At 42.6% G+C, this 71,385-nt stretch overlaps 3 protein-coding genes and 1 long non-coding RNA gene across 11 annotated transcripts; 1 reads left to right on the top strand and 3 right to left on the bottom strand.

The window, feature by feature from the left end:
- Nucleotides 1-4,816: 4,816 nt before the first annotated feature.
- On the bottom strand, nucleotides 4,817-5,622 carry LOC121846808. The gene is made up of 2 exons (XR_006083782.1): nucleotides 5,356-5,622; nucleotides 4,817-5,207 (listed from the first exon to the last, which is right to left on the bottom strand). It is a non-coding gene; the product is annotated as an uncharacterized LOC121846808 (long non-coding RNA).
- A 44-nt stretch (nucleotides 5,623-5,666) lies between these two features.
- On the bottom strand, nucleotides 5,667-20,580 carry LOC112254747 (E3 ubiquitin-protein ligase NRDP1). 5 transcript variants are annotated; one of them, XM_042324574.1, is made up of 9 exons: nucleotides 20,424-20,580; nucleotides 19,868-19,998; nucleotides 12,930-13,012; nucleotides 11,556-11,671; nucleotides 7,892-8,163; nucleotides 7,684-7,806; nucleotides 7,436-7,571; nucleotides 7,155-7,258; nucleotides 5,667-6,616 (listed from the first exon to the last, which is right to left on the bottom strand). In XM_042324574.1, the coding sequence occupies exons 1-9, from the start codon at nucleotides 20,490-20,492 to the stop codon at nucleotides 6,262-6,264; spliced, it is 1,389 nt and encodes a 462-aa protein (XP_042180508.1). In that variant the 5' UTR covers nucleotides 20,493-20,580; the 3' UTR covers nucleotides 5,667-6,261. The 5 variants fall into 5 exon arrangements, with proteins under 5 accessions (XP_042180508.1, XP_042180510.1, XP_042180511.1 ...); XM_042324576.1 differs by having other exon boundaries at nucleotides 20,381-20,579; XM_042324577.1 differs by lacking the exon at nucleotides 20,424-20,580 and adding an exon at nucleotides 20,266-20,373.
- Nucleotides 20,581-20,681: 101 nt separating this feature from the next.
- LOC112254748 (SOSS complex subunit B1) lies at nucleotides 20,682-23,300 on the top strand. 2 transcript variants are annotated; one of them, XM_024427552.2, is made up of 7 exons: nucleotides 20,682-20,870; nucleotides 21,101-21,246; nucleotides 21,618-21,756; nucleotides 21,965-22,036; nucleotides 22,136-22,220; nucleotides 22,325-22,367; nucleotides 22,713-23,300. In XM_024427552.2, the coding sequence occupies exons 2-7, from the start codon at nucleotides 21,162-21,164 to the stop codon at nucleotides 22,874-22,876; spliced, it is 588 nt and encodes a 195-aa protein (XP_024283320.1). In that variant the 5' UTR covers nucleotides 20,682-20,870; nucleotides 21,101-21,161; the 3' UTR covers nucleotides 22,877-23,300. The 2 variants fall into 2 exon arrangements, with proteins under 2 accessions (XP_024283320.1, XP_024283321.1); XM_024427553.2 differs by having other exon boundaries at nucleotides 20,686-20,870; nucleotides 21,101-21,240.
- A 1,615-nt stretch (nucleotides 23,301-24,915) lies between these two features.
- Nucleotides 24,916-70,597, bottom strand: LOC112254745 (serine/threonine-protein phosphatase 6 regulatory ankyrin repeat subunit C). 3 transcript variants are annotated; one of them, XM_024427545.2, is made up of 28 exons: nucleotides 70,411-70,597; nucleotides 69,292-69,375; nucleotides 67,360-67,438; nucleotides 66,981-67,051; nucleotides 66,564-66,764; nucleotides 66,260-66,347; nucleotides 63,740-63,882; nucleotides 63,343-63,555; nucleotides 55,824-55,902; nucleotides 55,416-55,530; nucleotides 53,034-53,116; nucleotides 52,681-52,798; nucleotides 52,507-52,575; nucleotides 52,236-52,376; nucleotides 52,095-52,154; nucleotides 51,516-51,627; nucleotides 50,922-50,993; nucleotides 50,393-50,594; nucleotides 50,136-50,223; nucleotides 49,854-49,971; nucleotides 49,364-49,583; nucleotides 49,135-49,222; nucleotides 47,171-47,254; nucleotides 46,888-47,033; nucleotides 46,562-46,644; nucleotides 41,595-41,677; nucleotides 41,272-41,363; nucleotides 24,916-36,934 (listed from the first exon to the last, which is right to left on the bottom strand). In XM_024427545.2, exons 1-28 carry the CDS (start codon nucleotides 70,435-70,437, stop codon nucleotides 36,693-36,695), a joined length of 3,201 nt encoding a protein of 1,066 aa, XP_024283313.1. In that variant the 5' UTR covers nucleotides 70,438-70,597; the 3' UTR covers nucleotides 24,916-36,692. The 3 variants fall into 3 exon arrangements, with proteins under 3 accessions (XP_024283313.1, XP_024283314.1, XP_042180507.1); XM_024427546.2 differs by having other exon boundaries at nucleotides 36,718-36,934; nucleotides 41,216-41,363; XM_042324573.1 differs by having other exon boundaries at nucleotides 36,718-36,934; nucleotides 41,255-41,363.
- Nucleotides 70,598-71,385: the final 788 nt, after the last annotated feature.

The raw sequence follows: 71,385 nt of genomic DNA, 5'->3' as shown, positions 1-71,385 counted from the left end.
TCTTTGAGGTAGACTTGACCTGAAAGACAAAGCCAGGAGTTTATTCAGATGTTTAGCAATTGGAATTTTATCCACTTCCTGCCCATATCAATTAAGGAGACATTTACAGTACACAAAGTATAACATATTGTTGGGCTATCGTAAACTCATGAATGTTCACATCAATGCTGTCACTTTTTAAGAGCAATTGATGGGCATTGAGGGTATACGTAAGATACAGTGCCTAGTGAAGGCAGGCAGGGGTCGATAATCCAGAGTAGTGGGGCAAAGATACAGGACGGCAGGCAGGCTCAGCGTCAATTCAGGCAGAGGTCGGTAGTCCAGAGGTGGGGCAAAGGTGCAGGCAGGGTCAGGGGCAGGCAGAGTGGTCAGGCGGGCGGGGACAGGGACAGGACAGGCAAGGGTTAAAACCCAAGAAAAAAGACTGGGGAAAAGCAGGAGCTGATACAAAAAACGCTGACAAAGAACACTGATATAAATACACGGGATAATGGGGAAGATGGGCGACTCCTGGAGGGGTGGAGACAAGCACAAAGACAGGTGAAACAGATCAGGGTGTGACAGTACCCCCTCCCCCCCTCAAGGGGCGCAACCTGGCATCCTACCTGGGCGCACACCTGGTTGAACGGGGTGACGGCGGTGGGCGTCAGCGATGAAGACTGGGTCCAGGATGTCTCTAGCGGGGATCCAGCCCCTCTCCTCTGGGCCATAACCCTCCTAGTCAACCAGGTACTGGAATCCCCTGCCCAGCGGTTGAACACTCTGGAGACGTCTCACCGTGTAAGCCGGTTGGCCGTCGATGAGACGGGGGAGAGAGGTGGGCCTGGAAACAGTAGACAAAGGGCTGTGAGACATGGGTTTAACTCGGGACACATGAAAGGTGGGGTGTATACAAAGGGTACAGGGAAACAGAAGATGAACAGCAGAGGGACTAATTGTTTTGAGATGGGAAACGGGCCAAAAAAACAGGGGGAAAGATTGCGGGATTCCACCCGGAGGGGCAGATCCCAGGTGGATAGCCATACCTTCTGCCCGAGACGATGCCGGAGTCTGATGGCGATCCGCTTGTCGTTGATACCTGAAGGTGGTCTTGAGGAGGGCCGACCTGGCTCTCCTCCAGGTACGACGACAGCGGTGGACAAACATCTGGGCAGAAGGTACGCCGACCTCTACCTCCTGCTCGGTGAAGAGCAGGGGCTGATACCCCGGGGAACATTCAAAGGGTGATAGGCCCGTGGCAGAGCAGGGAAGGGTTGTGTATTCCACCCACACAAGCTGCTGGCTCCAGGTGGTGGGGTTGGCGGAGACCAGGCAGCGCAAAGTTGTCTCAAGGTCCTGGTTGGCTCGCTCCGACTGGCCATTGGACTGGGGGTTGAACCCAGAGGACAGGCTGGCCGACGACCCAATGATGGTGCAGAACGCCTTCCAGAACCCGGGACGAGAACTGAGGGCTCTGTTCGGAGACCATGTCCATGGGCAGTCCATGGATCAGGAAAACGTGCTGCCCCATGAGCTGGGCTGTTTGTGGTTGGTCCATACGATGAACGCATGTTCTGCCCCTTCTAGCCAGTGTCTCCATTGCTCCAAAGCCATCTTCACTGCAAGAAGCTCACGATTTCCCACATCGTAGTTTTTCTCCATGATGTTGAGGCGATGGGAGAAGGTGCAGGGATGTAGCTTCAGGTCCAGGGCAGAACGCTGTGACAGGAACTTCCCCACTCCTACATTCGACACATTGGCCTCCATCACGAACTGATGGGAAGAGTCAGCATGAACCAGGATGGGAGCAGTGGTGAAGAGGTGTTTGAGGTCCCGGAACACCCGGTCAGCAGCCTTGGGAGAAGTGAGTGTTGACAGGGGGGAAGCCAGGGTGCTGTAACCCCGGTTGAAGTGGCAATAGATGTTGGCGAACCCCAGGAAAAGTTGCAGCTGCATCCTGGACGAAAGGCTGGGGCCAATCCACCACCGCTCTCACCTTCCCGGGATCCCTCTAGACACTCCCAGCGGAGATGATGTACCCCAGAAAGGGGATGGTGGAGCGATGGAACTCACACTTCTCTGCCATAACAAACAGCTGGTTCTCCAGGAGGCGTTGAAGAACCTGTTGGACGTGGGGCATGTTCTTGGGGGAGTCGGAGAAGACGAGGATGTAATCGATGTAGACGAAGATGAACCGGTTAAATATGTCACGGGGAACATAATTTACCAGAGTCTGGAACACAGCAGGGGTGTGAGGCCAAATGGCATGCCCAAATACTCGTAATGGCTGCTGGCCATGTTGAAGGCGGTCTTCCACTCATCCCCCTCCCGTATTCGCACCAGGTGGTAGGCGTTCCGTAAATCCAGCATGGAAAACACGGTGGCCCGCTGGAGCAGCTCGAAAGCCGAGGAGATGAGTGGTAGCGGGTAGCAGTTCTTCACCGTTATGTCATTGAGTCCCCGGTAGTCGATGCACGGGTGCAGGGTCTTGTCCTTCTTCTTCACAAATAAGAACCCTGTGCCGACGGGAAAGGAAAAAGGACATATAAATGCTGCAGTACAGTTGTCCCGGGGCGGAGTGGAGCTAGGAAGAAGGTCAATCCAGCAGTCATATGGTCGGTGCGGGGGAAAGCGAAGTGGGCCGGGCGTTGTTGAACACCTCCCAAAGGTCCTGATACTCCGCAGGAATAGTGGAGAGGTCTGGGGAACCTTCCCGAGCCCCCAGGAAGATCTGAAGTTCTGTCCGTGTACTGACAACTACTGATCAACTACTGGCCAAAATGACTGACCACAATGACTAACCACAACCACTGACCACAAACAAAAACAACAAAACTACCACAGCTACAGACCAGAATATCTGACCACAACTTCTGATCAAAACTACTGACCATAACCACACAAATACTGACCACATAACTACTGACCACAGCTACTGGCAACAACCACACAACTTCTGACTACAACCACTGATCACAACCACACAACTTCTGACCACAACCACACAAGGTGGCTTATGGTTGAGAAATTAACATTCAATTCTCTGGCAACAGCTCTGGTGGACATTCTTGCAGTCACCATAACAATTGCATGCTCCCTCAAAACTTGACATCTGAGGCATTGTATTGTGATGAAACTGCAGAATTTAGAGTGGTCCTTTAGTCCCCAAGCACAAGGTGCACCTGTGTAATGATCATGCTGTTTAATCAGCTTCTTGATATGCTACACCTGTCAGGTGGATGGGTTATCTAGGCAAATGATAAATGCTCACTGACAGCGATGTATTTGTGCAATTTAAACAAAAAACAAAAATACTCTTCCTGTGCGTATTGAAACATTTCTGGGATCTTTTATTTCATCTCATGAAACATGAGACCAACACTTTACATGTTGCGTTTACATTTCTGTTCAGTGTAGATCCAGCTCTTTACACTACCATAAGTTTCTCTTGGACCTAGTTTGTGTCGTCAAAGTAGTGTAAAGACGCTCTTAGATTCAGACTCTATTGTGTTCTATGTAAGCCATTGTTCCAACAAATATTTATACAAACTTGAGTTGAGAAAATAAAAATGGATACATTCTTCAACTGAATTATAAGTGAATTGTATATACGTTTAAACAGGCATAACACAGTAATAAGGGAATAATACTTACATGAGTATTAATAACAGCCTACCCATCACCATTATTAACTCGTTTTGGAACATGAAATTACACTGTAGGTTAGTGTCCAAAATCAGTTCTAACCTTGTTAGTCAAACAAGTCCAAGGCGTTGTGTTAGATAGGCGCCATAGCCTACACATTGTGTGTTATCGGCAGGTGGTCATAGCTCTTTCACTAGGCCACATTTGATTACAGGTGGAGATTAATCAATTAAGGGAATGTAAGAACAGCATACTTTGCATAAATACCTTAAAGTAAGTCCTAATAGATGGCAATGGTGACGAGGGACAAGTGGACCTGAAAGAAACCGTGTCCACAGCAGATTTCTGCCGAACATGGGTGAAGTTAGCAGTAGCGTAGCCGTCCTATGGCCACCTAAGTGAGTAGATGTTTTTAGTGTATTAGGACCTTACATAAACGGATTTAGTGGGTGGAGGGGTTTGCCGCCAGCTTGCAACAAGTTACACTACCACCACCTTGGTGACAATATAGGACGGTTCCAACATATATATATGCGATAAGGGGTTAAAGTAATCCATTGGGACAGGAGGCCCTTTTTGCAGTTGGATTTGTCTTTTGACAAAGGATAACTGACAGAATACTCCAGATTAAAATACAAGAGCCACAGAATCACTGTCATCAAGAAGAGTGGATATGTTAGAAAGGATAGGCCTAGGAACTGCTTTGTTTAGGGGCAGAATGACAGATTTTTACCTTGTCAGCTCGGGGATTCGATCTTGCAACCTTACGGTTACTAGTCCAACGCTCTAACCACTAGGCTACCCTGCCACCCCATGAAGCAATGAGTGACGTATTTAAAAGGGCAGAGGCCATGCTGACTGAGTTCCCCAACCCAATCGCTCCCCGTTTTTTCAACTGGTCGTTGAAAAAAACAGCACCGTTTCCATTTAATTGAATGTTACACACCATTTCCCCCCGTACTGAATGCAGCCCAGTTCCTGACTACAGGGGTGTATTAGTCCACACCATCAAACTGTAGCAAAGCATTTTGCAACGAAAACCAGCATTTCTTACTGGATAAGTTCAGGTTCGTCCCTTCCAATATTAGGATAAGCTACATGATATACAGTGATGTGTTAGAGATATGCTATTTGACAACGATTAAAATAAACCAAACCTAAATAATAAAATAAAACAGAACAGACTTTTGGCTGATGTTATTTTGTACAGAAATGCTTTGGTAGCCTCTGAGTCTTTATTTTCATACAAATTGGACCCACTTCAAACCAACAACATAAATATCATAAGAAAAACAGTTCAAACACAGGACTCTAACTCAGACAAATCATATACAACAATAACATCACAAAAAACACAAGGTGTGAAACTCAAACCAAAAGAAAGTTCCAAGTCTTCACTGTCCATCTACTACTCCTACCAGAAGTGACATTCCTGATTAGCTCCGCATCCCGAGGATGAACAAGGGCATTCCTGATTAGCTCTGCATCCCGAGGATGAACAAGGGCATTCCTGATTAGCTCTGCATCCCGAGGATGAACAAGGGCATTCCTGATTAGCTCTGCATCCCGAGGATGAACAAGGTCTGTTGTCGACAAAGGGGAAGGTGAAACCATATTAAATGTGATACTGTAATGATGGAAAATGTAAATGGGTCCTTCCCCCCCAAAATGTGATAAAACACACTGCATTTACGTTCAGCACCCCCCCCATTTCTACGTCTATGTGCTTACCGGGGCTCACATACAGCAGAGCACATCATCCAATAGGATTCACTGAACCAATCCAAGCATGCATTCCTTCTCCTGAACAGGAAATAATCCACATTTCTCAGCCCAGGGAGGAGAGAGAGTGCCATGGAAATAGATACAGAGAGCATTGATTATGCAAGAATGGACTGTCATCAGTCAGGATGTGGCCCAGAAGTTAATTGACAGCATGCCAGGGTGGATTGCAGAGGTCTTGAAAAAGAAGGGTCAACACTGCAAATATTGACTCTTTGCATCAACTTCATGTAATTGTCAATAAAAGCCTTGGACACTTATGAAATGCTTGTAATTATACTTCAGTATTCCATAGTAACATCTGAGAAAAATATCTAAAGACACTGAAGCAGCAAACTGTGGAAATTAATATTTGTGTCATTCTCAAAACTTTTGGCCACGACTGATTGAGACACGATCACGGCTCTCTTTTTTTATTAGTGGGAATAGTTGAACAGATTTCCTAAATTCAACAGATTTTTTGCTGAATTCCTGGTGATTTTAGTATTTTTTGGACCAAAAAAACTAAAATCCCCCTAAAATTGCTAAAAGCTTTAAGGGGCCAAAAAAACAAAACAAACACTTGAAGGCTGGTTTTGGCTCGTGGGCAACCTGTTGCCAACCTCCTGCCCTATACCAGTCTACTGGTGATGGTGTCATATCTCCCTAATCCCTGCTTTGTCATTGGCTCTTCCCCTCCTCTTACTATCTTATAGGCACCCTATTCCCTTCATAGTGCACTACTTTTGACCAGGGCCCATAAGGAACAGGGTACCATTTGGGATGCAACCGTAGAGTTACAGCATCCCCTGCTCCCTCTACTCAGTTCAGGTCAGTCAGAAGTCTCCCCTCTGCTCTCCACCACCCTCAGCCGGGTCATAGTATCTCCTCCACTCCGTGGGCGAAGATCATGACCAGGCCTGGCTCCAGGATCATGTCCTCACCCATATGCTGGTTCTCACAGGCCATCACCACCACTGCTTGTTTCCCGGGGATGCGCTTGGCCACGTAATTCTCATAGTAGCGCCGGTTCATCTGCCGAGTCTCCAGCGTGGCCAGGCCGGCGGGCCAGTTCCTCTCGTGGGCGTTCTCGATCAGGTCGTTGACGATGGAAGGCGGGCAGCCACTGTCAATGAGTGAGCGCTTGATGACCGCCTGGAGGACAGCGTCCGGTGTCGAGATCATGCCGCCCCAGCGGGTGACGCGCGCTGGCTGGAGGGAGTTCACCCACCTAGGAGGGGAAGTTGAGGAGAGGATGAGAGGGGGGACTGGGATATTATGATGGCTATTTCAATCATGTAATAACAACTAGATGTGTCCTAATACGTAGTTATTATAATCATATAGAAATGGGACGATACACCGGAAGTGATCAACACAGACCATACAGAACACTTATCACAGGCCTTTTGCTGATATTGTTCATTACAATAAGTATCCTATACTTGATAAATGTGAAGTTTGAAATGAAATAAGTTGATGGATACCACAACCATCAAACTAATAGCTAGAAATAATTTACAGGGAAGAAAAACTAAAACTGGTGCACATTAATAAACTTAATTGTTCCATTTATCGTTATCGCATCAATTCAAACAATTTATTACGATAAGGATTTGTCTCTATATCGCCCAGCTCTATAATTATCACTTAAATTAATTATGCCTAAAAAAGGTGGGAAATGATGCAGCGTAGTAAGTTAAACGGTCTGATTGTAAAGTGTTCTGTGCAATTGAGTATTGCACCACAGTGCTTAATAATCCACTCACTCCAGGATCTCATTGTACTCAATGGTCTCTTCGAGGTTCTGCAGGTTGGGGTTGGCACTGCGGATGGCTCTCATGTATGCCTTCAACAGCTGGATGTCCCGTTTCTGGAGGAGGGAGGAGACATCACACTGGGCTTGCAGACCACGCTGCCGCAACATCACACAAACACTCGGATGTACAAGCACTGACACACACGCGTGAAAGCATACATACACTTACCCACGCATACACAAACACACCCTGACGCACACACACGTATAACTGCAGACACACACGCAGACCTGCTCTGCTAGCTGGTGCTTGTTTTCAGCAGCAGTCTTGTCCAGGTCGGTGACCTTGCCCTGCTGTTGCTGCACCACGCTGCGCAGGTGTTTGATGCAGTTGTGGCTGGACACCTCGTCTTTAGGCATCTCCAGTCTGAAGGGACATAGGGAGGACATAACAGCTGCTCAGCCGACTCACCTACAGCCCCAGTAAACTACAACCTTTGGTTAATACCCTACCCCCACAGCCCTGTTGACTCACTAACCCAGAGCTACTGTCGTAGCACCAGTCGCCTACAGCAGAGTTTCCCAATCCGATTCTTGCGGCACTCTTGGGGTTGTGCTCATGCTCCCTCATATAGATGAAGTTTACAGTTAAACAGCTTTGCCTGCATAATTTATATAAAGGATTAACAAAACATGCTCTAAAATAGAGCCTTGAGGAACCCCTTTGTTGGAGCCAACCCCACTCACCCGCAGCCCTGCTCGCACTGGAAGGGCCTCTTGGGATTGTGCTGGCAGTCCCTGAGGTGCGACTGCAGCTGGTCGAGGCGCAGCACGGCAGTGCAACCGAAGCCAGCGTTGTCGCAGGTGATCTGCAGCTTGGACAGCATGTTGCGCATGATGCGGGGCACGGGGTGCAGGTGGGCCAGCGTCACCACGCTGCGGTCCACGGGGCATATCTGCTGCTGGGAGAACCACTGGGTGATGCAGGCATTGCAGAAGGCGTGCTCACAGTGAGGGGCCTAAGGATGGAAGGAGTGTCACACACTTAGGAAGAAAGGGACAGCAAACAAAGACCCGTTCCGGTGAAAAAGCACTGTGTTGTTTGAAATAGATTTTCAGTTGATAATATAAAATGTATAATATGACAATTTTTCTGTTAAAACATGTTTTGACAGAGAGAGACATTCCGATTCAAATGTCAAATTATTGGAATGACTAGAGGTAGGGTTGGGCGATATTGCCTAAAAATCATATCTCGATTTTGTTCAAACTTATGGGCGATTCACGGAATACACTGGGTGTACAAAAAAAATAACCTGTCCTTTCCATGACATAGCTTTCACCTTCATTCACCTGGTCAGTTTTATGATCCCTTATTGATGTCACTTGTTAAATCCACTTCAATCAGTGTAGATGAAGGAGAGGAGACAAGGCTTAAAAATCCATCTTTAACGTGAGACAATTGAGAGAGAATGGACAACACAAAAAGATTTAAGTGCCATTGAAAGGGGTATAGTAATAGGTGCCAGGCGCTCCAGTTTGAGTGTGTCAAGAACTGCAACACCGCTAGGTTTTTCACGCTCAACAGTTTTCCGTGTGGACTAAGAATGGTCCACCTCCCAAAGGACACCCCGCCAACTTTACACAACTGTGGGAAGCTTTGGAGTCAACATGGGCCAGCATTCCTGGGGAATGCTTGACACCTTGTAGAGTCCACGGCCGATGAATTGTGACTGTTCTGTGGGCAAAAGGGGGTGCAATTCAATATTAGGAAGGTGTTCCTAATGTCTTGTACACTCAGAGCAAGCTTTGTTGTACAATTAAAAGGTAAAATACACTGCATTTAAAACAGTCAACAATAATGAATGAATGCAGGGCGTGTGAAATTATTTCTAGACTAAATGTAAGCCTTCCACAACCGTAAAACCCACTAATAATTACATTATTTTATCAAAATAATAAAAATAATTTAAAAAATCTTTTTTGCAATAATCACTGATCTGAAAATATCTTTTTGTTACAAATTTAACCAGAATCATGAATTATGCGCATTCACCAATAATGACTAACTTCTTGTAGCGGGCATTATAGAAAATTAAAACAGGTCTCATAAACAATCTCAAGCCCACATGCTAGTGAGTTGCCAGGTAATCTTTATGTTTTAAGTCTGTCCAACCTGGATCTATTTGCTAGCTAACAAGGTAGGACAGTTCAATTGTTATGAACGCACCCTTCTGTCCGTCTCTAACTGTTTAAACAGTATGCTAGCCTCTTCACTTTGTTCAGATGCTGAAATCAAGCGGCCGACCTTATTTCTCAGAATGAGAACGAGTTAATGGTAGTGGTAAGTGGTACAGCAATGCACGCACAACAAACTAAGTGTTCATTGATACTCCTGTTATAAACATAAAAAGGATATCTTTAGAAATGTTAACTTCTCCTTTCATACAGTCAAATAATGTCTCCATGTGTTTCGGTGTCCATATGACCCACTCTGTTGGACCAAATCTTAGATGCAAATAGCGAGTTGAAACTGCTTGTCAGAGGAAGAAGCGATCGCTCCTCTTTGTTATTGTTGTAAGTGGCAGAGGGAGGGGCTTGTTGTGTTTGGGAGGGGCGTGTGTGTGTGTGTGTGTGTGTAAGTAAATGGGAAGGTGCACACAGCATAGAAAGAGTGGAGGAGACGAGATCAAAAAGAAAACATGAGAACAAACTGACATTTTCATAAATAAAAACATAATTCTTGCAATACAGGCCTTTGGAATACCGTGCAAAACCATACATTTGAATGAATTCGATATATTGCCCAGCCCTAACCAGAGGCAGAGAGCATGAAGTATAGCAGTTCTGCTGTGGGTGAAGTGCTCATCAACGCAGGGGTGACAGTACTGATGACATCAGTGCGTGATGCTAAACTAGCGACGGGCCGGCTAGTTTCTGCTGGCTACAATTGCCATTCCCACTGCAGTTCCTGGGTGTGTCAGGAAGAAAGCTACTGGTAGCAATGAATCCCCCTGATACTGAACCTTCTTGCCTTCCAGTCAAGAGGATGTTCCTCATGCAGTCCCTGGGTAAGTTCCAAATGGCATCCTATTCCCTATATAGTGCACTACTTTTGACCAAGGCCCTGGTCAAAAGTAGTGCATTATAGGGAATAGGGTGCCACTACAGACACAGTTCTAGTTCTGGTTCTTCCCATCTCAGTGGGGTTCTGTGCTGCATAGCTGCTGATTCACACTGGGGACCCAGAGGGAGTATAAATTATCATCACACAGCTGAGTGCAGATGCAAGCAAACTGAATTCCAATTCTTCCCTCTCTCGGTATACTATGTCCACATTCCTGTACTGCTGCCAGCATTCTGCAAAAAGTCCAAGGACAGCTCTGAATGCATAGGCTACATTGACTGGAAGTGACGCTGAACAATCACACTAGCTCCTTGCTGAATTAACCTACCAACACATGTGCCCACAGACACAGATGCAATCACTCACTCCTAAACACAGTGCAAAACAAAGAACACTAATAACACCAATTGACCAATCCCTAAACTGGAAAAAGTGTTTTGTACTATAAAAAAGCACAATCCAGCAACCATTTGCTCCAGGGGCAAACATGTAGGAAAACAATGCCATCCTCTTCAAGTGTCTATTTAAAGCTACTCACCTCATGGTTGGTCTCGATTTGGGAGATTGTTATGTTAGCAACCCTATGCTTTATTTACATTAACAGGACTAAGCATCGCCACTCACTTCTTCTATCCTGATTACCTACACCATCTTTACGCACCATTACAAACATGAGGCTCTTCTCATTCATCTAGAACAAGAATGGACAAACCTTCCTTCAGAGCTCATCTCTCCATATTTCCTTCTTCCCTCTATCTTCTGTCCTCTCCCATTGCTGTCACTGCATCCCTCTAAAAGTCGATTATTCTGTAAGCTCTCCTCCCTCTGCCCATACCCTTCCTGGCCAAGACGCGATTTAGCCCATTCTCATATGTCTGTTATCGCTCTCACCCCCCCCCATACAAGCATTGGATCTTCATCAATGGAGCTTCATCATAGAGAATTAAATTACAAGTCTAGTGATATGTATATAGAAATGCAAGAACAGCTTATCAGCAAGAGCACTTCGGGACAAGATGATAACCATCTTTTTAGCATCACAAAATAAATGGCCTACAGGACTGAAATGTCCTTTTTTCTCCTTTCTCTACGACAAATCGAACAGCATGTGTGTGGTCAATGTGTTGACAAGAACGGTATCCTATTTGACTGAAATGGAACTGAATTCACAACACGCTGACAATTCCTTATTTTTCAGTGACTGAGGCAGCACTGATTTTTTAAAACATTGAAATGCACTGCTTCTCTAATGGCTGAAATGGTACAGATGTGCACGTCACTGACCTGCACGGGCTCCTCCAGGACTCCACTGCAGATGGGGCACAGCAGGTCCTCATCCACTTCGCCCTGGAACCGGGTAACGTCGTAGCCCATGGCACATCCCCAGATCCAACTACAACCTGCAACATAGGTGAGGAAATGGTAAGCCTACAGAGTACAAACCAACATGACAACCTACATGCCAACCCACGTGCAGGATTATAAAACGACATGGAACACCCTCAAAGAAAAAAGTATAGAATTCAATTTGCCAGAACATACCTTCCCTACCGTTACCCTTGTTTACATGAAGCTGCACTGGGGTCGAAACGCAATCAAGGTTACATTAAGACACTGTGGAGCCGGCGCGAGATATTGATTGGAAAACGTACGTCAGTGCAGGGATGGGATATGCCACTGTTATCCAAATTGTACCTTTATCCACACTGCTCCATCGAGAAGGTGTCTTCATGTACCCATGATTGCCTTCCGACTTCAGTGCAGCTCAGTGTAAACAAGCGTAACAGTAGGGTCGATATCTTATCGCTTAATTCTCAATCATGTTCAAAATAAACAACTTGTATATACAGTGCATTGACTTATTCCACATTTAGCTGTGTTATAGCCTGAATTCAAAATAGATTAAATAGGCTTTTGTTTCCTGGTGTTTTTGTGATGGTAGAGTGTGCAAACCAAATAACCACTGGATTGACGAAAATAGTCATGATATCATTCTGCCAGGTATGCATAGACTACTTAGTAGTTAACATTTAATTGAGGAAGTCTCCATCTACCAGACGACCGTTTTCATTAGCATCATCCTTAACGGCTAAACAACGTGGTAGACGTGCATCACACACACAGACAGGGGTATTCTCGTTGCCTCTTCAGAAAGTTGCAGGAAATAAGAAATCACTGATGCATTCTGTTGATGTCTTATGATACATTTGGACAGATTAAATCATTTTCAATAAATGTAGTTTATTAAGGTCAATACATTGTTGAATATTCTTGAATTCCGTTTTAATGCCTGGATTCCGTGAGGGCCCTAATTATCATATTTACACCAGAATTAGGCTCTCCACTACCTATTGTTCCTGCAGTGATGATTCACAATCTTCATCTAATGTTTTCATAATTTATCTGCAGATAATCGACCCCCAAATCCTAGGCCTACCAGTAGCCTATACAAATTAGGAAGCCAAATGAACAGCTCTCACCAATGCGATTCGGTAGGCTACACTGACTGACAAGAGATGGCCGCCTCGCTTCGCGTTCCTAGGAAACTCTGCAGTTTTTTGTTACGTGTTATTTCTTACATTGGTACCACAGGTAATCTTAGGTTTCGTTACATACAGTCGGGAAGAACTACTGAATATAAGAGCAACGTCAACTCACCATCAGTACGACCAGGAATATGACTTTCCCGAAGCGGATCCTGTGTTCTGCCTTTCACCCAGGACAACGGAATGGATCCCAGCCTGCGACCCAAAACAAAGACGTCGTAAAAGAGGGAAACGAAGCGGTCTTCTTGTCAGGCTCCGGAGACGGGCACATCGCGCACCACTCCCTAGCATACTTCTCACCAATGTCCAGTCTCTTGACAACAAGGTTGATGAAATCCGAGCAAGGGTAGCATTCCAGAGGGACATCAGGGACTGTAACGTTCTTTGCTTCACGGAAACATGGCTTACTCGAGAGACGCTAATGGAATCGGTGCAGCCAGCTGGTTTCTTCACACATCGCGCCGACAGAAACAAACATCTTTCTGGTAAGAAGAGGGGCGGGGGCGTATGCCTTATGCTTACGAGACATGGTGTGGTCACAACAACATACAGGAACTCAAGTCCTTCTGTTCACCTGATTTAGAAATCCTCACAATCAAATGTTGATCGCATTATCTACCAAGGGAATTCTCTTCGATTATAATCACAGCTGTATATATTCCCCCCAAGCAGACACATCGATGGCTCTGAACAAACTTTATTTGACTCTATGTAAACTGGAAACCACATATCCTGAGGCTGCATTCATTGAAGCTGGGGATTTTAACAAGGCTAATCTGAAAACAAGACTCCCTAAATTATATCAGCATATCGATTGCGCAACCAGGGCTGGTAAAACCTTGGATCATTGCTATTCTAACTTCCGCGACGCATATAAGGCCCTCCCCCGCCCTCCTTTCGGAAAAGCTGACCACGACTCCATTTTGTTGCTCCCTGCCTATAGACAGAGACTAAAACAAGAAGCTCCCGCACTAAGGTCTGATCAACGCTGGTCTGACCAATCTGATTCCACGCTCCAAGATTGCTTCCATCACGTGGACTGGGATATGTTCCGCACTGCGTCCAACAACATTGACGAATACGCTGATTCGGTGAGCGAGTTCATTAGAAAGTGTATTGAAGATGTCGTTCCCATAGCAACGACTAAAACATTCCCAAACCAGAAACCGTGGATTGATGGCAGCATTCGCGTGAAACTGAAAGCGCAAACCACTGCTTTTAACCAGGGCAAGGTGACCGGAAACATAACCGAATACAAACAGTGTAGCTATTCCCTCCACAAGGCAATCAAACAAGCTAAGTATCAGTATAGAGACAAAGTAGAGTCGCAATTCAACGGCTCAGACACGAGAGGTATGTGGCAGGGTCTACAGTCAATCACGGATTACAAAAAGAAAACCAGCCCCGTCACAGACCAGGATGTCTTGCACCCAGGCAGACTAAATCACTTTTTTGCCAGCTTTGAGAACAATACAGTGCCACTGACACGGCCCGCAACCAAAACATGCGGACTCTCCTTCACTGCAGCCGACGTGAGTAAAACATTTAAACGTGTTAACCCTCGCAAGGATGCAGGCCCAGACGGCATCCCCAGCCGTGTCCTCAGAGCATGCGCAGACCAGCTGGCTGGTGTGTTTACGGACATATTCAATCAATCCTTATCCCAGTCTGCTGTTCCCACATGCTCCAAGAGGGACACCATTGTTCCTGTTCCCAAGAAAGCTAAGGTAATTGAGCTAAACGACTACCGCCCCGTAGCACTCACATCAGTCATCATGAAGTGCTTTGAGAGACTAGTCAAGGACCATATCACCTCCACCCTACCTGACACCCTAGACCCACTCCAATTTGCTTACCGCCCAAATAGGTCCACAGACAATGCAATCTCAACCACACTGCCCTAACCCATCTGGACAAGATGAATACCTATGTGAGAATGCTGTTCATCGACTACAGCTCAGCATTTAACACCATAGTACCCTCCAAACTTGTCATCAAGCTCAAGACCCTAGGTCTCGATCCCGCCCTGTGCAACTGGGTACTGGACTTCCTGACGGGCCTCCCCCAGGTGGTGAGGGTAGGTAACAACATCTCCACCCCGCTGATCCTCAACATTGGGGCCCCACAAGGGTGTGTTCTCAGCCCTCTCCTGTACTCCCTGTTCACCCACGACTGCGTGGCCATGCACGCCTCCAACTCAATCATCAAGTTTGCGGACGACACCCTACAGTGGTAGGCTTGATTACCAACAACGACGAGACGGCCTACAGGGAGGAGGTGAGGGCCCTCGGAGTGTGGTGTCAGGAAAATAACCTCACACTCAATGTCAACAAAACAAAGGAGATGATTGTGGACTTCAGGAAACAGCAGAGGAAGCACCCCCCCTATCCACATCGATGGGACAGTAGTGGAGAGGGTAGTAAGTTTTAAGTTCCTCGGCGTACACACCACAGACAAACTGAATTGGTCCACTCACACAGTCGGCATTGTGAAGAAGGTGCAGCAGCGATTCTTCAACCTCAGGAGGCTGAAGAAATTCGGCTTGTCACCAAAAGCACTCCCAAACTTCTACAGATGCACAATCGAGAGCATCCTGTCGGGCTGTATCACCGCCTGGTACGGCAACTGCTCCGCCCACAACCGTAAGAACCGTAAGGCTCTCCAGAGGGTAGTGAGGTCTGCACAATGCATCACCGGGGGCAAACTACCTGCCCTCCAGGACACCTACACCCCCCGATGTCACAGGAAGACCAAAAAGATCATCAAGGACAACATTAGAAGGCGAGGTCAGTACAGGTGCATCAAAGCAGGGACCGAGAGACTGAAAAACAGTTTCTATCTCAAGGCCATCAGACTGTTAAACAGCCACCACTAATATTGAGTGGCTGCTGCCAACACACTGACTCAACTTCAGCCACTTTAATAATGGGAATTGATGTAAAAATACACTGCTCAAAAAAATAAAGGGAACACTTAAAACCTGTTAAGCCTACCCCTAACTTTTTCGAACATTCTGTTAAAAATCGCGCAACATTTCAGCGTCCTGCTACTCATGCCAGGAATATAGTATATGCATATGATTAGTATGTGTGGATAGAAAACACTCACGTTTCTAAAACTGGTTAAATCACGGCTGTAACTATAACAGAGCGTGTGTTTCATCGAAAAGCGCAAGAAAAACTGATCACCGAAAACTGGAAAAAATATCGATGCGCCACTTGCATGTATTGTCTATGGGACAGCAAATTAAATGGGGCTGAGATTGCAAGTCCTACAGCTTCCACACGATGTCGCCAGTCTTGTCAATTGCCTGGGCGTTGTTTTTTGGTAAAACGAGTAAGAGAGACCCCATTCCTTCCGGTCTCCGACAGGAAGTTTTGGAAGAGAGACTTCCGAACATGATTTGAAGACGTGGAGCTATTGAATACACATCGCCCCATGATCAATTTGATAGATTATTAACGTTTACTAATACCTAAAGTTGGATTACAAAAGTATTTCGAAGTGTTTTGTGAAAGTTTATCGTCGACTTTTTTAATTTAAAAAAATGACGTTGCGTTTTGAAACAGTGTTTTTTTCTGGATCACACAGTTTCCATAGATGGATATTTTGGGTATATATGGACCGATTTAATAAAAAAAAAAAGACCCAATAGTGATGTTTATGGGACATATAGGAGTGTCAACAAAGAAGCTCGTCAAAGGTAATGAATGTTTTATATTTTATTTCTGCTATTTGTGTAGCGCCGGCTACGCTAATTCGCCTTCAGGTATTTCGGGGTGTTGCATGCTATCAGATAATAGCTTCTCATGCTTTCGCCGAAAAGCATTTTAATAATCTGACTTGTTGGCTAGATTCACAACGAGTGTAGCTTTAATTCAGTACCCTGCATGTGTGTTTTAATGAACGTTTGAGTTTTAACGAGTGCTATTAGCATTTGGCGTAGCGCATTTGCATTTGCTGATGGGACGTCTGCGTGTCGGGTGGGCTTAAGAGGTTTTAACACAATGTAACTCCAAGTCAATCACACTTCTGTGAAATCAAACTGTCCACTAGGAAGCAACACTGATTGACAATAAATTTCACATGCTGTTGTGCAAATGGAATAGACAACAGGTGGAAATGATAGGCAATTAGCAAGACACCCCCAATAAAGGAGCAGTTCTGCAGGTGGTGACCACAGACCACTTCTCAGTTCCTATGCTTCCTGGCTGATGTTTTGGTCACTTTTGAATGCTGGCGGTGCTTTCACTCTAGTGGTAGCATGAGACGGAGTCTACAACCCACACAAGTGGCTCAGGTAGTGCAGCTCATCCAGGATGGCACATCAATGCAAGCTGTGGCAAGAAGGTTTGCTGTGTCTGTCAGCATAGTGTCCAGAGCATGGAGGCGCTACCAGGAGACAGGCCAGTACATCAGGAGACGTGGAGGAGGCCGTAGGAGGGCAACAACCCAGCAGCAGGACCGCTACCTTCGCCTTTGTGCGAGGAGCAGCAGGAGGAGCACTGCCAGAGCCCTGCAAAATGACCTTCAGCAGGCCACAAATGTGCATGTGTCTGCTCAAACGGTCAGAAACAGACTCCATGAGGGTGGTATGAGGGCCCAACGTCCACAGGTGGGTGTTGTGCTTACAGCCCAACACCGTGCAGGACGTTTGGCATTTGCCAGAGAACACCAAGATTGGCAAATTCGCCACTGGCGCCCTGTGCTCTTCACAGACGAAAGCAGGTTCACACTGAGCACATGTGACAGAGTCTGGAGACACCGTGGAGAACGTTCTGCTGCCTGCAACATCCTCCAGCATGACCGGTTTCGCGGTGGGTCAGTCATGGTGTGGGGTGGCATTTCTTTGGGGGGCCGCACAGCCCTCCATGTGCTCGCCAGAGGTAGCCTGACTGCCATTAGGGGCCAAGATGAGATCCTCAGACCCCTTGTGAGACCATATGCTGGTGCGGTTGGCCCTGAGTTCCTCCTAATGCAAGACAATGCTAGACCTCATGTAGCTGGAGTGTGTCAGCAGTTCCTGCAAGAGTAAGGTTCCATATCGCACAGTTGAAGTGTACCTATGATAAAAAAAATGACAGACCTCTACATGCTTTGTAAGTAGGAAAACCTGCATAATCGGCAACGTGTCAAATACTTGTTCTCCCCACTGTATATACTGTACTCGATACCATCTACTGCATCTTGCCTATGCCGTTCTGTACCATCACTCATTCATATATCTTTATGTACATATTCTTTACACTTGTGTGTATACGGTAGTAGTTTTGGAATTGTTAGGTTAGATTACTCGTTGGTTAATACTGCATTGTCGGAACTAGAAGCACAAGCATTTCGCTACACTCGCATTAACATCTGCTAACCATGTGTATGTGACAAATAAATTTGATTTGAGAGTCAGTGAGTAACGTAATGTCTGGCAAGCCCGACAAACGAGGAAAGGAAATCTTGGAAATCCTTTGGTTTAGATATCATGGACATACAGTAGAACCAGGTTGCATGATTTAGGAATGGCAAAGGGATTAGGGCTGTCCTTGACAAAAAAATATATATATTGGTCGACTGAGTTCTGTTATTTTCGAGAAATCGATTGGTCAAAATTTTTTAAACGTGAATTTTTCCATATATAGACACAACCTGTTTGAATAAAATCAACTATATGTAGGCAACTGAGCTCATCTGGTGCTTTAAGCACTCCAATTAAAAATGAAGACACTCAAATTACTAAAAAGGAAACCATAGATCAATATAGTCTAATCAAAATTTAAAAAAAAAAAAACTGTTCCCGACCCTCAACCTCCCACTGCTGCTGGCCTTCGCAGTTTCTGCCCATTAAGCTCCTGAAGTTGCCAGTAAAAGGCTACACCAACGGTCAGCAACCTTTTCCATTTGGAGTGCCAGGTTGTCGTTCCATTTTTACCGATCTGTGCGCCAGTTATGAGTTTCATATGCACATTCTCGTGGAACAGTTTCATTTATAATAAAGTCTTCATCTCAAAAATCAATGTCATGTGTTTAATCAACATTCTAAATTAAAATGATACAAACCTAAAAGTAACTTCTATTGCCATTGCCAATATGTACAAATAGCCTACATTAAGCCAACAAATAAAAACACTGCAGCTCTCAGGTAGAAAATAGCCTGATAATTAAAAAATATATATAATTCACACATGGCCTGTCTGCAAGGAACTTGAAACATTATATCAACTATTAACTCTGTCTGGCCTGAAGCTCTAGCTAACAAACTTGCAACATTGTAGAAAATATTCTGTGCCCTCAGTTTCCTGCCTCAGTGAGCTCCTGACAGACAGACACATTCCTTCTTGGACACTGCTCTGCGATGCAAATTACGACTTCCAAATCAGAACAGTCTATCGATTACAGATATAGGCTTGGATGTGGGGAAAGTTCCACTAGGATCTAGAAACTCTGGGCTAGACACTGAGATGAGAAGTCTTTCAGAATTGAAAGCAAAGGGCTTGTCATTAATAAACAGAATCTACTGCACACCATCTCTCTGATGTGATTTCATTTTGAGATAGCCACTGTTTATGAAGAGTCAAGACTAACTATAAAGACACTTACCCACTATAGTGCAAGTGGGTTTTATTTTTTACTAAGACTAGCGGTAGTATGAACATTTATGGTGTGGATACTTCTTGGGTATCAGTGCACTTTGAAATAACTACCTGGATCTATCAAAATGGTACTCCAATGAGTTGGAGCATGGATTAAATCAACAAGTAAAAGCCCAACATTCTCAATGAATATGGACAATACAACTAAAACACTGACTTTACAGTAATCAATGATCAAAAGGTCAAACTACAGGGTATTTATGGTCACAACTAGGAATCAGCCATTATTGACAGTAACCCTGGAGCAATCAGGATTAAGTAGCTTGCTCAAGGGCAGATCAACAGATTTTACACCTAGACTGCTCGGGATTTGAACTAGGAATCTTTCAATTATGGGCCCGCGCTCTAAACGCTAGGCTACCAGCCACCCCCAGTACCTGTACATGCGTGTTCAATGTCCACTTACCAGTGTCTTTTCTTCCTTGGGCCAGAATCCACAGCCCTCCTACTCATTGAAATTAAGAACCACTGGGGCAGAATTGTGGGAAGGAGAGGAGCAACCTGGGGCCTAGGTAATGATGTCCTGGGAAAATGAGTCTGGGGAAAAATAGTAACGTTATGCAACGTTGTTGGGATGAACAAAGTTACTGTCCCTTTAATTTACTTTATAACCAGTTTACGATATGACTAACGTTAGCGCTGTTTGCTACTCAAACACGTAACTCTTCATTATTGTTCCAAATGGAATACCGTAACGTTAGCTATGTGGCTAGCTGCAAACAGATGAAAGATACATATTGGATACTAATTAGAAAATCTGACGAGCCAGTGTGCACGCAAGTTAGCCACAGCTGACTAACTTACGTGAACAAACGTTAGCTAGCTAATGTACAGCTTAGCTGGCTGGAACCAGGTGGAATCACACAGGAAAACAGAGAGAGCAAAGCTAGTGATATTTCGTCGAATTGAGAAACGTTACCTCTTGATATAACAATCAATGGTTAAATGGTATTTTAAATTACGTTTGCGTCAGTATTTGTGTTAGCATGCCAGCACGATATCCATTTTTTTCTTGATTCCCGTGACCACATTTCCACGTCCAGCCCTCACTCCTGCAGCTAAGCAACCAAATTGTCAAATCGTTGATTGATAGTTGACTCCACCTATCTTCGGTACGTTCAGTGTCCCTTCTCAGATAAAGGGCCTATCACATGATTATCTCTAAAGCACATCCTATATAGTCCATTTCCATTGGACACAATTTTGATTGATATTAAATTTGACCAACAATGCAGCAGGGGACAAGTCTTCACTACTGTAGTGACATACTGATGCTCACGAAAAACAACTAGCTAGCCAGCCCTTTTACAAACAGGAAAACAATACTTATATTTAAACTGACTTGTCCCATGGCTTAAAATCCCTTATATCGGACAACGCAGCTGTGAACGACAATACACACCGTTGAGGTAAAGTTAATGTCATTTGTAGCTAACAACCTGGCACCCAGTTAGCTAGCTATAACTAACGTTAGCTAGATCGCTGCCATAATGCTCATGGTAGTGAGTGGCGTTACTGCAGCCTGGTAAGCTAACTACACCAGTTGCCAGATTGGTTCTTCTAACTACTTTACAAGTCACTAGTCAACCTGGGTTGCATACTTTCTAATCGTGTATTCATACTCACGTCAACATTTCAGTGCTGCTTTGGTCTAAAGTTGACTTAGCTACAGTTGTGGATGCATGACGAGAATCTGAAAGATGACGACTGAGACCCACGTCAAGGACATCAAGCCAGGACTCAAGAATCTCAACGTTATCTTCATCGTACTGGAAACCGGTGAGGGTGGGCTGTTTCAATTACTAACTAACTCATAACAGTATTATTAGGAATCAATGTTAATGATCTTGTAATGCACTGGGGTGGGAAAAAAAGTAATGTAAATTCTTATACACAATATAATGGTTCAACAGTGAGTAACATCCTTCTTGTATGCCACTATATAGTCTAATGAGAACTGTTAATGTTGGTTTATTTGAATCATGCCAGGCATCAAATAACTTACCTGTGTTGAACCTTCCCTCTTTTTTTCCCACAAGTGGATGTTTACGCTCCTCACAATGAGATGACACTTTCCTTGTACAACTAGCTTGGTCCGTCTTTGTAAAAAAATCAAAAGCCACGGATTTATTTGTCCCTCATAACCCCTCACACAGGACGAGTGACAAAGACAAAGGATGGGCATGAGGTGCGGACCTGTAAGGTGGCCGACAAGACAGGCAGCATCAGCATCTCTGTTTGGGATGAGGTGGGGGGACTGATCCAAACCGGTGACATAATCAGACTCACTAAGGGGTGAGTTATTGAGTCACATCCCAGTCAACACCTCCACTGCATGGACGAAGCTCCAAACTTACTGCTGAGTATAAAATTAATACAGAAATAAGACCACCCCGTCATCATGTCAGCTTTACCAAACCGCATGAAGTTATACGGATGAATATGTGCCATACGTTATTAGTAGTCTGCAATCTTGTATTGAAATTGCTGCCTTTTTCTCCAGATATGCATCTGTGTTCAAAGGTTGCCTGACTCTGTACACAGGCAGAGGTGGAGAGCTGTTGAAGATTGGAGAGTAAGTCCTGTAGTTGCAGCCATGTAACTGTTGCTGAGAGATGCATGTAATGTCATAAGTTACTGGTCTAAACTAATGCCCACTTAATGTTTTGTTCAGGTTCTGCATGGTGTACTCCGAGGTGCCAAATTTCAGTGAGCCTAACCCAGAGTATTCTAACATGGACCAGATGAAAAACAAGACGGTAAGGGGTGTTCTGAACTCAAGGATGTCTTACTACAGGATGCTTTACAGAAGGATAGGGGGGAAATATTGTTAAGTACCTTTTTCTTATTATTTCATTCCCAGGTACTCAGTGACCAAGGAAACATACTGAACAATAATTCAGCTGGTAAGTCCACTATCAGAGGCCAACAAAAGTAGTGACATCAAATGGGAGTGTTTTGGCAACTACTTTTGTTCATGCTTTTCAACAAAAGTAATTTTGACCTCTGCGGCTTAAGGTGCTATATGCAACAATTCCACCTGCATGTCTCCCTAAATGTCAATGGCATGTCTGTAGCAGTAAACTAAATTGCTGCTTGAAGCTGTAAAGTTGCTTATTTTACCTGTGAGTGGCTGGTTCAGCCACCTTCAGTGTATAAGCAGCAGTCTTCATTTTAATTGTGAACACTAACAACTTTTCCTTTTATAACTTTATGAACATTAATTTGTACATTACAATTTCTTATTCTAGGAAATGACACTACCAATGGGAACGGTGTAAATTCACAAGGTTCCGGGAGCTCAACTACCCCTCCGCAGGGAGGGCGGGCTGGCAGTGGTGTCGGCAGCAGGGCAAACAATCCAGGAGGGACCACTGTCAATGGAAAGGAGACCAGACGTTCTACCAAAAGATGATTAGAGAAGAAAGAAGCAAAGTCCATCATGTGCCAGAAATTTCAAATGAGAGACTCTACCACTGAAGACTCATGTTTCTTTTACAAACTAATCACTATATATATTTGTATTATTTAGTTTTGTTGAAATTACCATGACCATTATTTTATTTACTTGTCTTTGTAAAGTGGGTTTAAGAATTAGTATCTTAATTAGGTTTGTTTAAGGAACACGGTTCACAAAAGCTGTAACGAGTTTCCCTTCCATTTCTTTTTTTACAATTAAGGTGTTTAATGGGAAGTCATGTGTTTTACAAAGGAAGACAGGCATGGATGTTACCATCCCTTTGTTTAAAATGTGATACTTTTTTTTAAACAATGTTTTTCTGCACTCAATGTTAAGTTTTCCCATGAGATGTCTAAAATATAAAATTACTCTTAGTTAATGTGCTGTGTAGGCTCTGTGTTCAAAAAGTAGCCTAAGGCTGCCAGATGGGGGTGTAGTTGGATTTTGGCAATCAGAAACACAAGCATATACAGTTGAAGTCGGAAGTTTACATTACACTTATGTTGGAGTCATTAAAACTTTATTTTCAACCACTCCACAATTTTCTTGTTAAACTATAGTCTTGGCAAGTCTGTTAGGACATCTACTTTGTGCATGACAAGTAATTTTTCCAACAATTGTTTACAGATTTCACTTATACTTCACTGTATCACAATTCCAGTAGGTCAGAAGTTTATACACTAAGTTGACTGCCTTTTAACAGCTCCAGAAAATGAGGTCATGGCTTTAGAAACTTCTGATGGGCTAATTGACAGTGTACCTGTGGATGTATTTCAAGGCCTACCTTCAAACTCAGTGCCTCTTTGCTTGACATCAAAAGAAATCAGCCAAGACTTCAGAAAAAAAACTGTAGACCTCAGTCTGGTTCATACTTGGGAGCAATTTCCAAACGCCTTAAGGTACCACGTTCATCTGTACAAACAAACAATAGTATGCAAGTATAAACACCATGAGACCACGCAGCCGTCGTACCGTCTCCTAGAGATGAACGTACTTTGGCGAAAAGTGCAAATCAATCCCAGAACAGCAGCAAAGGACCTTATGAAGATGCTGGAGGAAACAGGTACAAAAGCATCCACAGTAAAACGAGTCCTATATAAAGAAAGGAAGAAGCCATTGCTCCAAAACCACCCCAAAAAAAATTCAGATTACGGTTTGCAACTGCACATCGGAAACAAACATCGTACTTTTTGGAGAAATGTCCTCTGGTCTGATGAAACAAAAATAGAACTGTTTGGCCAAAATGACCATCGTTATGTTGAGGAAAAAGAGGCTTGCAAGCCGAAGAACACCTTCCCAACCGTGAAGCACGGTGGTGTCAGCATCATGTTGTAGGGGTGCTTTGCTGCAGGAGGGACTGGTGCACTTCACAAAATAGAGGGCATCATGAGGAAAGGAAAATTATATGGATATATTGAAGCAACATCTCAAGACATCAGTCAAGAAGTTAAAGCTTGGTCGCAAATGGGTCTTCCAAATGGACAATGACCCCAGCATACATCCAAAGTTGTGGCAAAATGGCTTAAGGATGACAAAGTCAAAGTATTGGAGTGACCATCACAAAGCCCTGACCTCAAGCCTATAGAAAATTTGTGGGCAGAACTGAAAAAGTGTGTGCGAGCAAGGAGGCCTACAAACCTGACTCAGTTACACCAGCTCTGTCAGAAGGAATGGGCCAAAATTCACCCAACTTATTGTGGGAAGCATGTGGAAGGCTACCCAAAACGTTTGACCCAAGTTAAACCATTTAAAGGCAATGCTACCAACCCACTGGGAATGTGATGAAAGAAAATAAAGCTGAAAAAAAACAAAACACTTATTTTGACATTTCACATTCTTAAAATAAAGTAGTGATCCTAACTGACCTAAGACAGGGAATTTTCACGAGTATTAAATGTCAGGAATTGTGAAAAACTGAGTTTAAATGTATTTGTCTAAGGTGTATGTAAACTTCCGACTTCAGCTGTATAAAAGTGAACAAAAAACAAAGTAGATATTAAGCAATAGCACTTTATTTAAACAACCAATCCTAAGCCACAACACTAAATGACAAGACTCATAGGCTGCGGCATACATTGTATAAAATTGATAAGGTTTCAATGCCTTGGTTTGTTAAGTTTCTCCTGTAATGTCAAAGGTCAATGCAGATTACGTTGTTTGATTCACTCAAATCATTATGCATGTAAAAATGTTGTAACAAATAACCATTCACTAGCACACTTAATGATATACCAAGGCAAAGTGCTTTCAAGGATTGCATTATCATGACAGTTGGATATTTGTTCAGGGGTGGGAGGGAGGGGGGGGGGGTTGTATGTCTCTTTTAGGGCATCTCTTAACCCCTAATGCTGCATCGCACATTCCTCTGCTTCAGTCAAAATCTCAAAGGTCTGGGGTGGGGTATGACAAATGATTCATTTATTTTATTTTGAATGCTTAAGGCTGGAAACGATAACATTTACCTTCACACGTAAACACCACATTCATAAATCAGACTTCAGTAAGAGCCTTAGTTATTTGTTGCTTTTGTAATGAAGTTAGATGCACACACATTCTCCCAATCTCTCGTAGTTTCACACAGTTACAACTGTAAACTTGATGTTTAGACATATGGCTCAACTTACAAACGTACAGTAAAAACCCGGATGATTACTGGTGGTTAAAGGATACTTTCAGGGGGTTAAATAAAAGCAATCATAAAGTACCTTGTTGCGACAAGTATCTGAAGGATAGCAAACATGTACCACAGACGAGGTTCACGTGTATGCTACAACAGACCTTAAAGAGATTTCATTCTGATCATAATACAGTTTGGCTTCACATTCCAGTGGCTGTTGTGATATATTATTTTTCCTTTCATTTTACATGCTCGTACACACACACAAAATCACATTTGATTTGTCTTTTAGATTAAAAGTGATTAATATGCGTTCATATTTTTGAGACACAAGTATAGGTGGTTATGAGCTAAGAAGACAAAGATGAGTTGTGCATCAAGGAGGTAGGCAAAACATGATCATAGCAATTACATTAGTAGCAAAAGTAATCTTTACTTTCATAATAGCATGGGCTTTGTATCTTGCCAATGAGATTCCATTTTGGATGAGACCGTTTTGGTCTCGTTTTGGATGAGACCGTTTTACCCTATTTCAATAACTTAATTGTAATTGATATATTTTCTGAGGTAATATGATTTTAATATCGCACAATGTCATGCTAGTAAAACCTATATAAGATTTGTTGTTGTTGCTGTAAGCAACTGAAGGCTCTAGAAAATATACAATACTGAATGCAGGCATGCTCAAACTCTCCACCAGGCAGCAGTAGCCGTAATTGACTTCAAAACAGAGCCTAAGGTGCAAGAGAAGAGTGAAAAGTTGATAAAAGGCCTGAAAAAGCATTTTATGCATTTTCACTTGCTCACATTGCACCACCTGAATTTATAATTAGGCCTAAATGAAGCACAATAAACACTTTCATGATCACCTACAGTTCACACTGAAGTCACATGAGAGGTTAACATGCTGTCCTAAACATTGGCTTGGCATATCCTATCCATTCTAAGGACCACAACCAGATATGCAATTTTTTTTAACCACTTGTCCCTGACATGAAATTCTTGACCAATTCATAACTTTAACCCGCAACTTCCGAGATGGTGAAAAGAATTGCAGCGAAACAAGGAGCCAATGAAATTCTAGCAGAAGCAATGTGGAGCCAATCAAAGCACATAATAATTCAAGGTCATAGCCCGTAGACATGGCCTGTTATATTTTGCCTGGCTGGTCTATGGAGTAAACAAATCCCCACATCATACAAAGCAATGTCCAATGACTGAATCAAAACAAGATGCCTCTGCCCTCCTGAATAAGAGCTTAATATATCCAGAACCAAAATAAAAAAGGAGGGCTGCTAAGGCAAAGGACACGGCCAACCACCAACCTCAAGCTTTCAATTACACTAGAGTTTTACATTTTATTCAAAGGGTCAGTTAATGCATATTAGGCTACCACACATACTACGTAGGATACTGTACCAGAAACCAGTCGGTCTAACCTTACATATTATAATCTTCAAATATGCTCAAATTAAAATAATCACATTTATGGACTCGAACCAAAAACTATTAGACCATAGCACCAGAATCTTACAAACATCACTTGTGTTTCAAAGGGAATGTACTTCGTGTTACCAATTAGAAACAAAATAACAATATTCTTTACGGTATTTGTAAACCAGGAAAGTGTGTAAAGTAGTACAATAGCCATCAACAAAGACACACTTTTTCTTTGCCCTTTTGCTGATAGCAGTTCATATTGCCATCTCACACTCACATTCTTGACATCATACTCACTAATGAAGACATGACATCTAACTGCCCAAATCATCACACAAACACAGAACTCTATGCCTACTCACTGTACTATAAAAGTAATCACTACATCCTTAAGTTCTATGGCATAGCAATCCATTGTATTTCTTGTCCACAAAATACAATCTTCTACCACCAACTCAAACCAAACCCAGTGCCTTGATGTTACCTTGAAGATGACATATATTATACTTAGAACATATCGCAATACAGAGAACAATTTCTATAAAACACAAACATAGATGCCCAAATAAAGGGGTTGCATACAAACTAGCTATTAAAATGTTTAAGCTACAACTTTTAAGTCTTGATTATCTTAAGTGTGTTATTTTTTGCCTTCAAATACGGTTAGAAGGGGTTGTACAGACACCAACTAAAACTACATCCCGATCAAATCAACATATACACTGCTAAAATGGTACTACAAATGTCAAATATTAAATCTCTCTCTCTCAGCTTTATAATAATTCACCATGTTGATTTCAATACCATTTAGTTGAGTAAGTAAATCAACTATCTCTACACACTACTGTCTGCAGTGCATTTTTAGTGATGTGCTTAGAACATCCAACAAAGTGCACTTGCCAATATTGCTTTTGTTATGAATTCACACTACAACTTCAGTATTATCACCACAGTGATCCAAAACTATTTCACTGTGTGGTTTTTCAGGTCCCTTAAGAAAGGCTGTTCATTGAAAAATATGGCAAGCCAAGCAAGACTAAGGCAAGAATCAAACAAGAGCTAAATAAACTAGTCAAGTTGTACATCCAGGTGTTTGGATTTATGACAACAGCACGAGTGTTTCTTTGGATTTGTGCTTTGAAAAATGTATCCAGCCAATTAACAATTTCTCCAGGATTCAAGCCACAGTGGACCACATGGATGATGAGATTGGGAAGCACTATAGCATAGCATCATGTTTTGTATTATGAATGAACAATGGCTCACTAACTTCACCCCGTATGTGATTGTGAGTAGTTGTGCGACCTCAACTTTTATCAACAATAAGGCTTTCAGTTGGCATGAATGGAAGACCAATTTCGTGATGCATAAAATATAAAAATCAGACTTCACTATTTGCTCAATTGTTTTCTAATGACACAGTTTAGTATACCTGTTTGTATCAGGACAAAGTGTCAGTCAGGATTGTATTGACAGTAATAGAGGATCTGAGTTTTGCCGTTTACAAGTTCAAATAATATTCTTTAACCATCTTCAATTTTCTACGACATCAAAATAGATTCCAACCCCATAATTTTGAGCAGCCATGTGACATACAGTATAAGAATGCACACAACTCTCATAAATAAGGTACTTTATGATGGATCTAAAACCAGTTCCGTTCTGAGACATCTCTCTTTTGCCTACTAAGGCATTCCTTTAATGGAAATATCATGATTTAATATCCTTATTCACCTATTTGCATTGTCCATCCTATGGGTAGTTGTCAAGAAGCAGTCAAGTCATGAAGGAACCATCAAAACAAAGAGAAAAAAGTAAAATGTTTTCATGTTGCATAATATGTATCAGATAACATTTACTCTCCAATGAGGTTCAATACATTAACAAAATGCACTGGCTTGGATAAAAATCATTGCGAGATATAACATCTTGAGGTAAGCTGTTCGATGTCTGATTATGGCTAATCAAGTAATACATGAAGTCACACAATAGAAAGTGTCGACATTACTCTCCACTAAGACAAAAACATTGCATCCCTTTAAAGAGTAACGTTACTCTTAGATAGTATTTTTGGAGTGAGAGGTCAACTCAGTAACTGCCCTTAAAGAGGAAGAGAAAACGGACAAAATAAAAGCAATTGGTGTGTCGACATTTTGTCCCTGAAGTTTTTCAAAGCAGCCAACTACTGGGTTGAATAAAGTGAATCCAAGGATCAGTATGCTTTGTTTTGATCATAGGTATATGTTGCTAAGCCTTAACTACAGAGGCACAAGAGAGACAAACGTATTCAACCAGTTCCCTCTAGTTAATTCAGGACCAAACAAACTTTGGACAGTACAACAGGCCACACCACCTATGAGGACTATAATGCAGAAAAGAGCACTAGCTACATGCGTGCTAACAAAAAAATGTGTCTCTGTAAAAAGAAAAGGCCAGAAGTCTGGAGTCAATATATAATTGTTAAATTCTATAACCAGTTTATTGTGTTTGTTTTTATTTATTTTCTCCATGACCTAAAGTATATGTGCAGCGATATACAGGGGTATGGGCAATCCCACATGAAAATGGAACAAATGTCAATTGTCTCTCAATAATAATGTTAGACACGTGCCAAATTCTGCAAAATTACACTTCTTACTGCTACATTTCAAGACCTTATTTTTGAAGTGGGACCAACAGTTTTGTTCCATTTTAACAAGCATTTGGAAGTTATGATTGAATAAGCATGGAAATCTTTTCCACCTAGTGTAGTTGTACAACAATGACAAATTAACAATGAAAGCATAAACATAATATACAATCAAAGAATCTGAACATCTCAAATAAATATGTTGTGTACATAGACATAGGACAGACATGCAGCAGTTAGAATCATGGAAGAACTTAAAGGGATACTTCGGGATTTGAGGCCCTTTATCTACTTCTCCAGTCAGAAGAACTCGTGGATACCATTTTATGTGTCTGCGTACAGTTTGAAGGAAGTTGCTAACTAGCGTTAGCGCAATGACTGGAAATCTATGGGTCTCATTGGGCCTCATTGCCAAAACCCCGAAGTATCCTTTTAATATTGAGCTTCACTCATGGATCTATACTTAAGACATAATTCCATCCATATCAAGAGGTGTTTGTTTTGGTGATCAAATGTAAATTTATAACGGACTATAACATGAGATTACTTAACTTCTTGTTAAAATCCACTTAAATATAACTTACTGCATCTTACATGTTAATTTATTCACTTTTTTTGTGAATTGTAGCCATTTTGAAGAATTCTTTGATAACAGTACACCGATGACAAATAAATATCTAATTCAGCAGTTTAATTATGCTTGGAGAAGAGAAAACGTTTGTGTACTCATGATTCAAAATAATATTTTAAATGGAAATAAAAGAAAAACACAATGGTAACTGCCTAGCTATTGCCTTCATCCAATGAGTTTTCAAGTAATGAAGGACACCGATGTCCTCGAGGTACAGTCATTGGCAGATATCCCAGAGGAATACGCTATGGACAGCATCACCATGGGGATCACTGGCATAACCAAAATAAACCGACAGCCTCTTTGTTTCTAACTTTATCCCTTCCACACCTAATTTAGGAGGTTATTTAAAATCAGCATGACATAAGTGTTCGTTCTCAGATGAATGCTTTCTCACTTGAAGGACAATAGTGTCAAAAGTAATAAAGTATTTCCTATTCTCCAATTTCAACATGACCCTACTTAGTCTTTCTTTCCACTCACATATCTGATGGCAACATTTTACAAGTTGCCCAAAATCAATAAGTACCCTGAATTTCTCTCAAAAGAAAAATGGAAGGAAACAAAGATGTTGAATATGCTTCCTTTCAATAGTTATTCCCCCAACATAACATGTAACTCAGTTTACAGTATTCTGACTCAACTACTTTTGTGCAATTTTACCGTCTTCTACCCTACTAGCCACTCTGCCATATTGTTTTCGATCACGCTCAAATAAAATTGACTTGATCAGTCTTGCATCATGCAAATTACAATTACCTAATGCTATGCATTTCACTCCTCCCCTTGCCCAAAGCTCCCATATCACTTATTCCTACAATCTGAAGCACTTTGAGAAAGTTGTCAATTTTTGCAATTTCAGCCATTGTAAGGTATTATTGTCATTTGTCAAACTTGACCTTTACTTTTTTAATCTCCATAGACACTTCCTTTTTCCATAGGCAGACAAACAGGGATTTCTACGGCACTTGTGGGTCTAGGTAACAGCATGGGGTGTTTTTAAGGACGACTGTTTTGATATGGTATTGATGTAAGACAAAAAGGGACACATTCCCAAATGCAAATCAGAAAAAAAATGGAGTAACAAAACAACGATTCATAATTTGAGAGGTATCGTAAGGCAATCTAGATAGAAAAAATGGCGAGTACATGATTAACAGGAGTGATAGCTCCTGTGCCAACTGTTGACAAAATAAAACTTGAGGAAATAAAATAATCCCGTGATTACAAGAGTCACAATGATTATATTGGAGTGAGGTTTGTACTGAGACATAAGGCAGTGCCTTCAGAAAGCAAAAAAAAAAAGAATCACATTTTGTCCTGAATACAAAGTGCCATGTTTGGGGCAAATCTCACACAACACATTATTGAATACCACTCTCCATATTTCCAAGCATAGTGGTGGCTGCATCATGTTATGGGTATGCTTGTAAGCCAGCAGCATAACACCCTGCATCTCACTGCTGGCTTGCTTCTGAAGCTAAGCAGGGTTGGTCCTGGTAGAGAGACCAGATGCTGCTGGAAATGGTGTTGGAAGGCCAGTAGGAGGCATCCTTTCCTCTGATCTAAATAAAATATCCCAATGCCCCAGGGCAGTGATTGGGGACATTGCGCTGTGTAGGGTGCCGTATTTCGGATGGGACGTGACTCTCTGTTGTCACTAAAGATCCCATGGCACTTATCGTAAGAGTAGGGGTATTAACCCTGGTGTCCTAGCTAAATTCCCAATCTGGCCTTTATATCATCATGGCCCTCTAATCAGCCACAGCTTACAATTGGCTCATTCCTCTCCCCTGTAACTATTCCCCAGGTCATTGCTGTAAATGAGAATGTGTTCTCAGTCAACTTACCTAATAAAATATGGGTTAAAAAAAGGACTGGAGAGTTTCAGGATAAACACAATAAATGGATTGGAGCAAAGCACAGACAAAATCCTAGAGCAAAACCTGGTTCCATCTGCTTTCCACCAGACACTGGGAGATTAATTCACTTTTCAGCAGGACAATTACTTAAAACACAAGGCCAAATCCACACTGGAGTTGTTTACCAGGAATACAGTGAGTTTTCCTGAGTGTTACAGTTGACTTGATTCGGCTTGAAAATCTATGGCAAGACGTGAAAATTGTTGTCTAGCAATGATCAACAACCAATTTGAAAGAGCTTTAAGAATTTTAGAAAATATTAAAAATGGGCAAATTTTGCACAATCTCGGTGTGCAAAGCTCTTCGAGGCTCACAGCTGTAATCGCTGCCAAAGGTGCTTCAAACAAAGTATTGAGTCAGGTATGTGAATACTTAAGCAAATTAGGTATTTCTGCATTTTATTTTCAATACATTTGCAAAAATGTCAATAAAAATGTTTTCACTTTGTCATTATGGGGCATTGTGTGTAGATTGGTGAGAAAAAAGTAATATTTAATACAGCCTGAATTCAAAATTTAACACCAAAATGTGGAATAAGTCAAGGGCATAAATACTTTCTAAAGGCACTGTATGCACCACATTGTTAGGCAATAGACTAACCCATCCGCTGAATGCAATAATACCCTTCAATGGCTCAAGATAAAACACAATCCTTCTGCATCGATGCACGAGGAGAAGGCAGAAGTAAAGATGTTGCTTTAGTTCATTTTTCATTATTGTCCCCATCATTTCTATTACTTTTTTCTTAGTTAAACAGTGCAGCAAAAATGTCAGTTATTCAACAACCAAAACCCCTGCTTTAATTTAGACATACATAAAAATAAAAAAATCAGCAATTGACTAATATGGCTCAGTGGAGACGTCTGCAAATGTACGTAATATCTTACATTTCTGCACTTAATCAAACATGTTCTTGAGTTTCAACCCCTGCTTTTTTTTTTTTTGAAAGGCAGTATACAAGTATACTTTCCGTTTGAAATGTATTTTGGGCTGCGTATGTTTGCACACCAAGGGGTGTCCCTCAACTCTTCACTGCTCCCTTATGCTGATCCCAAAGAGAACCATAACCCTCCAATTAAACCGTGTCTCTCATACAAGCACCCACACATCACACATGATCGTGAAGATCAGTCACCAGTTCATCTACTCTCATCTCTCTATTGAAGGTATTGTCTTCCCTAAATATAAGTTCATATCTACATAGGTAACCTATGTAAACACACACATACATATAGAGATATTAAATATACAAAAGTGCTTATTCTTGAAATAAGTGCTTTGGGTCAGGACTGAGTGAAAATAGAGTTGTTTGTTGTTGCATTACTGAAAATCGAAAAATGCTTTCAATTGTTCTATTGCCCTAAAAAGCACAATACTAGGGTAATCCTTGTCCACAGTGTAAACGGAATGGTTAAATAGGGAGGGAGGAAATAAAAACATAAAAAAGGGTCTTGGCGGTATATCATGAATGTAATCCTTTTTAGGCTTCTAACCTCCACACACTCGACTTATGCTTTCTTGACTTACGCTTTCTTGATCCCCTAATTGAACAATTAGGTGTTCAGTCCCACATGAAACGTGTTCCAAAAGGGGATTTTTGTTTTCAATGTCGTATCAAACCAGCCTAACAAAACCACAGGCTAAACCAAATCTATGGTCAATGAAATGTCACACAATATAAGATAAACAATGGATGGGACCTAGTTGTGAGAAGTTCATATTTCAACCAACCCAAAAAATTCTAACATAGCAAGTCACCCGTGAACATAATAAGAACATTATTTAATGGCTTACTATTCGATGTGATCTCACGTCATTGAACTAAACCTTCTCTGACATCATATAAAAAGGCTTATGTAAAATAACACAAAAAGTTCAGGTAGCTTAATACAATCATTTTTTTCAGCATATTAGTATAAATGTGAGGAACAACGACGACACTGGTTTTGGCATTTGCTATTCCTACATGTAAGGGACAGACTTCGTCATCTTGTTTTTTTCTTAAACGCTTTGACATGAAATACCTTGTAGAATACCAGTACTGGCCACGGAACAGATAAGCTGTTTTTTCTCTCTGTTTATCTATTTTTTTCCTACATTCTTTTTTGAAACAGTTCCTTCCCAGCCATATGGTTGAATGCACCAGGAACTGACAATGAATCTCAGTCTGCAAAATGATTCAGAAATTGATGCAATGTTTTTTTCTTATATAAATAATAGTATGTACATCTAAAGAGATGTGCTAAATGGTTTCGATATTCCATTCAAAGAGAACAATTCTAGGGGTAACATTAGGTTACACAAGTGATGATAGGACTGAGGCATGTCGAGAAAAAAACAACAATTCAACTGAGAAAGGTGGATGAGGTTGTCAGTGTATCACACGATAGAGGTATTGGTACCAGACATGCCTACATGGTGTTCTTGTTGATGCAAAAGAGAAACGGGAGCACACATACTTGAAAATGGGTGTAAAAGAAATCAATCACTTTTGGTATTCTTTGAAATTCAAATAAATAAAATACTCTAAGACACTTCTTAAACAACTTCCGAGATGCGGTTACTTATATATAAAAGCCATTGTCACGCTGATAATCATACATTTAAAAAAGCTAAAAAAAAGTAGCTGTCCATACATAACCATAGCAACGTAATGCAGATATTTTAGTTTTCAGTGTTAGCCATATGTTGTGAAGAGTAAAGATACCGGTACATTACCACTACTTTCACAATTTCACTAATCTAAGCCAAACTACATTTATGTAATATTGAAAATACATTAACAAAATAGGATAATGCTTAATATTACAGTACACCATGGATTTGAAATGTTCCTGAATTCCAATTAGTTTATGGAAGTGTGAGTAAGATCAAATACTGATAGATTTTGTCATCTGAATTTTTTCAAATCGCTACAACCACATGAAAACAATTACAACAAAGTGAACATATGTTAATTAGAACATCATTCAAATTAACTAACAATCTTCATAAATAGCTTAATCAAGTGAAACACAAAAAACTAATTTGATTCAACTAATGTGCAAAAGAAGACAGAAGCAAACAAGTATGGCTGTTTGGCATGAATAGATAAAAAGGTTAAAAAAAGGGAAAATTACATGAACCTTTCCACTATAGCAAACAGCAGGGAAATAAAAATGCTATAAGAGTTTGAAGGCTGTCTGTGACTGAATATTGCTTCCAATTCCAAATAATGTAAAGAGTCAAATTAAACATTACATGTAGATCCGCATTGACGGAAACCGTGAACACAATCCATGGAAAAGGCAGCAATATTTTAGCAGCTATATTAAAAACACGTATTTCTCATGGCTCTGTTGTGCAAACATATTTGACTGACAATTCACAAGTAAATGCGACGTCGGTTTACATTGTGTAAACAAGTGTTTATACAACAATAGCTTATACCGCAATCAGTATGTGTGCTAAACCCATCTTTCTTTAAAAAAACAGAGTTTCATCCTTTAAAAATGTCCCACTAGAATTGTTCTCTTTTTAAGTCTCAAATAATCAGGGATAAGGTGGGAGATCAGAGTGCATAAACTAGTTGGGGATGAGGGGGTGGGGTCATCTCTCAGTAATTCTCAGTGTTCCATAGGCACAACATTGTTTAAATATCCAGAAACGCCTACGACAGTGACAAGCGGTAGTGGGGTTCAGGCAAGAACCACAACTTCTTCCTTTAGTATGGACTCCTTGAGAGGGGGGCTAAGATGGCCTTAGCCATTAGGAAGTGCTTGTTGTCGGATGTCTAGGGGAGTAGACACCAGCTTGTAACCGCTTATTTTAAAATCTATGGGGTTTCTGTGCAGAGCTTTCAACTCTCTCTCTCTCTCTCTTCAGAGATGCACAGCACGGGAAATACCCACACATGCTGCATATTGCACCAGTTTAAGTCAGAGGAGAAGTTGGAGGCACCGTTCTCCTTCTACTAGGTCATCGCTTTCACTGGGATTTGCGAGGTTAGTTTATTCGTTGTTGAAGTGCAATATCAAAAATTCACCAAAAATGTTACATTTAATTTAGAACTAAAATGATACTATCTGTAACTTGTCACACATGCTTGTGAATCTGTTAATTCAACAAAAACATCCACGATAATATCGTAAGGGGTAAAAATCATCACTGCTGGTAGGATTTAGAGGGACTCTGTGACGAGCTCTGTCCTGGACACTGGACAGAGGGTGTCTTACCTAAGCCCAGGCTAGTGACGACAGACAAACAATGAAAATGATGCCAGAGGAGAGAGGCAAATAATTGCATATAGGTTTGACAACACCCATTAGGGATTTCGTTTTTCTTCAAACAGACAGACACACGCACACACATCCAAACACACACACACGTGAAACTAAGTATATTCCTGCTCTTGTTGTGTGTTAGAAAGGGGGGTTGTAACCCGGATCATAGTGGATTAAAGAGGGGCGATCCGGCTAGTTAGAGATACAACGGGACAGGGGCACCTAGGGTATGGTGGTCTGAGGGGGAGCAGGTTTGGGGGGGGTTTCATCTCACTCGGTGAAGCAGCCGTCCAGGCCGATGGTGCCATGACGGTCCTTGGCGTAGGTGTGGCGCAGGTTGCCGTTGGGCAGGGGCCCGCAGGCGGCGATGCCACAGTACTTCAGCAGGTTGAGGCCAAAGGAGGAGGCGGCGCTGGCGTCTTTGGGAGGGAAAGGCTTCATGGTGGAGAGGATAAGGGCCAGGCAGTCCGCCACATCCTTGTTAGGGGCACAGGCCAGGGCCGGGGTGTGGCCTGATGAGAGGAGAAACAAACAAAAACACACAATTGATTAAAAGACAATTCACATTTAGGAAGAACAATTTCTCTTTTATAAAATTCTCAATAACAACCTGGTTAGTCAAGAGGGCTAAGCACTTTTACTCAGAAACATATACACACCAAAACGAGATAAGCAAAAAGCCCCCTCACCCCAGTGGCATAGGCAGAAACTGATGTGTGGCTGGGCCTGAGTAAGTGACTGGGCCAACATTTTCCAGAAAAAAATACGGCAAAAATACCCCGTCATATTTAAGTGAAAATTTGTTCAATCATATTGTATAATTGAAAACACAAAAAATGGTACATTTGACAAAGAAACACTACAAACTAGGGATGTGCATGGTTATTTGAATATCTGAACGGACGTTAGTAGTCGAATAATGGTGAGTATTCATTTTTGGGACCAAAAAAATGTATAGGCCAAATTTAACATTTCTACTTTTCTAAATGACATCAAATCAAATGTTATTGATCACATACACATGGTTAGCAGATGTTAATGCGAGTGTAGCGAAATGCTTGTGCTTCAGGTTCCGACAGTACAGTAATATCTAACAATTCCACAACAACTACCTAATACACAAATGTAAAGGGATGGAATAAGAATATATACATATAAATATATGGATGGGCGATGGCCGAGCGGCATAGGCAAGATGCAATAGATGGCATATACACATATGAGATGAGTAATGTAAGAAATGTAAACATTATTAAAGTGGCATTATTTAAAGTGACTCGTGATCCATTTATTAAAATGGTCAATGATTTGAGTCTGTATGTAGGCAGCATCCTCTCTGTGTTAGTGATGGCTGTTTAACAGTCTGATGGCCTTGAGATAGAAGCTGTTTTTCAATCTCTCGGCCCCAGCTTTGATGCACCTGTGCTGACCTCGCCTTCTGGATGGTAGCGGGGTGAACAGGCAGTGGCTCGGGTGGTTGTAGTCCTTGATGATCTTTTTGGCCTTCCTGTGACATCGGGTGCTGTAGGTGTCCTGGAGGACAGGTAGTTTACCCCCGGTGATGCGTTGTGCAGATCGCACTACCCTCTGGAGAGCCCTGCGGTTGAGGGCGGTGCTGTTGCCATACCAGGCAGTGATACAGCCTGACAGAATGCTCTCAATTTTGTGCATTTGTAAAAGTTTGTCAGAGTATTTGGTGACAAGCCAAATTTCTTCAGCCTCCTGAGGTGCGCCTTCTTCACCACGCTGTCTGTGTGGGTGGACCATTTCAGTTGGTCCGTGACGTGTACGCCGAGGAACTTGAAGCTTTCCACCTTCTCCACTACTGTCCCGTCGATGGGGGGGCATCTCGTCGTTGTCCCTGTAAGCATCTCGTCGTTGTTGGTAATCAAGCCCACTACTGTTGTGTCGTCTGCAAACTTGATGATTGAGTTGGAGGTGTGCATGGCCATGCAGTCATGGGTGAACAGGCAGTACAGGGGGGGGGCTGAGTGCGCACCCTTGTAGGGCCCCAGTATTGAGGATCAGCGAAGAAGAGATGTTTCCTACCTTACCACTTGGGGGCAGCCCGTCAGAAAGTCCAGGACCCAATTGCACAGGGTGGGGTTGAGACCCAGGGCCTCAAGCCTAATGAGCTTGGAAGGTACTATGGTGTTCAATGCTGAGCTGTAGTCAATGAACAGTATTCTTACATAGGTATTCCTCTTGTCCAGATGTGATAGGGCAGTGTGCAGTGTGATGGCGATTGCATCGTCTGTGGACCTGTTGGGGCGGTATGCAAACTGAAGTTGGTCTAGGGTGACAGGTAAGGTGATTTGATCCTTGACTAGTCTCTCAAAGCACTTCATGATGACAGAAGTGAGTGCTACGAGGCGATAGTCATTTAATTTCAGTTATCTTTGCCTTCTTGGGTACAGGAACTATGGTGGCCATCTTGAAGCATGTGGGGACAGCAGACTGGGATAGGGAGCGATTGAATACGTCCGTAAACACACCAGCCGGCTGGTCTGTACATGCGGCTAGGGATGCTGTCTGGGCCGGCAGCCTTGCGATGGTTAAAACGTTTAAATGTCTTACTCACGTCAGCCACGGAGAAGGAGAGGGGGAGCCTGCAATCCTTGTGTCATTGTTCCATACAAGGATATACCGTGACGTTCTAAATTATTAAATTGAATAAAACAAACTTTGCAATGTCGTTTTTATGACGTGTGCCCCATAAAAAGACTGGTAGCCTTCACGTGTGTAGCTATTTTATGTTGGTCAAACAAAAAGGCTCAATTTGTAGCCAATGGAATTATACTTCACTAAATGCAATGCAAAGTTAGTTTAATGAGGAATAGGCTACAACGAGCAACCAACAGGTAGGCTGTTTTATTTGAATGGGGTTGCGGAGAAAGTACATCACACGTCCTCAAGAATTAGCCTAGCTAGCTAGCTTCTCTAGGCTACTCCAGTCAAGACAGGCACTGTTATATGTGATGATAAATAATATTGTGGCTGCTAAAAGTTGGCTGCAGCCAAGTTGCCTTGGGTACAGCATCTCTACTACGCAGTCTGCTCGCTGCCATCTGACCGGCCCCTCAGCAGCTGCAGCAATAGAGCAGTGCTCAGGTTAAAAAACACATATTTGAGATATCTAACGTACTTTAAAAAAAACACATTTCATGCAATTCTACAACACTATACATGTCTGGAGACATTATGAGAATCTATAATAGGCTATTACAAAAAAGACAGGGTAGGCTATTCTGTTGACACTGACAAACTTCCAACTATAAAAACTAGAGGAAATTATTGTCCTAAACTTTCCAGTGGCACTGTCTCACCCAATGATAAAGTCAGTGAATATGCGCACTTATCGGGGATATGGCTGACATGCTCCACTAGTGTAAAGACATTAGTCCCTGGTGTAGCTTACTAATACGAATAAACTACACTACATGCTGAAATAATTTGAAAGGATCAATTCGGAATATGTGACTTTTGTGTTTAACCCGTGATTGAATTTTAAAATATTGTGATAGGCTACTTTAGAAGATTCTCACCCAGAAAGACTCAAAGCTGTAATCGCTGCCAAAAGTGATTATAACTGTATTGACTCAGGGGTGTGAATACTTAAATAAACAAGACAACTTTTATTTTCAATACATTTTCCCAAAAAATCTAAAAACATATTTTCACTATGTCATTATGGGGCATTGAGTGTTGATGGTTGAGAAAGAAAATACATTTCATGAATGTTGAATTCAGGCTGTAACACAACAAATGTAGAATAAGTCAAGGGGTATGAATTCTTTCTGAAGACACTGTATATGTTTTAAGCCAGCCTGATTGGTTGGGCCAGTATTCAATCTGGCAGAGCATCGACCCAGCCAGGCCCTGCAGTGGCTTTGACTATGCCTCACCCAGAGGGGTATACTACAATTGAAGCAAGGGTTTTCTAAAGCCAGCCAGCTTCAGTTAGCTTCACATTCCAGCTCAGGCGGGCAGGTAGCCTAGTGGATATAGCGTTGGACTTGCAAGTGAAAGGTTGCAAGATTGAATCCCCGAGCTGAAAAGTTACAAATCTGTCATCCTGCCCCTGAACAAGGCCGTTAACTCACTGGTCCTAGGCCGCCATTGAAAATAAGAATCTGTTTGTAACTGACTTGCCTAGTTAAATAAATGGAAAATAAAAAATATAAATAAAATCCATACTACGACGGTAAATATTGCTCCTCCGCCTGCCGCTAATCTAGCAGGCTTGTAGGTGCTCATGCATGTGGCTAGTCGAATGCCAAACTCTTCATTGAGACAATGCTGAAACATCAATCCATGATCGAGTCAGTGCCACATTGTCATTTGTGCCGAAATCAAAATGAAAGAAAAGTTATGGTGTGAAATAAGCTTGAAATGACTTATCATTAATGGTGTGCTCATCAATCCACGTGCACCTTTTTTCCCCCCAAATAATTGTATTAAGTCATACACAAGTTTTACTGTGTGAAGTTTCAAATGCATTCCGTTCTTATTAAATGTGCTAGGTATTTAAAAAAATTTTTTAGCACACAAACCATTTGATTAACAAAATATTGTAATCCGTAGTCTTCCTCAAATGAAGGGCATGATGATGATGGTCCTCAACTCGCGGCTCGGACACTTCATTCAGGGAAAATTGAGTTAGTCATGAGTTAGCCTGCCCTGGAGCAGGTTAGTTCTGAAGGATTCATTGCCATAGAAATGTACCTGGCTAAAAGGTGAGCCACTTTCGTGGTAACGGTTATCCCGAGTTGAACTCAGTTAATGAAAGTTACCTTGTACGTAGGATAGGGCTCTGGTCTTTTTTCACTAACCGACACTGGTGACTCACCCTCCTCATCAACAGCCATCACGGCTGCCCCCCGGCTGAGCAGCACCTGCACCACCGTAGCCAGACCATTCCTCGCAGCGATATGAAGGGGCCTGAGGAGGAAGAGGGGAGAGACAGTCAATAGACCACCTGAGTAAACAAATCACTAGGTTATTACGGTGTTAAACAGACCCAGCTTCAACACTAACTTGTCCCAACCCCTGGAGTTAGGAGTCACACCGTTTGAGAGTTGGAAAGAGCTGAGTGAGAGCTGAAGCTGGGGTTTTCTACAGTGTTGAACAGTGTCATTAATGAAAGGCTGAGTAGCTGAGATGATGGCTCACATTTGCAGTGCACCATTTGTTGCATTGATGAGGGAGGGGTCGCTGATCTCTCCCAGGATTAACAGGGCACACATCTCATGAGCCTGCCGGAGAAAACACATTAAGTAAGTAAGCCTTGTCCAAACCAGAATGGCCCATAGAGCAGGAGCCTATCTTCTGTCCCTGTAGCGTGAGACAGCTTGATGTACCAGTTCCCCCTGGACACTACACCAGTCTGTCGCCGGGAAACACTAGGATTGGAACATCTAGTACTCTGATGCCACCCCCAAAAAAATCTAAAGGAAGTTTGTTTTTAAGTGTCTATCCTATATCTGAGATCAGGAGACATTATATAATATATATATATATATTTTTTTTTTTTGGACATGTATTTAACCCTTTATTTTTGTTAATAAACAGTCTCCATATATACAGTACTTCCATAAATGTTTGGCTGGTACCGGGGGACCTCCAGACGAGTCTTGCGAGGCTTGTGGGAGTCCTAGAGCAAAACAACCGAAATGTACAGTACATGTTCACCTTTACACAGATGGGTCATATCAGTGTGAAGGCTAAACTGTTCGGACGCTACAGACAATTTTGTGAGAAGACCGATTTTCTCATGGTCTGACAAACACCGTTCCAGCTCTGTCACCTTTCACCGCAGAGGTAGAAGTATTGCATAGGTGGCGGATTCACACCTATCCAGTGCAAAAAAACCTGATATCTCTAGCTTAAACTGACAGATTTAATGGGGATATTTGTATTATGTTAATTCGATTTCTGCAGGGGCAGAAAACAAGTCAGTATCTGGTGTGACCAACACTTGCCTCATGCAGCGCGACACATCTCCTTCGCATTGAGTTGATCAGGCTGTTGATTGTGGCCTGTGGAATGCGGTCTCCCTCCTCTTCAATGGCCTACTGGTTAGAGCGTTGGGCCAGTAACCAGAAGGTTGCTGGATCGAATCCCCAAGCTGACAAGGTAAAAATTTGTCGTTCTGCCCCTGAATAAGGCAGTTAACCCCTTGTTCCCTGATAGGCCGTCGTTGTAATTAAGCATTTTTTCTTAACTGACTTGCCTAGTTAAATAAAATAAAAAATAGCTGTGAAGTTGTTGGATCTTGGCGGGAACTGGAACACGCTGTCATACACATCAATCCAGAGCATCCCAAACATGCTCAACAGGTGACATGTCTGGTGAGTAAGCAGGCCATGGAAGAACTGGGACATTTTCAGCTTCCAGGAATTGTGTACAGATCCTTGCGACATGGGGTAGTGCATTATCATGCTGAAATATATGATGGCAGCAGGTGAATGGTACAACATTGGGCCTCAGGATCTCATCATGTATCTTTGTGCAATCAAATTGCCATTGATAAAATGGAATTGTGTTTGTTGTCCATCAGTGTTTGTTGTCCAACATTGACCTCAGCAAACCGCTCACCCACACGATGCCATACACGTGGGTATGCAGTTAGACTTACTGCCAAATTCTATAAAACGAAGACGGAGGCAGCTTATGGTAGAGAAATGAACATTAAATTCTCTGGCAACAGCTCTGGTGGGCATTCCTGCAGTCAGCATGCCAATTGCACACTCCCTCATAACATGAGGCATCTGTGACATTGTGTTGCATGACAAAACTGAACATTGTAGTGGCCTTTTAAGTAACATGCCGTTTAATCAGCTTCTTGATATCTCACACCTGTCAGGTGGATGGATTATCTTGGCAAAGGAGAAATGCCCAAAATTGTGCCCAAAATTGTGACGTAAACTTTGTGTGTATGGAACATTTCTGGGATCTGTGTTGTGTTGTCATGTTTTGCTGCCATGCTGTTGTCATCTTAGGTCTCTCTTCATGTAGTGTTGTCTCTTGTCGTGATGGGTGTTTTGTTCTCTATTTTTATTTTAAATCCCAGCCCTCGTCCCCGCAGGAGGCCTTTTTCTAGGCCGTCATTGTAAATAAGAATTTGTTCTTAACTTACTTGCCTAGTTAATTAAAGGTAAAAAAAAAATGAATAATGCCATACTTGGCCTTCTGCCATAATCAGTTTAATATTTAATAATTAGTGTGCATACTCAATTATTCCAAAACGGCAGCTCGTTGTTGAAAACATATTTCCCTACTTCAATTACGTTTGCAATTGCAACAAATAATCTGCTCAGACCCCAACCAAGGAACATCAAAAGTCGTGCTATAAATTCACAGACAACACAAAGATTCCTTGATGTCCTTCCAGATTCCCTCTGTCTACCCAAGGACGCCAGAGGACAAAAATCAGTTAACCACCTAACTGAGGAACTCAATTTAACCTTGCGCAATACCCTAGATGCAGTTGCACCCCTAAAAACTAAAAACATTTCTCATAAGAAACTAGCTCCCTGGTACACAGAAAATACCCGAGCTCTGAAGCAAGCTTCCAGAAAATTGGAACGGAAATGGCGCCACACCAAACTGGAAGTCTTCCGACTAGCTTGGAAAGACAGTACCGTGCAGTACCGTAGAGCCCTTACTGTTGCACGATCATCCTATTTTTCCAACTTAATTGAGGAAAATAAGAACAATCCGAAATTCCTTTTTGATACTGTCGCAAAGCTAACTAAAAAGCAGCATTCCCCAAGAGAGGATGACTTTCACTTTAGCAGTGATAAATTCATGAACTTCTTTGAGGAAAATATTATGATTATTAGAAAGCAAATTACGGACTCCTCTTTAAATCTGCGTATTCCTTCAAAGCTCAGTTGTCCTGAGTCTGCACAACTCTCCCAGGACCTAGGATCAAGAGAGACGCTCAAGTTTTTTAGTACTATATCTGTTGACACAATGATGAAAATAATCATGGCCTCTAAACCTTCAAGCTGCATACTGGACCCTATTCCAACTAAACTACTGAAAGAGCTGCTTCCTGTGCTTGGCCCTCCTATGTTGAACATAATAAACGGCTCTCTATCCACCGGATGTGTACCAAACTCACTAAAAGTGGCAGTAATAAAGCCTCTCTTGAAAAAGCCAAACCTTGACCCAGAAAATATAAAAAACTATAGGCCTATATCGAATCTTCCATTCCTCTCAAAATTTTTTGAAAAGGCTGTTGCGCAGCAACTTACTGCCTTCCTGAAGACAAACAATGTATACGAAATGCTTCAGTCTGGTTTTAGACCCCATCATAGCACTGAGACGGCACTTGTGAAGGTGGTAAATTACATTTTAATGGCATCGGACCGAGGCTCTGCATCTGTCCTCGTGCTCCTAGACCTTAGTGCTGCTTTTGATACCATCGATCACCACATTCTTTTGGAGAGATTGGAAACCCAAATTGGTCTACACGGACAAGTTCTGGCCTGGTTTAGATCTTATCTGTCGGAAAGATATCAGTTTGTCTCTGTGAATGGTTTGTCCTCTGACAAATCAACTGTAAATTTCGGTGTTCCTCAAGGTTCCGTTTTGGGACCACTATTGTTTTCACTATATATTTTACCTCTTGGGGATGTTATTCGAAAACATAACGTTAACTTTCACTGCTATGCGGATGACACACAGCTGTACATTTCAATGAAACATGGTGAAGCCCCAAAATTGCCCTTGCTAGAAGCATGTGTTTCAGACATAAGGATGTGGATGGCTGGCTATACTCAGCCTTCTCTCAGGATGGTAAGTTGGTGGTTGAAGATATCCCTCTAGTGGTGTGGGGGCTGTGCTTTGGCAAAGTGGGTGGGGTTATATCCTTCCTGTTTGGCCCTGTCTGGGGGTGTCCTTGGATGGGGCCACAGTGTCTCCTGACCCCTCCTGTCTCAGCCTCCAGTATTTATGCTGCAGTAGTTAATGTGTCGGGGGGCTAGGGTCAGTTTGTTATATCTGGAGTACCTCTCCTGTCCTATTCGGTGTCCTGTGTGAATCTAAGTGTGCGTTCTCTAATTCTCTCTTTCTCTCTCTCTCTCTCTCTCTCTCTCTCTCTCTCGGAGGACCTGAGCCCTAGGACCATGCCCCAGGACTACCTGACATGATGACTCCTTGCTGTCACCTGGCCGTGCTGCTGCTCCAGTTCCAACTGTTCTGCCTTATTATTATTCGACCATGCTGGTCATTTATGAACATTTGAACATCTTGGCCATGTTCTGTTATAATCTCCACCCGGCACAGCCAGAAGAGGACTGGCCACCCCACATATGCTCTCTCTAATTCTCTCTTTCTTTCTCTCTCTCGGAGGACCTGAGCCCTAGGACCATGCCCCAGGACTACCTGACATGATGACTCCTTGCTGTCCCCAGTCCACCTGACCGTGCTGCTGCTCCAGTTTCAACTGTTCTGCCTTATTATTATACGACCATGCTGGTCATTTATGAACATTTGAACATCTTGGCCATGTTCTGTTATAATCTCCACCCGGCACAGCCAGAAGAGGACTGGCCACCCCACATAGCCTGGTTCCTCTCTAGGTTTCTTCCTAGGTTTTGGCCTTTCTAGGGAGTTTTTCCTAGCCACCGTGCTTCTACACCTGCATTGCTTGCTGTTTGGGGTTTTAGGCTGGGTTTCTGTACAGCACTTTGAGATATCAGCTGATGTACGAAGGGCTATATAAATAAATTTGATTTGATTTGAATCAACCAGAGAATGTAGCTTGAGTATGTATCCCATCCGTTAGATACGTTTTTAACAGGCATTTATTTCTGAGCGCAAGTGAGAGAGACACGGAGGGGAAAGGGAATTTATGGAGAAGAACTGTGTGACGCTTGGCTTGGTTTCATTTTTTTGTGCCCTGGAAATGCACTTGTAAAAATGAAAACACCAGGGTCAAAGCAAATGAACGTTGTCTTAAAGACCAAAAAATAAATACATTCGGGAAAAAATGTCATTTGCACATTACACCAAATTGTAAAAATAATAAAAATATAATCTCTGGTTAAAGATTGAGTTTTGACATGCGTTTGAGTACTCATGCCTGTGAGTGAGTGAGTGAGCGAGCGATCAAGCATGCGTGGTCCCACCTTGCTGCAGGCCAGGTGAAGGGCGGTGTTGTCGTTGACATCCAGCAGGGTCAGGTCTGCCTTGGCCTGGTGCAGCAGGACCTCTGTTGGGTTAACACATCTCTAACAATTACACAATCATCAGTATCATCATCATCGTCGTTGTTAAGCTGCAGAACAGTCCACAACAAGCTTCCTCCAGTTGCTATAGTCACTATCAGTTCATAAATACATGTAATAAATTAATATAAAATAAAACAAATGACATATCAAACTAATAAGACTAAACGTTCAGTTTTCATATTTACTGGATCAATGTTCACATTTCCTCATCTCTGGTCACTCACCGACGGCTGCAGTCTGTCCGTTGTTGGCGGCAACCATCAACGCAGAGTGTCCGGTGGTGTCCACCGCATTGACCTCTGCCCCCTGAACCAGGGCCAGCTGCAGCCCGGCCACACTCTCTGAATAGGCAGCTGCGTGCAACGGGGTCCTTCAGGCACAGCCCAGGTCAGCCACAACCAGGCAGACAGACAGGTAAGCAACAATGGCAAGCTGCAATACACTAGACTAGAAAGATCCCCGTACGAAAATGCATAGGAAGAAACTCAAAATAGACATGACACGCACCTTCCTTTGGCATCTCTGATGTTCACCATCTGAGTTCCAACGGTCTCTACCAGTAGTTCAGCAGCACCATCATGGCCATTTATTCTGGAAAGGAGCAAGAAAACATCCTGATGGATTCAATGCCAGAGCTGATCAACTGATAGAGGAATACAGAAACCAGAAGTAGTGCTGTTTGATTATAAATGCACTCGGCATTATGTGGGTTGAATTCTGTAACACAGAATAAAACAATAAATAAGTCTTATGATGGTAGTGACTGCCCATTACTACTGATCACTTATTTACCATAATTTATTCACATGACTTTAATAAAATATTTCAGTTGTGTAGATTACATTTATTTTACAAGATGATTATTATTTAATTCCATGTCATCATCTCACCTCTATAGAGCTGCAGTATATGCTGTCTGACAAAATCTTATTTGAGTAGTTCTTCAAAGTAAATAAGGCATACTTTTGAGACTGCTGAATACCAACTATCAATCACTTACAGTTTCCCAACTCCGGTCCTCCAGTACCCCCAAAAGTACACATCCAAATCTCAAGTTTTGATAACAAAATAGATCAGTTGGTGAAGCACTTGCGAGGCACAGCTGAGCATAAATTAAAATAATTAGCTTTTTTATTTGACTGGACTGATGGTACCTGCATCTCATGGTCATGGTGCTTTTAAAACAACTGGGAACTCTGAAAAAAGGAGGCCAAATCAAGATGTCTGTGAACTTCAGGTCAGAAAGTCGGAGTTCTAGAAAGATGCCAGAGTTTCCGAGTTGGATGACCATTCAAACCGATTTTTCCCAGTCGGATCTCGTTTTTCCCCCTATAGTTCCAAGGTGTCTTTAACGCACATAAGTCGGAAATGTCAGAATTCACAGTTGTTTTGAACAGGCATTAGTCTCAGTGGAGTGAGGGAGAGAACAGCAGAGGGTCCACCTCTCACGGTCCCTGCTCTTTCTTCCTTTCCTCTGGTTGAGACTGATCAGAGAGAGGGGACACCGTCTACCACCTGATGTTCAAACTGAAGTCGCACTGCATCTGCCTCATGCACAAATTCATATTATTCCTATGACCAGGGAAAGTGAAATTCTCCTCCATATTAAAATAGCTGCTAATAATAATACAAATGCAGGGCTATCGATAGACTTGGCTACTCATTCATTGCAGTGCGAGTGGCAGTAGAGAGAGAAGCACGCTGTGTTTGTAATAGTGTTGAATACAAAGTGCTGACAGTGATGAATACAAACTTAAACATGAACTCACACATAAAAACAGCAGCTCTTTGCTGTAATCTTTGACAGTCTTTCTGTGGTCATGGTTTGAAAAGTTATTAAATCTTACGTAGGCTAGTATCAAACTTTGCTGTGGCCGTGGAAGCTGCAGGTAGCTCAAATCACTATGCCTGTCCGATTGAGTAGGTGCACTCAATCTAGCCACAGATCTCCCGGTCATCCAGGTAGGCGGAGTTTGTCTTTTCAGACAAATCAAATAGTTCAAAATGGGAACACTTTGCCTACCCGGTGCACAGGGCTTCTGACTGAAATACACCTCCAGCCAACATCCCAACACGGAAAAGAGAAGGGAAAAAAAGAGCTGATGGCTTTATCGTCAGCTTTTCTACACAAATGTTTGGTGTGATTGAATGCCTTGAAGATCGACCAGTCTATCGTGATTGACTAGGAATGCCTTGAAGATTGACCAGTCTATCGTGATTGACCGGTTGGTGACCACTAATGTTGAATACTGGCCTGTTGGAAACTACAACTCCCTACTACTGTGCACAGTCCAGGTTTGATCTGATTTCTAAAAGAGAAACTGCAGTGAGAAAATGCACATTGAGCTCACAGAAAAAAAACTAAATGGAATTAAAATAATTGAACAGATGTTGGTGGATAAATTAGCAACATTTCAGTTAATCACCCAGCACTACCTAGAAAGGCAGGGGGAACCAGTTGTGGTACTCACAGAGCACAGTGCAATGGGGTGAAGGGGTTTCCTTCCTGTATGCTAAAAGGTTTGTGGTCAAGAAAAACATCCAAACAGTCCTCGTGCCCTGAAAGAGAAAAAAGATGAGTCAGACAACGGTTCACAGTTTAGGAGCAACGAGTTCTCTCCATGCCAGAAAGCCAAATCCTATACTTTGTGAGTTATTCACCAGGGTTATTTGTAGCCCCTCCATGAAGGCGTGTCTCACCGTGGTAGGCTGCCCAGTGGGCGGGGGTGTATCCGCTGTAGTCCAACAAGGAGTCCAGGGGGTCGGTGCTTGTGGCACCCTGCAGCAGGCTGCGCAGGAGCTCCATGTGGCCGCAGGAGGAGGCCAGGTGCAGGGGTGTGCGTCCCCGGGACTCCCTGCACAGAGCAGAGGCCCCGTGCTCGAGCAGGGCCGACACACAGTCCTCACAGCCCATCGCCGCCTGGAGGAAGAGACAAAACAGTTAGAGGATGAACCCAACACTGCCAAGAGGAAGGAAGGACAGAAGGAGAAAATGGAAAGGAAACAGAAGAGAGAGAGCGCCGCGAGACGGAGAGAGCGCCGCGAGACGGAGAGAGCGCCGCGAGACGGAGAGAGCGCCGCGAGACGGAGAGAGCGCAAGAGAAGAACAGATGAAAGGCATAAGTGTTTCGAACCACCACAGTAGGTTGGGCAAGGTAAGACATTATATACACATGGTGGAGAAACTCACAGCTCTGTGTAGAGCAGTGCGGCCTCTCTTGTCAGCGGTGTCAGCCCCGGCTCCCTTCTCCAGCAAGATGTGGACACAGTCAGTGTGACTACCCAGAGCTGCCAGCATCAGAGCCGTCCTGCACACACGCACACACACAAGGTTAAACAGGGAACACTCTACTAGAGCATTGTAAAAAAAGAAAAAAAAAAGAAAAGCTGACATTGTAGGAAACTAGAAAATCCTCTGTCCTTTCATTCTAGTGGGTGCACATAATGTTCAATAAATTAATGAGTCACTCACTGTCCCTGTATGTCGACGATATCGATGACGTCAGCCTTCTCTCCTCGGTTGACCAGCATGAGCAGACAGTCTGTTTGGCCGTTGGAAGCTGGAGGAGGTGACGGAGACAGTCAAATTTTGAGACAAGCACATACAATGAAGAGCAGAGAACGCAACACAGAGAGGAGTGAAAATATGAACATGTGCTCAAACATATACAAACACCAAGAGGATCAGAATCTAACAACCACCCAATAGAGTGCAACATACACACACACCTGCGACATGAAGCGGGGTCCACTTGCGGCGGCGCTCCTTGAGGTGGCAGGAGGCCCCGTGGGACAGCAGTACCTCCACGCACTGAGCATGTCCCCGCTGCGCTGCCAGGTAGAGGGCGGTGTGCCCCCCTGCATCCCGAACATCCAGACTCACCAGCGTCTCAGACAACACCCCCAAAGCCTCACAGTGACCATTATACGCCTGGATGAGGGAAAAGGGCAGGGAATACCAGACTGTGAGAATGGCAGTGGGTCACTGTGTTAATGGGATATTTATTTCACTCCAACTTCAAAACCAGCCCCTCATAACAGTGTGAGAATGGGGGTCATGCTGATAAATGTGTCAATGAATTGGGTGACTGTGTTACATGGATAGTTCACTCCAACTTTGAACTGGCACTGTAGAACAAAGAGAGGGCCGTAATAAAACTAATGTAACAGGCTAATCAGAAGTTAAACCAATAGACAGTACAATGAAACGGAACGTCGGGCCAGAGGAAACGAGGCTAAGCGGCTGTACTGTACTCACGGCTAAGTGCAAAGGGCTAACTGGAACACTGCTCTCCACATCTCCCAGACAGTTGAAAGACATCTCCAAGAGCTGGGGAACAGAGGGACAAAGGGAAGAGTTTGCAACCTGTACATACCATTTACTAAGATCACTGCACTTCCCAAAGGAAGCCAGAAAACGGTACACATTCATCTGAGTTTATCCCTCTGAAGAGGAAGCAACAGTAAATGCTGTACCGACACTTTACCAACAGCCAATCTCAACTCTTAAAAAGGGGTGGCTGAAAAGACAACTTAATTACAAAGGCCATTACCAGTTCCAAAGCCTTACATTTCAGAACCATTTTGAAGTTCAACTTTGGATGCATCTCAATACTCTAAATTGATGTCTTTTCCTCTTCTTTATCTGGACAGATCTGAAATCAACAGCCTAGTGAACGCAATATGGTTGGATGTCTACTAGGACTTTGCAGTCACTTGTCCTGTTGTTTCATAGTGCAGACGAAGACTAGGAGGGTAAGCCACTATTGAAAAGACACCATGATTCGGTCTCATCTTTCCCTGTATGTCTGTAGCACGCACACACTGGTAGTCCCTCCTCCTACTGACTCACCAGCTCCAGGTTCTGCTTGTTTCCGTGGGCTGCTGCATAGTGGACTGCGCTGTAACCCTTGGTGTTCCTCAGAGCTGGGTCAGCCCCATTATCCAGCAGATACTCTAAACAACTACACATACAAAGGGGGAGAGGACAGACATGTTGGTTATGTCAACCAACAAACTGTTGGATACACAACTACATTAACACAGAGAATAACGGTGAAAGGTCAATCAACAAGCCGTCAAATACATGGGCAGGTTAACCTTAACTGCAAACCATTGCCAAAAATAATACATTTCTAAATGGTTCCCATCTTCTGAGAAAGCAAAATGTTAGGGCTTGGTTAGATTGATTAGATTAGATTGTTTCTATCAAACATAAGACATGCAGACTAAATTCTAATTTTTTTTTTTTTTTACCTTTATTTAACTAGGCAAGTCAGTTAAGAACAAATTCTTATTTTCAATGACAGCCTGTTCAGGGGCAGAAGGAGAGATTTGTACCTTGTCCGCTCGGGGATTTGAACTTGCAACCTTCCGGTTACTAGTCCAACGCTCTAACCACTAGGCTACCCTGTCATGGTATGGGACTTACAAAAAGGCCTCCTTGGCCCTCTCCTCACTATGGTGTCCAACTGAGTAATGTCTGTCCACTCTGAAACAAAAACAAGATGTCAGTCAAATTTTGGTCTGGTATCGTTTAGCCCCCCCTGTGTGTGTTATCTGTGTGTCTCACCGGCGGAAGGTCTGCGAGGCAGCGGCATAGTGCAGGGGGCTGCAGCCTTTCTGGTCCAGCTCGTTCACCTCGGCACCAGCACTCACCAGGGAAACCGTGCACTGGTAGCTCCCATTCGCCGCAGCGTAGTGCAAAGGAGCTCTGCCATGGGAGATGGGAGAGAGAGAGGAGAAGTCACACTCACAGGAGAAGAGAATTAAATAGAATTCACTGAATGACAAAAACATTGCGGGGAAAAACACATTTGTTGAATTCTAGAATGAGACCACACCTTCCCAATGTGTCCTTGTTACTCAAGTCGGCACCACTGCTCAACAGCAAGTTAAGACATTCAACGTTTCTGCCATCAAAGAGAGAACAGAAATACAAATGAAACAATTTTACAACCACTACCAAAAAGCTCACTCTTCATTCAAAATGTGTGTGCGCGGGTACGCGCGCTCACCCTCCAGAGGCAGCGGCGTGCAGGCAGGTCCTCCCAGAGCTGTCTGGGGTGTTTATGTCAAACCCGGCTGACAGCACGTGCTCGTTGCTCAGAGATGATACAATGCTGTACAGCTGACCTGCAGAAAGCACAACACAAAACGGGAAGTGATGTCATACGTGGTGACCACATTGGTCTGTTTCCTAACATGACACTGAATGAGGAAAAGCAAGAAGTTAAAGAATGTGTTGTATGTAAATGCCCTCTCACATTCTATCTGATAGAGCACTACTTGGGTCAATTTTAATGTACACCTCCATGAAACTTGATTAGTTTCAATCATACAGTTTCCATGGCTGTGTCTAAAGGCTTACCTGAGGAGAGTAACTTGCGACAACAGTCTGAAAACCCGTAGAGCACAGCCAAATGCAATGGAAACATCCCATTAATCCCTTGCCTAGAGAGAGCAAGGAGAGCGATAGAGGAATATATGAGACCGGGAAGGAGATAGTGCTGACAGCAGCTTCTCAAAAATGTAACACACAATGAACAAAAACACAGTTCCTTTGGAAAGTATTCAGACCCCTTGACTTTTTCCACATTTTGTTACGTTACAGCCTTATTCTAAAATGGATTAAATACAACCATTTCCTCAGCAATCTACACACAATACTCCATAATGCGAAAACAGGTATAGAAATTTTAGCATACATGTAAACAAAAAACAGAAATACCTTATTTATATAAGTATTCAGACCCTTTGCTATGAGATTCGAAACTGAGCTCGGGTGCATCCTGTTTCCAGTGATCATCCTCGAATTGCTTCTACAACTTGATTGGAGTCCATCTGTGATAAATTCAAATAATTGGACATGATTTGGAAAGGCACACACCTGTCTATGTAAGGTCCCACAGTTGACAATCCATGTCAGAGCAAAAGACAAGCCATGAGGTCGAAGGAATTGTCTGTAGAGCTCCGAGACAGATTTGAACCAATCAGGCCTCTATGGAAGAGTGGCCAGACGAAAGCCACTCCTCAGTAAAAGGCACGACAGCCCGCTTGTTTGCCAAAAGGACGCAGAACATGAGAAACAAGATTCTCTGGTGAAACCAAGATTGAACTCCTTGGCCTGAATGCGAAGCTTCACGTCTGGAGGAAACCTGGCACAATCCCTACAGTTAAGCATGGTGGTGGCAGCCTCATGCTGTGGGGATTTGTTTCAGAGACTGGGAGACTAGTCAGGATCAAGTACAGAGAGATCCTTGATGAAAACCTGCTCCAGAGCACTCCAGACCTCAGACTGGGGCGAAGGTTCACCTTCCAAAAGGACAACAACCCTAAGCTCACAGCCAAGACAACACAGGAGTGGCTTCAGGACAAGTCTCTGAATGTCCTTGAGTGGCCAGAGCCAAGACTTGAACCCGATCTAACAACTCGAGAGACCTGAAAATAGATGTTGGATGGGGAGCGTTACTGCACCTGACAGAGCTTGAGAGAATCTTCAGAGAATAATGGGAGAAACTCCCCAAATACACGTGTGCCAAGCTTGTAGTATCGTCATACACCCAAGAAGACTCGAGGCTGTAATTGCTGTCAAAGGTGCTTCAAGAAAGTTCTCAGTTAAGGGTCTGAATACTTATGTAAAAAAAATATATTTTATTTTATATATTAGCAAGAAAAATATAAAGAACAGTTTTTGCTTTGTAATGATGGGGTATTTTATGTAGCTTGAGAGTAAAAAATGATTTAATCAATTTTAGAATAATGCTGTAACCTAACAAAATATAGAAAAAGTCAAGGGATCTGAATACTTTCCAGAGACGCTGTATAAACGAAACATGCAATAATTACAAAGATTTTACTGCGTTTAAGTTCATATGAGGAAATAAGTCAATAGAAATCAATTCATTAGGCCCGAATCTATGGATTTCACGACTGGGAATACAGATATGCTCCTGTTGGACACAGAAACCTTAAAAGAAATGGACCTCACAATGGGCCTTAGGATCTCGTCACAATATTTCTGTGCATTCAAATTGCCATCGATAAAATGTAATTGTGTTTGTTGTCAGTAGCTTATGCCTGCCCATACCATAACCCCACCACGGGGCACTCTTGACAACGTGGACATCAGTAAACCACTCGCCCACATGCCGCCATACACGTGGTCTGCAGTTGTGAGGCTGGTTGGACGTGCTGCCATAAGTCTCTAAATTTATGTTGGTGGCAACTTACGGTAGAGAAAAGAACATTCAATTTTCTGGCAACAGGTCTGATTAACATTCCTGCTGTCAGCATGCCAACTGCACGCTCCCTCCAAACTTGAGACAACACATTGGCATTGTGTTGTGTGACAAAACAGCACATTATAGAGTGACCTTTAATCATGTTGTTTAATCAGCTTCTTGATATTCCACACCTGTCAGGTGGATGGATTCGCTTGGCAAAGGAGAAATGCTCACCAACATGTATGTAAACAAAAGTTGTGCACAACATTTTTGAGAAAAGCTCAGCTCAGCTCATGAAGTGGGGCCAACAATTTACATGCGTTTATATTTTTGTTCAGTGTAGGAGAGATTTGAGTTTTGCTGCTATTTTGTTGAGAGGTCCATTATGTTGCATAAGTAATGTGAGAGCTGATCCTCTGACATTCAGAAGAGACATTCTGTTTTTGTCATAAAGAACGTCTACAGTGGAGTTCTGTGTCTGTTCCGTCACTCACCTGATTGTGTGTGTGCGTGTGTGTCTCTCTCACCTGGCTGTGTCAGCACCATTAGTCATCAGGGTGCTGATCAGCAGCTCGTGGCCGTGCTTAGCAGCAACGTGAAGAGGAGTATTGCCATATTTATCTACACAGTCAATCTCCCCACCTGCACACAGAGAAGAGAGGGGATGTGGTCGGGACAGAGAGGAGAATTGCACAATACTGTTTTTGACACAGCTATGAGAAGCTATGTGGCTGTTGGAGTTGGTGGTTGCTATGGGCTGGTGGGGATGAGTGTTGGGTATGTTTGGGTGGTGCACTTCAATAGAAGTTTGTTACCCAAAATACTGCAGGCACTTTTCACAAACACCCTATCACTGTGTAGTGTGTGATAATGTTGTATTCATTTTTATAATATTGCAAATATTACAATTATTTTGGATGTGTGTGTGTGGTTACCGTTTTGGATAAGGATTTGGGAGCGAGTGAAGCGCCCGTGAATAGCGGCCATGTGCAAAGGACTCTTCCCTTCTTTACTCTGTGAGAGAAAAAGAGAATGCACAAAAACAGTTCATTGTTAGGTGAATAATTAAATTATCTTAAACCTCTGTTGACTAAGACCGCGTCCCAAACGGCATTACATATACACACATATAATGTACTAATATTGAGTTGCACCCCCTTTTGCTCTCAGAAGAGCCTCATTTTGTTGGGGCATGGATTCTACAAGGTGTCAAAAGTGTTCCAGAAAGATGCTGGCCCATGTTGATTCCAATGCTTCCCACAATTGTGTCAAGTAGGCTGGAGGACATTTGGGACGGTGGACCATTCTTGATACATAGCGTGAAAAAAAAAACGTTGTGCCTTGCTGACACCTACTACCCTACAAAGTTCTAAGGCAGTTAAATCTTATGTCTTGCCCATTCACCCTCTGAATGGCACCCATACATGTCTCATGGCTTAAAAATCCTTTTTTAAACTTGTCTCCCCATCATCTACATTGATTGAAGAGGATTTAACAAGTGACATCAATAAGGGATCTTAGCTTTCAAATGGTTAGTCCATGTCATAGTAAGAGCAGGTGTTCCTAATGTTTTGTACACATTGTGCTTGTGCATATACACTACCCGCGTACAGAGACCCATTATCAGCAACCATCACGCCTGTGTTCCAATGGTACGTTGTGTTAGCTAATCCAAGTTTATCATTTTAAAAAGGCTAATTGAAAGCCCTTTTGCAATTATGTTAGCATAGCTGACAACAGTTGTGCTAATTAAAGAAGCAATAAAACTGGCCTTCTTTAGACTAGTTGAGTATCTGGAGCGTCAGCATTTGTGGGTTCGAGTAAAGGCTCAAAATGGCCAGAAACAAAGACCTTTCTTCTTAAACTCGTCAGTCTATTCTTGTTCTGAGAAATGAAGGCTATTCCATGTTAGAAATTGCCAAGAAACTGAAGATCTCGTACAACGCCGTGTACTACTCCCTTCACAGAACAGCGCAAACTGGCTCTAACCAGAATAGAAAGGAGTGGGAGACCCTGGTTCACAACTGAGCAAGAGAACAAGTACATTAGAGTGTCTAGTTTGAGAAACAGATGAAGAGGTGACTCCGGGATGCTGGCCTTCTAGGCAGAGATGCAAAGAAAAGCCATATCTCAGACTGGCCAGTACAAATAAATGATTAAGATGGGCAAAAGAACACAGACACTGGACAGAGGAAGATTGGAAAAAAGTGTTATGGACAGACAAATCTAAGTTTGAGGTGTTCGGATCACAAAGAAAAACATTCACGAGATGCAGAAAAAATGAAAAGAAGCTTGAGGAGTGCTTGACACCATCAAGCATGGTGGAGGCAATGTGATGGTCTGGGGGTGCTTTGGTGGTCATAAAGTGAGAGATTTGAACAGTGGAAAAGGGATCTTGAAGAAGAAATGCTATCACTCAATTTTGGAGTCCAATTCCATACCCTGTGGACAGCGCTTAATTGGAGACAATTTCCTTCTACAACAGGACAATGTCCCAAAGCACAGCTCCCAGCTACGCAATAACTATTTAGGGAAAAAGCAGTCAGCTGGTATTCTTTCTATAATGGAGTGGCCAGCACAGTCACCGGATCTCTTGAGCTGTTGTGGGAGCAGCTTGACTGTATGGTGCGTAAGAAGTGCCCATCAAGCCAATCCAACTTGTGGGAGGTGCTTCAGGAAGCATGGGGTTAAAGCTGGTTAAATCTCTTCAGATTACCTCAACAAATTGATAACTAGAATGCCAAAGGTCTGCAAGGCTGTAATGGCTGCAAATGGAGGATTCTTTGACAAAAGCTAAGTTTGAAGGATACAATTATTTCAATTTTTAAAAATCATTATTTATAACCATTTCAACATCTTGACTATATTTCCTATTCATTTTGCAACTCATTTCATGAAAAACAAAGACATTTCTAAGTGACCCCAAACTTCTGAACGCTAGTGTATATACAGTGGGCTCCAAAATTACTGGCACTGGCAATGCACAAACAATGCTTAAACAAATATAAACAATATAATTATTGGGATAAAATCAAAATACCAACATGTGAGAAATACTGTACTTTATTAATGTTTCAATGGAACCAAACAAAATTATTTATTGATTTTATTAAAAATCTATGTCTTCCAAATCATGGTTTCACAATTAATGGCACCCTTAAAGAATATTGTAAATAACATCTACCAAAATTAAACCACAAATTAAATTCCATGTATTTAAGTTTATATAAGTCTTAAGGAGCTATATTGAGCCATTACATCACTTCCTGTTTCACTAGGGCATCAAAATGAGGTAACAGCCATGCAATATCCCTTTGTCATCCAACACTATGAAGAAAACAATAGAACTGTCAGTTCAAAAGAGACAGATGGTCGTAGACTTCATAAATCTAGAAATGGCTACAAGAAGATCCACAAACGATTGAATATACCACTGAGCAATGTCAGGGCAATTATTAGAAAATTCAAAAGATATGGAACCAGTTAAAAACCTCACGGGTAGAGGACACAAATGCATTTTGCCCCCCAGGATGGGGAGGAGGACGGTGAGAGAAGCAACAAAATCCCCAAGGATCACTGTGAAAGAATTGCAGGCCTTGGTGGAGTCTTTGGGTCACCAGGTTTCAAAAAGCACCATCAGACGCTACCTCCACATCCACAGGCTCTTTGGAAGGGTTGCCAGAAGAAAGCCCTTAATGACCCCAAGACACAGACGCAAGCTCTTGGAGTTTGCCAAACATTGTTTAAATTATGACTGGAAGAAGATGCTCTGGTCAAATGAGACCAAAATTGAACGTTTTTGTCAGATACAGATTTGCATGTTTGGCGTCGAAACAGAGATACATACAAGGAGAGGCACCTCATACCCACGGTGAAATATGGAGGGGGGGCAGTGATGTTTTGGGGCTGTTTCAATTACAGAGGTCCAGGGGCACTGGTTAAGATTGATGGCATAATGAATTCTACCAAGTATCAGGCAATTTTGGCTGACAATCTGGTTCCCTCTGGCAGAAGGCTGGGACTTGGCCGTAGGTGGACTTTCCAACAAGACAATGACCCGAAACATACCTCAAGATCCACACAAAAATGGTTCTGTGACAACAAAATCAATGTTCTGCCATGGCCATCTCAGTCGCCGGACCTCAATCCAATCGAATACCTGTGGGCTGAGTGGAAGAGGGCAGTTGATGAAGGCAAACCCAAGAATGTGAAGGATCTTGAAAGGATCTGCATAGAGGAATGGTCCAAAATCCCTCCAAATGTGTGCCTTAACCTTGTCAAACATTACAGGAAAAGACTTCATGCTGTTATCCTTGCCAGAGGTGGTTGCACTAAGTACTAAATGAGGAGCGCCAATAATTCTGAAAACTTGATTTTGGTTAAATTTATTTTGTGTTAAATAATTGAATGATTTTGGTTGTTTCCATTGAAACATTAATAAAGTACAGTATTTCTCACGTTGGTATTTTGAGTTTCTCTATAATTATATTGTTTATGTTTTTTTAAAGTATTGTTTGTGCATTGCCAGTCAGGGGTGCCAGTAATTTTGGAGCCCACTGTACATACACACAGTGCATTCAGAAAGTATTCAGACCCTTGACTTTAACATTTTGTTTCGTTACAGCCTTATTCGGAAATTCATTAAAACGACAAAGCAGAAACAGGTTTAGACATTTTTGCAAATGTAAAAACAAATACAACAGGAAATACTACATTTACATAAGTAATCAGACATTTTACTCAGTACTTTGTTTAAGCACCTTTGGCTGCGATTACAGCTGAGTCTTCTTGGGTATGACGCTACAAGCTTGGCACACCTGTATTTGGGGAGTTTCTCCCATTTATCTCTGCAGATCCCCTCAAGCTCTGTCAGGTTGGATAAGGAACGTCGCTGCACAGCTATTTTCAGGTCTCTCCAGAGATGTTCAATCGGGTTCAAGTCCGGGCCACTCAAGGACATTCAGAGACTTGCCCCAAAGCCACTCCTGCATTGTCTTAGCTGTGTGCTTAGGGTCGTTGTCCTGTTGGAAGATGAACCTTAGCCCCAGTCTGAGGTCATCAAGGATCTTTCTGTATTGCACACTGTTCATCTTTTCCTCATTCCTGACGAGTCTCCCAGTCCCTGCCACTGAAAAACAACCTCACAGCATGATGCGGCCACCACCATGCTTCACCATAGGGATGGTGCCAGGTTTCCTCCTGGTGACACTTGACATTCAGGCCAAAGACTTCAATCTTGGTTTCATCAAACTAGAGAATTTTGTTTCTCATCGTCTGAGTCTTTAGGTGCTTTTGGCTAACTCCAAGATGGTTGTCCTTCTGGAAGGTTGTCTAATCTCCACAGAGGAACTCCGGAGCTCTGTCAGAATGACCATCGGGTTCTTGGTCACCTCCCTGACAAGGTCTCTTCTCCCCGATTGCTCAGTTTGGCCGGAAAGCCAGCTCTTGGAAGAGTCTTGGTGGTTTCAAACTTCTTCCATTTGAGAATGATGGAGGCCACTGTGTTCATGGGGATCTTCAATGCTGCAGAAATGTTTTGGTACCTTTCCCCAGATCTGTGCCTCGACACAATCCTGTTTCGGAGCTCTATGGACAATTCCTTTGACCTCATGGCTTGGTTTTTGCTCTGACATAAACTGTCAACAGTGGGACCTTACATAGACAGGTGTGTGCCATTCTAAATCATGTCCAATCAATTGAATTTACCACAGGTCAAATCCAATCAAGCTGTTGAAACATCAAGGATGATCAATGGAAACAGGATGCACCTGAGCTCAATTTCGAGTCTCATAATAAAGGGTCTGAATACTTAAAAATACAGTTAATTTGTAATAGATTTGCTCAAATTAACAAAAACCTTTTTTCGCAATGTCTTTATTATAGTATTGTTTAGATTGGTAAGAATTTTTAAAAATCAATTTTAGAATAAGGCTGTAACGTAACAAAAAGTGGAAAAGGGGAATGGGTCTGAATACTTTCCGAATGCACTGTATATACAGTACCAGTCAAAAGTATGGACACACCTACTCATTCAAGGGTTATTCTTTATTTTTTACTATTGTCTACATTGTAGAATAACAGTAAAGACATCAAAACTTTGAAATAACACGAAATTAAGAGGTAACCAAAAACGTGCTACAAATCTAAATATATGTTATATTTGAAATTATTCAAAGTAGCCTCCCTTTGCCTTGATGACAGCTTTGCACACCGTGGCATTCTCTCAGCCAGCTTCATGAGGTAGTCACCTGGAATGCATTTCAATTAACAGGTGTGCCTTGTTAAAGGTCCATTTGTGGAATTTCTTTCCTTCTTAATGCGTTTGGGCCAATCAATTCTGTTGTGACAAGATAGGGAGGGGTGGTATACAGAAGATAGCCCTATTTGGTAAAATAATAAAGTCCACATCATGGCAACTCTAATAAGCAAAGAGAAATGACAGTCCATCATTACTTTAAGACATGAAGGTCAGTAAATCTGGAAAATTTCAAGAACTTTGAAAGATTCTTCAAGAGCAGTCGCAAAAACCATCAAGCGCTATGATGAAACTGGCTCTCATGAGTACTGCCACAGGAAAGGAAGCCTCTGCTGCAGGGGTTAAGTTCATTAGAGTTAACTTCACTTCAGATTGCAGCTCAAATAAATGCTTCACAGTTCAAGTAACAGACACATTTCTACATCAACTGTTCAGAGGACACTGCGTGAATCAGGCCTTTGTGGTAAAATTGCTGCAAAGAAACCGCTACCAAAGAACTCCAATAAGAAGAGACTTGCTTGGGCCAAGAAACACGAGCAATGGCCATTAGACTGGTGGAACTCTGTCCGTTGGTCTGATGAGTTCGAATTTGAGATTTTTAGTTTCAACTGCCGTCTTTGTGAGATGCAGAGTTGGTGAACGGATGATCTCGGCATGTGTGGTTCCCACCGTGAAGCATGGAGGAGATGTGATGGTGCATTGCTGGTGACACTGCCAGTGATTTATTTAGAATTCAAGGCACACTTAACCAGCATGGCTACCACAGCATTCTGCAGCTATAAGTCAACCCATCTGGTTTGCGCTTAGTGGAACTATTATTTGGTTTTCAACAGGGCAATGACCCAACACACCTACAGGCAAAGTAAGGACTATTTCACCAAAGAGAGTCATACAACAGATTCTCAATTGGATTGAGGTCTGGGCTTCGACTAGACCATTCCAAGACGTTTACATTTTTCCCCTTAAACCACTCGAGTGTTGCTTTAGCAGTATGCTTAGGGTCATTGTCCTGCTGGAAGGTGAACCTTCGTCACAGTCTCAAATCTCTGGAAGACTGAAAAAGGTTTCCCTCAAGAATTTCCCTGTATTTAGCGCCATCCATCATTCCTTCAATTCTGACCAGTTTCCCAGTCTCTGCAGATGAAAAACATCCTCACAGCATAATGCTGCCACCACCATGTTTCACTGTGGGGATGCTGTTCACGGGGTGATGGGAGGTGTTGGGTTTGCGCCAGACAGAGCGTTTTCCTAAAAAGCTACATTTTAGTCTCATATAACCAGAGTACCTTCTTCCATATGTTTGGGGAGCCTCCCACATGCCTTTTGGCAAACACCAAATGTGTTTGCTTATTTTTTTCTTTTAGCAATGGCTTTTTTCTGGCCACTATGTTTTTTCAGCCCTATGGCATGTATGGCTTAAAGTGGTCCTATGGACAGATACTCCAATCTCCGCTGTGGAGCTTTACAGCTCCTTCAGGGTTCTCTTTGTTGCTCCTCTGATTAATGCCCTCATTGCCTGGTCCATGAGTTTTGGTGTGCGGCCTTCTCTTGGCAGGTTTGTTGTGGTGACATAGTCTTTCAAAATTTTAAATAATGGATTTAAATAATGCTCCGTGGAATGTTCAAAGTTTCAGATGTTTTTTTTATAACCCAACCCTGATCTGTACTTCTCCACAACTTTGTCCCTGACCTGTTTGGAGAGCTCCTTGGTCTTCATGGTGCCGCTTGCTTGGTGGTGCCCCTTGCTTAGTGGTGTTGCAGACTCTGAGACCTTTCAGAACAGGTGTATATATACTGCAATCATGTGACACTTAGATTGCACACAGGTTGACTTTATTTAACTAATTATGTGACTTCTGAATGTAATTTGTTGCACCAGATCTTATTTAGAGGCTTCATAGCAAAGGGGGTGAATGCAAGCACCACTTTTCCGTTTAAAATTTTAGGAATATTTTGAAACAAGTTATTTTTTCCATTTCACTTCACCAATTTGGACTATTTTGTATATGTCCATTACATGAAACCCAAATAAAAATATATTTAAATGACAGGTTGTAATGCAACAAAATAGAAAAAAAGCCAAGGGGGGGTGAATACTTTTGCAAGGCACTGTATATACACATTTGTGCACTATATAAGGAATAGGGTGCCATTTGCGGTGCAACCAATCCCTTTTTTCCCAGCCTACTCGAACTGACCTGCATGTTGACATCAGCACCGTTGTTAACTAGCAGCTCGAGGCAAAGCGCCCCGTTGGTGGAGACAGCGGCCAGGTGCAGCGGCGTGCAGCCGCGCTGGTTTGGTTGGTTGACGTTGGCGCCTCGGTTCACCAGCTCGTTGGCAACCGCCTCCTGGCCTGTGTAGCACGCCATGTGGAGCGCTGTGTTCCCAAAAGTGTTAGGCTCGTCAATCTGACGCAGAGATAAAGAGAAGGTAGAAATTATACAACAACTAGAGATGATGGTGGGGTTTGGGGATGTTATATGGTCTGGAGATAAAAAAACAACAAGCACATTTCAACAATAGGAAACCACCTGACACATGGAGTGACCATATGATGGTGATCTGATGGAGCCTCACTCCCTGACCCCTCACCTCTGACCCCAGCCGCAGCAGGTACTTGACCACCTCGATCTGGCCGCTGGCAGCTGCGGCGTGGAGCGGGGTATAACCTCGCTTGTCCCTGCACATGGCGTCCGCACTCCGCGACACCAGTAACTTCACGATCTCCAGATGCCCTGAGGGAAGAGGAGACAACTATACAATCATGGAACATATACAGACACACACGGATAGGTTAATGAAATCCAAGTCAATCTTCTGCTTGTGCGTGAGGATGTGAGATTCGGCAAAGATTCTCTTATCTTTGTACAGTGTATTTGGAAAGTATTCAGACCCCTTGACTTTTTCCACATTTGGTTACGTTACAGCCTTATTCTAAAATTGATTAAATAAATAAAAAATCCCCTCATCAATCTACCCACAATACCCCATTATGACAAACCGAAAACAGGTTTTCGTACATTTTTGCAAATGTATTAAAAATAAACAGAAATACCTTATTTACATAAGTATTCAGACCCTTTGCTATGAGACTCGAAATTGAGCTCAGGTGCATCCTGTTTCCATTGAACATCCATGAGAAGTTTCTACAACTTGATTGGAGTCCACCTGTGGTAAATTCAATTGATTGGACATGATTTGGAAAGGCACACACATGTTGATATAAGGTCCCACAGTTGACAGTGCATGTTAGAGCAAAAACCAAGCCACGAGGTCAAAGAAATTGTCCGTAGAGCTCCGAGACAAGATTGTGTCGAGGCACAGATCTGGGGAAGGATACCAAAAAATGTCTGCAGCATTGAAGGTCCCCAAGAACACAGGGGCCTCCATCATTCTTAAAATGGAAGAATTTTGGAACCACCAAGACTATTCCTAGAGCTAGCAGCCAAAAGGCACCTAAAGGACGCAGACCATGAGAACCAAGATTCTCTGGTCTGATGATTCAACTCTTTGGCCTGAATGCCAAGACTAACATCAGGAAGAAGCCTGGCACCATCCCTATGGTGAAGGATGGAGATGGCAGCATCATGCTGTGGGGATGTTTTTCAGCGGCAGGGACTGGGAGACTAGTCAGGATCAAGGGAAAAATTAACGGAGCAAAGTACAGAGAGATCCTTGATGAAAACCTGCTCCAGGGTGCTCAGGACCTCAGACTGGGGCGAATGTTCACCTTCCAACGGGACAACAACCGTAAGCACACAGCCAAGACAGACCAGGTGTGGCTTTGGGACAAGTCTCTGAATGTCCTTGAGTGTCCCAGCCAGAGCCTGGACTTGAATCAGATCGAACATCTCTGGAGAGACCTGAAAATAGCTGTGCAGCGACGCTCCCCATCCAACCTGACAGAGCTTGAGAGGATCTGCAGAGAGGAATGGGAGAAACTCCCCAAATACAGGTGTGCAAAGCTTGTAGCGTCATATCCAAGACTTGAGACTGTAATCGCTACCAAAGGTGCTTCAACCAAGTACGGAGTAAAAGGTCTGAATACTGATTTCATTCATTTATTTAAAAAAATAAAAAAGCAAACATTTCTAAAAACATGTCTTCTCTTTATCATTATGGGTAATTGTGTGTAGATTGATGGGGAAATGTGTTTTATTTAAATATTTTTAGAATAAGGCTGTAACATAACAAAATGTGGAAAAAGTCAAGGGATCCGAATACTTTCCCAAATGCACTGTATTTGAAGATGCCTTGATGGGAAGTCTAGAATGCAAGTTGATTTGTAGATCAGTGAGTGCTCAGTGCACAGTGCCTTTGCTCAGACCAATGAGAGAAGTGTCAGTAAACTCATTTAATGCGGCTGAATTACCTGACGCATGAAAAAAGTGAAGACCGGACTTATGGAAACATGAAATGCCGGTAGAATTTCATAAACGCCGACAGACAATTCGTTTGTTCAATCTTTTTGTATCTGTAAAATTAATTATGCTAGAAATTGTGGTGGAAATGTCTTTATGCGCAAATATTAATATAATAACCATCATAATGAAGTAAACTTGTAGTCACGCAATATGTTCTGTGGTCCTCCCAATACGACTCGGGAAAGCATGCAGTTTATTAGGCTACAGATGACTACAAATGAAATAAGTAATGATGAACTTCACAGGAGGTGAAAGTGCAAGGTGATGAAAAACTATTGAGGGTCTTATTCTGGTGACATGATGATCGATGCTTGGCTGTCATTTTACAAATAAAAATAATATTGCTCTTATCCATAAGAACATGCGAGCTGTTGGCTAGAGTGCATGTGCAAAGACCAGAATGGGTACATTTGCTACAGTTCTTGAGAAAATGCGATGGAAATCCATTTAACTTGTATTTTTCCATTTGGTACATGGGAATTTAACAGCAAAAGTTATTTTTATATGCACAATGTCATCACGTACAGCCTTTAATCTGCAAAAAGTCTGTTTGATGGAAACATCTCTGGAGGGAAAATGCCCATATTTTTCTATGCAGATTTCAGAATATTCGCATTCAAATCTGTCGCAAATTGGATGGAAACCAAGCTACTTTCAGGAAATGTGTTCGTTCTAAGGTCCAACCCACCGAGGTATGCGGCCCAGTGGATTGGCTGCCTCTCCTTCTTATCGCTGGCACTCAAATTCGCCCCTTTGTTGAGGAGCAAATTCACCATCTGGAAACAGACAGGAGATAGTGAGTTAAAACCAGCACACTCAAGACACCTTTCTGAGTAGAGGATGAACAGTTAATCACCTAGGCTACGTCTGAATTGGCACCAATCCCCTATATAGTTGACCCTATGCGGGCCCTGGTCAAAAGTAGTGCAATATATAGGGGATTGGGTGCCATTTCAGTGTTACTCATAACCCTCCACCCTATGACCCCTAACCTCCACGTGGCCACTGTGTGCTGCATGGTGCAGAGCTGTCCTGCCGGAGCGGTCTGCTACGTTCAGGCTGCTCAGCTTGGGGATTAGGGCCTCAGCGCAGCGTGTGGCCCGGTTCGCCGCCGCCACGTGCAACGGCGTCTGCCAAAACTTATCTCGCAGATTGACCTCCGCATCCTGCTTCAGAAGCAGCCCCACAGCCTTCTGGGAAAGACAGAAGGAGAATAAATAAAAAGGATGAGGAGTGTGACTATCACTGACATTCATATAGATACTCATTCAAGAAAGGAGGTGATGGGTTATAAGTATGCAAATTAATTTCAATTTCAAAAGCTGAGCAATACTATTAAGACTGATGAGGAATTCAAGTGAAATGACTGTAGAATGATTTACATATAGTACTTGGCATCATGGTCTTACTTCATTCCGTGAGGCAGCTGCCCGATGCAGGGGTGTCAGCCAGCCTTGATCCTTTGCATTAACACTAGCACCTGAGAGAGAGCGAGAGAAAACTCAGTCAACCATTCTGTAGCTTTCAGCTCAACTGCACATTCAGCTAATCACAATGCCCCTCAGATCTCAGATGGTCAGTGACATTTGCACACGTATCTGGTTTCATAAGCAGTATATTCATTTAGGATATGGCTTATCAACCTCTGACTATAGGGAAGGGTTTCAATGCTGGTTGATATTCTAACAGATAATGAGATTAACCTTTATTCCATAATATGATAGGGATAATTGAGTGAATAATGCAAATCACTCTGAAAAGTGTCTGTCTCATGCTGGAGAACGTTACCTGAATTAATGAGGAGGTCCATAATGTGAACGTCGCCCAAACACGCAGCAGCATGTAAGGGGGTACGGCGTTCTTGGTCCTGAGGAGAGAGAGCGTAGACAGAAAGAGTCAGCAAGAACCCAGATTAAAGCCCACAGTTGGTTTTGATCACATCATTGTATTAAAAACAAACAGCAAGTTGAACGATACACCTCAAAGGCCGAGAATATAAAACGTAATGCCGCTGCTAATAGGTTTGAACTTGAAACCAACTACATAAAATTGCTTTTAATTACAGGATATTGAAAATACAGAAAGAAATAGCTATCCTGCAAAAAACTAAAGTAAAAAGGTATGTCATACATGTTGGCCTGTAGCCTGTCTCCTCAGAATATTCAGAATGAACTTTTTTTCACAGAAAATGATTAGTTGTGATTAGGTATGCTGTATATACAAATGTGGCAGGGAGCAAGATCAGATTTTATTTTTTTCATTCTGTAAACCGAAAGGGCTTGAAATCCACCTCAGTGAGTAAAATTGCTCAGGCATCTATAGCCTGTTAATGGACCCTGTACTCCGTACTGGAATGTGTGTGTGCAGTGTAAACCCACCAGTGAATGACTCATGACAGTGAAAGGAAGGAAGGGAGGCGTGTGGGGAATGAGGGCTCAGGCCCGGTCTCACCCTCGCAGCCCTAGTAAGGAAATTACTGTCTTATTCTCCATACGCATCATTCATTCACTGACTGGAGGAGGAAGCCGTTTGAGGATTTTGGGCCTCCGGGACAAGAGGCTGTTTAAGGACAAGTATCCCTGTGGGTTTTGGGCGTACAAGTCAAAAACGTTATCTTGCACAGCAAGAATTCATGTTTGGATGCATGTAGGAATCAAAACAATGTTAACCATGTGAAAGTGAAGCAAAGGGAGCTCAACTGCATATTACTTTTGCTGTGGTAGAACTGAATGTCTTCTTTGACTTGAAGCAGTGATTGAATAGCCCCAGGGCTTGTGGCTTCAACGAAGTATTGACAGTGATATAATATTTGACCTCTGCCAAATATTGACTCCATTGTAAATGAAAAATATTTTAATATACAATAGAAACTGATTTAGGTTGGTGTGACATTTAACAAATTGCAGCTACTGATTTTACATATTGGCACCAAGCCATATTTGAACCAATGCTGATTGAAAGCATGCACTCAGCAATTTGCGACCCCTTCCTCTCCACTGTAGAAGTTCCTTTCCACTTTCTACACACCCCTATTCACATTAGGTGGCCTCACCTTGCCCTGTTTCAGCACCTGTGAAACTAAATGTTAAGACTGGCTGTGTGTGTATTAAGTGTACCTAGAGAATGGTGTCAGGGCTCTAACCTGACAGCCAGCTGGTCTGATTACCAGAGGGGTGTACTGACCGAGTGAGGAATCTAGACTGATCGGCCACACACTTGGATGGAAGAAGATACTTTCAATCTCTCAATGCTAAGCTTTTCCTCCCATCGATCCCTTAACCGTCCGTAAGCTAATATGTTCATTGTCTTCAAATACATGGGGCATATGCACTTGTGTGCAATGCAACCACACACACACAAAATACAACTTACACTCAAGATGGTTCTTGAAGAGAACAACATGCACAGATACTGTTGAAATCTGCGACCAAGAATCTGAAGTGTGAAATACTGTGGGTATAACATTACTGCTCCACATAGCATTCTTTATTTACTCTGTGGCGTTAACTATATCTGATTCACAGTTGACAGGAAGGTCAAATCAAATCAACGTTTTAGGTCACATGAACAGGAGGTCAAAGCATGTAGAGGATTGGAGAGGTAATCCCTTGCTGTTTAACTGGCTGGCCCATTAAGAAAGTGTCTAGTATGGGTACCATAGGAGGTGTGGAGTAATTTGATTCACACAGGGTCATGTTAATGTGTAGCGAGCCATCTTACCAGTGCATTGACTTCTTCATTCTTGTGCAACAAAAACTTCACTTCCTCTGCATTTCGGCTAAATATAGCCTGGACCAGCAAAGTCTGGAAGAGAATAAAGACACAATAAATATTTTCAGATTGATATAGAATGGACCTGCGTTATCTGGTCCAATTTCTTGCAAAATTCTTTGCATTGTGCTGCTGCATCGTGCAAGTTGATATTATAAGAGGTCATTGTCATAGACAGGTGTGGGATCTGGGCATTACGCTATAAAATGTGTGACGCTTCCCTGATAACACGGGGTGGATGAATGACATTAGCTAGCTATCCACTTGACTGGGAATTGTTAAACAGACAGACACTACTTGTCATATGTGGCAACGTTAGCTGCGTGCACCCAACACAGCATACTTCGCTTGGAATTGGAAAACGCCTCACGCACGCAGTAATTCAATCGTAACAGCTGATTGCATTTCTGTACCACATGCAACTATAAAAAGTTAACGGAATACACAATTATGTCCAGTTAGCTCGAGACTTTACCAACACAGTAGTGACAGCCCAGTCCATAGCTAGCTAATGCGGACTGCAGCGACGACGTATCGACCTAGATAGCTAGTTCCTAGCTGTCAGCTAGTTGGCTAAGAATGTGACCGTCATTACTCCTATATTGTTGGTTATTGACGTCTAAACAAGTTGTTCATACTGAACATCATAAAATCCCAAATGCTTAGCTAGATAGATAGCTGGCTACTATTCTGAATATGTCATCGTCCATACCGATACCAGCTAACTACGTTAGCTATGGGATGATAGCCTGGTTAGGAAAGCTGGTGTGTACATGATATTGCCACATTTAGTAGTTAGGCATTAGCAAGCGAACAAATCAGCGGATATACTTTTAGCAAACAATACAGTCCCACGTTATACTTCATTTTATTGGAGCATGTAAATGTGATTACACTGTATCGTTAAAATGGCCAGAAACGAGCTTAGGCCAAGCACCGTACGTAGTTAGCGAGACCTAGCAAGCTAACGTTAGCTAGCTATCTATCAAACCCGCCCTCATAAGGAAACAGTGATAAAGAAAACAACGGTTTCCAAAAGGAATACTAGCTTTAATTCGCATTACCTACCTGGTCTATTATGTTAAGTATTCCCATCTCCTAGTCAGTCAGGCCGGAGATCCTTCATTAGGATCGGGTGGAGATGTAGCTAATTGCGATATTTTTGTTTTATTGTGGTAATTGTTCGGGGAAGGGTTTGTTCTGCGTCCGTGTGTGCTAGCCGTTGTTTATTGCACTGATAGACACAAGTGGTGCGTACTTGAACGGCGGCCGTCGGTAAAAGCTAGTATGTGCAGTAACTACAAGCAGCGACATACAGTGGTCACTTTGAATATTGCACCACAATCTATCCATAAAATGTGTAAATGTAATAGTTTTAGTAACGTCGTAACTATATCAGAAACAAAACATCTGTCTGCAATGGATATTATACCCTCTAACTTTATCTGCCTTATTCAAGAAAACTAGCTGGACTATATTTTTGTGTTAGGTAGATATTTCAACTTCTTTTTTGGGGGGTTGAGATAATTAATCTTCTGTAGCAAGATTTACAAAGTGGTGAACATATGGCTGAGGGACAGCTATTGGGGAACGGTGGAGGGATCTTGGAGGGTTCGGGTTCACGTTTTTTGGACTGGTGGGAGATCTGCCAACGTGCCATTGAGCAGGGCATTGACCCAGGATGCTTCTGTGTGTCGCTCTGAAGGGGAGTCTGTTGGATGACTGGTATGATGTAGCTGTTGAGAGGCTTCACTGCAAGTATACTGTATGTTTCGGATATTCAATAAAAAATTATGTATATATAATATATATATATATATATATATACAGTGATGAACATAGAAATTTAATGATCATTCTATTTCTACGGGGGTGAATGCGTTCATTGACAACAAAAAAACGAATGAATAAGTCAGATGGTTTGCTTCTTACACAATTTAAGTGGGAGTGGCCGGACCTAGGACATGTTTCAGTAGAATTTTCTCCAACTCGAAAGAAGTGAAGAAGGCAGTTTATTGCCTGTGACTATCAGTGGATCTGACC

Source organism: Oncorhynchus tshawytscha, linkage group LG07, assembly GCF_018296145.1.
Source record: "Oncorhynchus tshawytscha isolate Ot180627B linkage group LG07, Otsh_v2.0, whole genome shotgun sequence".
In the NCBI taxonomy this organism is placed as follows: Eukaryota; Metazoa; Chordata; class Actinopteri; order Salmoniformes; family Salmonidae; genus Oncorhynchus; species Oncorhynchus tshawytscha.
The sequence above is the reverse complement of the archived record's forward strand: the minus strand, read 5'-3'. Positions and strand labels throughout refer to the sequence as shown.

Coding starts and splice junctions, on each gene's coding strand:
- LOC112254747 (XM_042324574.1), bottom strand. CDS start 20,492: ATGTGGTCACGGGAATCAAGAAAAAAATGGATATCGTGCTGGCATGCT. Junction 13,013..19,867: donor CCAAGGAAGAAAAGACACTG/GTAAGTGGACAT, acceptor TTTGGGTCGCAG/GCTGGGATCCATTCCGTTGT. Junction 6,617..7,154: donor GAGTACAATGAGATCCTGGA/GTGAGTGGATTA, acceptor TTCCCCTCCTAG/GTGGGTGAACTCCCTCCAGC.
- LOC112254748 (XM_024427552.2), top strand. CDS start 21,162: ATGACGACTGAGACCCACGTCAAGGACATCAAGCCAGGACTCAAGAAT. Junction 21,757..21,964: donor ATAATCAGACTCACTAAGGG/GTGAGTTATTGA, acceptor CTTTTTCTCCAG/ATATGCATCTGTGTTCAAAG. Junction 22,037..22,135: donor GAGCTGTTGAAGATTGGAGA/GTAAGTCCTGTA, acceptor TGTTTTGTTCAG/GTTCTGCATGGTGTACTCCG.
- LOC112254745 (XM_024427545.2), bottom strand. CDS start 70,437: ATGGGAATACTTAACATAATAGACCAG. Junction 66,765..66,980: donor CAGCTGCCTCACGGAATGAA/GTAAGACCATGA, acceptor TGTCTTTCCCAG/AAGGCTGTGGGGCTGCTTCT. Junction 47,034..47,170: donor ATCAGAGATGCCAAAGGAAG/GTGCGTGTCATG, acceptor CTGTGCCTGAAG/GACCCCGTTGCACGCAGCTG.